Source organism: Dermacentor variabilis, chromosome 3 (assembly GCF_050947875.1).
Source record: "Dermacentor variabilis isolate Ectoservices chromosome 3, ASM5094787v1, whole genome shotgun sequence".
Taxonomy (NCBI): Eukaryota; Metazoa; Arthropoda; class Arachnida; order Ixodida; family Ixodidae; genus Dermacentor; species Dermacentor variabilis.
Window position 1 is genome coordinate 155,537,616 of NC_134570.1, and position 60,948 is coordinate 155,598,563.

General features: G+C 44.2%; 2 protein-coding genes and 1 pseudogene across 4 annotated transcripts; 1 reads left to right on the forward strand and 2 right to left on the reverse strand.

Annotated features, from left to right (window-relative positions):
- Positions 1-6,864: 6,864 nt before the first annotated feature.
- Positions 6,865-7,842, reverse strand: LOC142574828 (sulfotransferase ssu-1-like). The gene has a single exon (XM_075683835.1). It carries the CDS (start codon positions 7,840-7,842, stop codon positions 6,865-6,867), a length of 978 nt encoding a protein of 325 aa, XP_075539950.1.
- Positions 7,843-12,017: 4,175 nt separating this feature from the next.
- LOC142574829 (uncharacterized) lies at positions 12,018-13,320 on the reverse strand (annotated as a pseudogene).
- A 3,451-nt stretch (positions 13,321-16,771) lies between these two features.
- On the forward strand, positions 16,772-54,595 carry LOC142576434 (3-alpha-hydroxysteroid sulfotransferase-like). 3 transcript variants are annotated; one of them, XM_075686565.1, is made up of 2 exons: positions 16,772-16,940; positions 53,359-54,595. In XM_075686565.1, exon 2 carries the CDS (start codon positions 53,387-53,389, stop codon positions 54,344-54,346), a length of 960 nt encoding a protein of 319 aa, XP_075542680.1. In that variant the 5' UTR covers positions 16,772-16,940; positions 53,359-53,386; the 3' UTR covers positions 54,347-54,595. The 3 variants fall into 3 exon arrangements, with proteins under 3 accessions (XP_075542680.1, XP_075542682.1, XP_075542681.1); XM_075686567.1 differs by lacking the exon at positions 53,359-54,595 and adding an exon at positions 19,161-20,229 and having other exon boundaries at positions 16,788-16,940; XM_075686566.1 differs by lacking the exon at positions 16,772-16,940 and adding an exon at positions 41,125-41,245.
- Positions 54,596-60,948: the final 6,353 nt, after the last annotated feature.

Here is a 60,948-nt window from a genome sequence, read left to right on the forward strand (position 1 = left end):
AATCCGTCTGACCCTGCCTTTCCAGGCCCCTCTTAACAAAGGGCCAGTGAATAAACCAGAACGCAACAGTTAGTCCCGTCACCCTACAGGGACTGTTACCTCTTGTTGCTCTTAAGAAACCGACAGCCTCATCGCCACTCCCAGGGACCACCCCCTGAACTGTGACCTTGTGCTTGTCGTGCCTGTTTGTTCCCGACTCCGACTTATCCTTCGATACAACTTCGTTAGACATTGTGCATTTCCTTTAACTATGCAGTATACTGTAAAAAGCCACGGTGCTTAGATTGAACCAATGTCACAAACTCTGTATATAGGACTCTTGTTAGCCCGGACATTATCACGTGTTAGTATTCTGCATTTATTTCCTCGTATTGTTACCCCCTTCTGTTAATTTTCTCTACTGGTGCATTATTGGGGTCCTGGGACAAGCGACTTTCGACCATTACACCAAAATCCTTTTGAACAATACGCGTTTCTCTATCTTTTCGGCGTCATGCTAACGGCACGTTCGTGCAGAACGTGGGAGGTGTATGCCAGGCCCACTACCACCAGATCGCGGGGCATGCGAAGCACGCGCAAAGAACGAAGCCCACTCCCGAACGCTGTGGCAGCACTCGAGGCAGAGTCTTCAATTTCTCCTCAGAGGCCATGCCATGGCTCAAAACCCTTCAATAAACTGGAGAGAGTCTCAGCTCACCGTCAGCGCACCTACACTGCCACATACTCAGGAACCAAGTTTTTCCGATGGTTCGTTTGTATCCATTTTACCTAGCACAGCAGCCCAATGCGCTAGGCATTGGACCAAGGACTACCCTGCGACCCCTAATCAGGTAGCTGCGGAAACGGTAACCTAGAAAAACAAACATATTTTGATAGAAACGTAGATAGATACATATACATACATAGCTACATAGGCCCCAGATAGTGGATCAAGTAGGCTAAGTACACTACGGCATTAAAATTGTGACAGAATCCATCTCACGATCATTGTCTACGGTAATCCGTTTCTGATTGAACCGAAATAGAAACACAATATATTGCTGCGGTCGAAACGAGTTAAACAACGTCAGCATGTACTCACGAATAAAAATGCCGCGGAGCAATGTGAGATAGATCGCTATGGCCCCGCCAGCGTGATTATAGATTGCTGTGAAAGCTGGAAGATGGGAAGAACTGTGGGCTGTGCCGACAGAGACGTGTTGGTCGATCACTACGTGTCAACTAATGAAAGGAAGTGGCTTCACGTGAACTTCCTTTCAGCTCGAAGCAGTGCGTGTTCAACAGAGTTGTTAAAACTGGAGTACTGCGTGCAGCTGCCAACTGATCTTTACTGATGCTGCATCCGGTGATCAGAGCTTGGCTGATACTTTGACGATACACAAACACTCCAGACTTCATCCAGCGAAGTAGGTTCATTTCGTACACATAAAGAAATACTAATGCTAATGCACCGCTTCGTACAATTTATAACATCATAAAGTTAAGCATTAGCCTCTTTCACTGAAAAGTAACAAAAATAAATATTGTGCTATTGTTCAGATGAACAGAAGTCTTGCTGTTCCGTGACTGTTCTTGATGACCGAGGCGTTGGAAATGCAGTAACGAAAGCGATGGCTTCATTTTAACAATTTTTGCCGAGGAATTGCTTAATGGTAAATCTTGTCAAATGTGTTTTTTACATCAAATTGTCGTTATTACTAAAAAACGACTTGTCATCCCGGCCCTGTGATAGTGGATGCCCAGCGAAGGTATGGGAAACCGCCACTGTAATTGCTGAGGAGAATATTCACCGCAAATACGAAAGAATTATATAGACCATGAAGCGTAAAATGCGTCGTTAACATTCGATGGTACCAAAGTCATTGAGGCCAAGTCGTAGTGTCACGTGTTACATAAAGACGTAACATGTTGACGTAACATCATCACGTCAAACGCCACGTGATGATATGATCACGTCAAATGTTACGTTACGTGATAATGACATCGATACGTGACGAGTACGCATAATGACGCCATGTGCTCACGTCATCCCGTCAAATGTGAAGTTACGCCATGACGTCTTCATCAAGTGATGTCATCTGATCAGCAGAAACTCGTGCGTTAACATCCGATAAACACAAGTTACCAAGTGGTGATGCCACGTTTCACATGGTGACGTAACATCCTAACGTCAAATGTCACGTGAAGGCGTCATCACACCAAAGGTCGCGTGATGACATGGTCACATCAAACGTTAGATTTCGTAATAATGTCATCGTTACGTGACGAGATCGCCCGATGACGTCATGTGTTGACATCATCACGTCAAACGTGGCGTCACGCGATGACCTCATCGTCAAGTTATGATGTCACCTGGTCACATAATGTGATGCGTCTTGTAGAAGCAGTACAACGTGCGCTTTCTGCTTCTTTGCATTGTCTCTGAGATCGGTTCACATTTTTCTGTGAACACGCCACGAAAAATACGGACCAACTGTAGGCTAGTAGCTTCGCTGCAAAAACTATTCTGGCAGAGCCCATCTCAGGATGACTGTCGACGGTAATGCGTTTGCATTTAGTCATTATAACGCCACAACACAATGCCACTGACGAAGCGAGTCATGTATGGGGCGCGTACTGCAGCGGGATTCCTGCTTCTAGCTTTCCTAAGAACATTCGATGCTATCTTGCGCCAATAGCGCGAAACCTGCGCGTGACTTCCGAAATGCATGGCGTGACGCTGCGTGCGCACACTGAGAAACGCGTCATGCTGTAACAGAAATCCACCACTTGCGCTTCTTTCTGGACACGCTTCGCCACCTAGTGGCAATATTTCCCACCTACCTGGTTCAATGTGTAGTAAGTTGTCAAATTGATAGCACATTGGGCTGCTTTGAGGTGAAGGAGTGTTCTAAACCAACTATCGGACCAATAGGGCGACTGAGTGCGTGGCAGTGTATACATACTTGCCGCTCTTCAATGAGCCTTTGTCACGCCTACATGGGTAAATGTTGACGAGGGGCTGGGTAGGTACCACTGTTCGAAGAAACATCTTGGCGTTGGCATGGAGTACTGGCTACGTGCCACTCGGTTTGTGCGGGTCTCCAAAACATCACATCTATGCCAACAAGAGTCCCTAGGCATGTGCCAGTTTGTATATGGGCGCTCTTCAATGATTGTTGTGGGCTACTTAGCGCTCTGTGGTGTGTGTTTCTCTTCTTTGTGAGTCGGCAAAATGTTGCGCAATCGAACCTCTAATATGCTATGCCAACACGCCAAGTCTGCGACCTGGGCTACTAAGCTCAGTTAAAGATTCGCGACTTTACTTGACCGCCTGCGAGGGAACCAACTGCGGATTCACCCAGAGTCCATTCCTGTGCTTCTTTCTCTTCCTCATCCTGTAACCGCACCAGCTCACGAGGTCGACCAGGTCCGCGCCATACTAAGAAGGACAAGTGACTAAATTTGTTCAACTATTATCTAGAAGACGCCCAATTTTTTGCTGACTTCTCACTGTGGGTATGTTCCATTTGCCCAGAGGGACGACAAGTGGGCCCTCCTTGCAGACAAGCCCCTGTGGTCACTTGCAAAGTCATTCAGGTGGGCACGAAGGTGACAGGGCGGGCCTAGAAAATGACTGTGCGCTCATGACCAGTGCGTTGTATCATAAGGTGGTGGTCTGAGCCCTTGATGAGCATAAAGGAGCCGTGATAGCGAGCTTGACGATGCAAATCAATATGAGCGAAAACATGAGAGGAGATTTGCTAGCTTCAGGGACAGAAGGCGTCAGGAGGACTCTGGAGTCTAAAGTTGGTGAAGGACGCAAAGTTTGGAAGAAATTCCGCAGGTGCTGGATGAAACAAGCTGGATCGCAGGTGACATGGGGAAGGCCGCGGCCTGGTCACATGGCAAGCGTGGCGTGCAGTCGTAAACTACATCTCCTATTTAACAGGAGACCTCTGATGGAACGGTAGTATCGAACACCAAGCAGCATGTGATGTCAGTCATGGGCGTCGCTTAAGCCCCCAGGTGTACCGACCAACACACGTAAGCAGGTGGCAAAGGTCCGGCGATTTACAGATGAATGTCGTCGAAGCCAGCATCGGGGCGCGGAAATTCTCACCATGGAGGTTTGTCATGTCGTTGCCCCTTGGACCTGTGCCAGGCTGTACGATAACGCACGTCGGTAGAGGAGGCCAGACGTAAAGGTCAGTGGGAAGGTCTCGCGTGGCGCGTATGCCAGAGTGAGTGTATTGGATCAAAAACAGCACAATGAAGCGAAGCGATACGGATGCGAGTAGGACTCACTGAAATATCGCACCGGAGCACGATGTCATAGTCGGGAAAGAAGGCCTGCTCCAGGTGGAGGGGTGTAAAAACCACAGGCATGGAAGCTCTGGGTCGAATACCTGTGCCCTCCCAAGTGAGCATAAGGCGCCGTCAGCGAGACCTGTTGTGACGTTGATGCCGATGCGGCTCAGACTGTCAGCTGTACTTTTGAGGCAGGTTTGATATGGCGCATGTCAGTCATGAATTCAGCCAAGAAAGCAAGATGACGGATCTCTCGAGGGAAGTGGCTGGCGGTGAAGGAACGCATGGCAGAAACCAGAGGCTTGTGGTTGGTGAGGATGACAATTTCTTGGCTTTCTTCGTTTCGAGGAATTATTTCAAGCGCTACACTGCTGGGTAGGCGGAAAACAGTTCCCGTCCAAAATTGCTATATTGGCGCTCACTGTAGCGCAACCCAACCCTTGGGCCTTGGAACACGTTTATGGGGACCATACAGTAAGCGTTCCGACTTCAACGGGAAGCATCTAAGGCCGGTGGGTTGGTGATAGGTTTCAATATTGTCTATAGCCTCCTGTAAGGCTCCTTTAACCTGACCATGATTGCCTTGTGTGCACCACACAGTCATATCTTCAACATATATTGTGTGTTTGATGCCTTCAATCTCGAGAAGCTTTCTGCGTAGGTCGACCATGGCTATATTGAATAAACAGAAAAAATGACCACCCCCTGTGGCGTGCACGTCTCGCCAAATTCCAGCAGTGGCGACTCGAGATTGGATACCCGGAGGGTAGCCTCCCTATCTGCTAGTTTTAAAATCTCTCGCCTACATTAAGCCGAGATATCAAGGCTAGGACATGCGAATGTAGAAAATTATCGAAGGCCTTTTGCAGACCAAATCCCAAAACGGCCCCAGTATCGCTAGAGTCGTCGCCTATGATTTTATGCCTAATCAGTTTCATAGTATCCTGTGTGGATAGGCCCGCGCTGAATCCAATCATGCTGTAGGGGTAAATGTCGTTATTCACCAAGGTCCTGCAGATCAGCTTGAGGACCACATTCTCAGCTACCATACCCACACAGGATGCATGCAATATGGGCCTCAAGTTGTCAACGCTATGTGTTTTGCCAGGTTTGGGGATGAGAACAGCGAGCGCAGCCTTCCAAGGCAATGGGATGGTTTCATTCCTCCAAATTTCTTTAATTTCCTCAGTGATGTGCGCGATTCTTTTATCATGCACATTTCGCAACGTCTTGTTCGAGATGCCATCAGGCAGCGGTGAGGAATTACCATTGAGTCCATGTACACCTCTACGAATTTCTTCAAAGCCAAACTCCACATCCAAGTAGAAATTGGCCTGGCCCTGGTAATCGGGATGCACGGGAGACAGCCTTGACCCGATTGAGAGATACTTGTCAGCAAGCATTCGGTTTAACTCATCCTCGGAGGTCATTCGTGCCGCCTCATGTATGGTTCTGCCAATGGCCTACCTCTGATTAGACTTAGTGCTCTCGTTAATCACGTGCTTAAAAAAGTTCCAAGTTCTACTGTTGTGCATCTGACCATCTATGAAATCGCAAACATCGTCCCACTGCTGTTAAGGGAAGGTTATGCAATGCTCCTCAATGTGTTTCTTAATATCAGATAACTGTTTGCGTAGCCTATCATTAAGTCGCTGACTCTTCGATCTCTTGAGGATGAACTGTTTAGCTTCTAAGAGATGGGCTAACCTGCGGTCCATTTTCTCAACAGGAAGGTTGATGCAGATCTTCGAGGTTGCACGCCGAACGTCCTCTTGGTCAGTATTATTCGGAAATCCGTCACTACGGCGTGACTCATAATCTGATGGTAATCTTGACACATAAAACCCTATAATTTAATAAAGTCTATAATCTTTCATTGTATTTGAGATCTATCATCAATGTTCCCATGCTTAGTTTCTGCACAGTCACATAATCCTGTGGCATAGCACGGCCAGTAAAGTACTTCTCGAAAACTTTAGCATTTGGGGACAACTAGACATTCAGCGAAATAAACCCTGTACTCTCCACGCGAATCCTGCGCACACTAAAAACACTCTTTAAAATTAAGGCATGACTACACGTTCACTGAAAGAAGCTTTTACGATAACAAATTTAAACCGAAAACAGAACGCTGACCAAAATTTACCGATCAAGCGCGGCGGCCTCTAAATATATTTTAGGTGACTAATAAAATCAGCCATCCCACGCTATCTTTCCGAGCTTTCTTTATTGCTTATTCAGTGAACAATGCGTAACACAAGCTTCCCATCAGTAGCTCTGAATATTAACCTATTAGCATTTCCACCAAACGACAGAGATCAGTCGCGCGCGGTCGAACATAGCAGCGATAGAGGAAGGCACTTATGAGTTCTCTGCAAAAAAAAACAATATTACTTTCATATGATGTACTACTATCTACTTACTCTGCAATCTTGGATAATGCCATTTTATAATCTTTGTGCTCGCTCGGATCTAAGTGGACATATCTGTAGATGTTTTTGTAGCAACCTATGGAATTTTTATAGTTGCTACGTGCGACGGGACTGTATACACGCAGACTGCCACCAACCTACATTACTCACCATCTCGCATGAGATCCTTTGTTTCCCTTACAATGTCCTGCCACAAATCCATAACGTCCGAGCCGCTGGTTTTCTCGGTAATTCTAGCCTCCATATTACGCAGCTGGCTTTTTGTGAAGTAGTGCCTCCACCCGCCTACTACGCCGTTTCGAACGAACGAATACTTCCTTTTGTCACCCTGGTATCCGACATTGGCGTAAACTTCGCGACCCTTCAAGAGACTCTTCATTGCAGGATTCTCCTTTCCCGCTAAGTCCAGAACAAGCACATTTCTCATGCTCTCTACTGTCGACCTCTCCAGCAGCGTGCGGAGCAGATGTTCGTCGGTTTCCAGAGCTCTGCCATATCGTTCGCCAAGGAAATAGGCAAGCTTAAGCACCACCGAGCGCAAGTCCCTCTTGAGCTGCTCGTACGTGACGAAAAACACGTTAGCTTCTTCTTTCAGGGCGTAACCGGCCAAGAGGTGATCGAAGTAGTCACCGTAGCCGAAGTCGCCTCTCAGAAACGAGGCGAGAAACTCGTCGAACGTCCCATCTTGGAAATGAAACGGACTGAGAATCGACGCGTGGTGGTAGAAGGAGACGCAACAGTCCCAGGGGTTGCGTGCCACGTACACGTACTTGGCGTTTACGTTGAGACGATTCTTCGTCGGTGGGTCCAAATGCGTCATGAGCGCTCTGTACGGAAGTGTCTGTACACCATTGTACGGTTTCCAGTCATCGACGCCGGCGTACTCGAGAGATCGGCCGCTGCTCAAAAACTCTTGATAGCTCCTGATGGGCCGCCCTTCGTTGAGAACCAGGAGTGTCAGGTACTGCATCCAATGCGTCCCGCATTTCGGATAGGACATCTGCAGGATGTCTCCCTTCGCTGGCGTGAAGCGCAGGGCTTTGCTCAAAATCTCCGGCTGGACGATAGGGGAGCGGCGGACGCCGTCGATGACTTGATAATAAGGCGACCTCAGACTCATCGTTGTCTGCGTCACGAATAAATGCCAGGCACTGACGCTACGCAATCTTGCAATGCTTGCCTAGTCCGTGCACATAGGACACGGGCCTGTCGACTGAAGGAAGTTAACGAAGCAATAGCGAATAATAATCGCGAAAGCAGGGGGAAAGATAACAAGAACCCTTGATGAGCCTTCTTAGCAAATTCAAATATCTCTGTCATTTGGACAGCTCCTTAATGCACGACTCGAGCAAAAGCCATTGTTGCCGGGGCTGTTATCACCGTTATCCAGCAGTCTATGGCTGCCACTAAAATACAGACGTCTGGCCTCCTTTCCACTCCTGTCGACATTCTGACCTAAATCACATGCGCCGCTAAATGATAACCTACGCGCCAGGCTTTCAGTGCTACAGCTCGCCGCCCACGCCGCAATCGTTTTGTCGATTTAAGAGGAAGCTTCAGATCGGGGCCAACTCCGACACGGCCTATTCAAATATATGTAAAACGCCGAAACGCATTTCGGAGATAACCCCAAGCCTGATTTTTATGAAATTAAGTGCATTTAAGAGAGATAGGCAAATTGTAGTGAATGTTTGTAGCGGAATTCCTATTAAAGGCCCGAATTTTGTTAAACTATGTTTCCAAAAGTGGATACCCGCCGTGTTTGCTCAGTGGCTATGGTGTTGGGCTGCTGGGCACGAGGTCGCGGGATCGAATCCCGGCCATGGCGGCCGCATTTCGATGGGGGCGAAATGCGAAAACACCCGTGTACTTAGATTTAGGTGCACGTTAAAGAACTCCAGGTGGTCGAAATTTCCGGAGTCCTCCACTACGGCGTGCCTCATAATCAGAAAGTGGTTTTGGCACGTAAAACCCCATAATTTTTTTAAGTGGATAGTTCCAAATAAATAGAGGCACGCAGTTCACAAATTAATAGCTCTTCATCATGAACAGATGTCGCAGTTCTGTAAACAGCATCAACTAGAGGACAAATTCGATATGTCAATCAACGTGAATTCGGCACGTTGCGTGCAACGATTCTCCGAAAGCTCTATTTCCATATTGCTATTTTTCATTATTCATGTGTATTATACCAATTCTGTTTACTCTTTATGCACTATTAGATGAAATTCCCAGTATTCCGATATCCTTTTTTCATTGACGAGCTGGAGTTGTGAACTTGATAGTTTTGTTTTCTAAATATTTTCAATATTTGCCAGTTTTTAGTAAAAGATTGATGACTTGAATAAAAATTTGAAGCCTACAATCAATCAGTGAAAAAGAACGTTTATTATTTACAAAAGTGGTACATGTTGGGTTGAATATGCAGAAGGAGGTGCCATACCTCAAGGCTGGCAGGGGACCTCATGTTCTGAGATGCATAAAGAGAAGTGAGTAAGCAACATTTCATTTCATTTCATTTATTTACCTTAAAGACCCCACTAGGGGGTATTGCATAAGGGGTGGGTGTATATAAAAAAAAACACTCAAATTTGTTACGACAGGTACTCAGTCACATTGGCAGAAAAAGATGATGGACAGGTGAGAACGACGATATTGCGAGGAAGGCTGTTCCAGTCTTTGGCTGCACGAGGAAAAAAAGATGCTGAAAAATTAACGGTTCTCATAGGTGTACGGGAAACTTGCAGTTGGTGACCAGTGCGAGGAGATATGTATGCGGGTGGTGTTATGTAAGGGGCACTGTTAAGTGATGAATGGTAAAGCTTATAGAATAGACAAAGTGTTGCTATGCGTCGGCGGAGGGATAAAGCTTGCAGCCCAGATTCCGCTTTGAGGGCGGTAACACTGATTTCGTGAGAATAAGATGAGTGAATGAATCTGGCGGCACGATTTTGTACCGCTTCAAGGTCATCTACGACGCATGCTTGATGTGGGGACCATATGGGTGACGCATACTCTAGTTTTGAACGGATAAGTGACTTATAAGCTAGTAATTTAACTTGTTGGGTAGCGTTACGAAGGTGACGTTTCAGAAAACCGAGAGTTCTATTTGCCGATGATATGATGTTTGTAGTATGTGCATGCCATGAGAGATCATTGGACAAAGTAACGCCTAAGTATTTGAACGATGTTACTGCTTGTATAGGTTCATTAGCAATTATGTACGGGAATGTAACGGGGTGCTTTTGGCGAGTAATGGAAAGAAGTTTACATTTAGTCGGATTAAGGGTCATTAGCCAGCGGTCGCACCATTCCTGGACACGGTCTAGATCATGCTGAAGTTTTGCTGCGTCGCAATGATTAGAAACTGATCGGTAAATTACACAGTCGTCAGCAAACATACGGATTTGGCAAGATAAGTGTTGAGGCAAGTCGTTAATATATATTAGAAATAGGAGAGGACCGAGAACAGAACCTTGGGATACACCAGATGTTACAGGAACAGGGTCAGAGGTATGATTATTAACAAGGACGTGTTGGGACCGGTTAGACAAGAATTCCTTGATCCAAATCAGAATGTTGTGGTCCAGGTTTAACTGGTTTAGTTTTAAAAGTAATCGTTGATGCGGCACTTTATCAAACGCTTTTGCGTAATCTAAGAAAATGGCATCAGTTAGTATGTTGGTGTCGAGGTTAACATGCAAGCCATGAACGAAAATGGCCAGTTGGGTCTCGCATGAGAAGCCCTTTCGAAAGCCATGCTGAGATGGATGAAAAAAGTTATTTTTATCGAGAAATGCCATGATATTAGAATAAATGACATGCTCCATGATTTTGCACGGGACGCTTGTTAATGATATGGGGCGGTAATTTAGCGGGGAATCTTTTTTACCAGATTTGTAGACAGGAACAACCTTCCCCACTTTCCAATCATCTGGCAAGTGACCTACAGAGAGTGAATGAGAAAACAAAATACACAGATACGCAGTAATGGTATGTCTGGTGTTCCTTAACAGCTTGGAATTGATTTCGTCGACGCCTGTCGATGAAGAAAGCTTAATGTTATCTAACAAAGATAAAATTCCATCATGAGTTATTGTGATAGCAGGCATAGTAGACAGAGTTTTAGCTGGTGTCGTAAGCAGAGGTGCGCTGGGTTCTTTTGTGAAAACTGTGCTAAAAGCAATGTTGAAGGTGTTAGCGCATTCTAGGTCCCCGATGGTTTCTCCCAATTCGTTGGTCAGAGTGATGGCGCGCGATTCGATAGGGTTGATGACCTTCCAAAATTTTCTCGGGTTATGATTTAACAATTTTGTCAAATCGTTGTTGAAAAATTTGAACTTAGCATTTCTCACAGCAATCAGGTAGGCATTCTCGGCAGCGTAGTACCGCTGCCACGCATCAGACGAGGCTCTCGCCTTAGAAGCACGAAAGAAGCGCTTTTTTCTGCCTTCTAATGTTTTAAGTGCCTTAGTGTACCATGGCTTTTGGCGATTTTCACGGAAAGTAATTTTAGGAATGAATTTGTTGGCCAAGTCCTGTATTTTGTATTGGAATACCTCCCAGCTCTCCTGGAGAGGCATGCTGTAAAATTCGGCTTCAAATAACGGGAAAAAATTTCTAAGCTCGTAGTTAATTGCGTCATAGTTACCTTTATCATATAGAAGGATTGTTTGCCGTTCAAGGCAGAACGAAAACTCGGCGTGGATAACTTTGTGATCACTAATTTCTTGCAGGTAAGTTATATGTGATAAGCTCTCAGGATTCGTAGTTAGTATCAGATCCAAGATATTAGCACTGACGCCAGCAACACGCGTTGGTTCCCTTACTAACTGAGTGAGATTAGCATTCAAACATACTTCTATAAAATCCTTTAATTCTCTGTGGTTCGCACCTGAGGGAGCTAGTTTCTGCCAGTCGATACCGGGATAATTGAAATCTCCGAATAGCAATATATGTGAATTTGGATGTGCAGTACCGAGATCACTCAGAATACTGTTCAGCTCACTTGCAAAGTTAGGTGAAGTATGCGGTGCCCTGTAGCAAACACCAAGCAAAACGGATTGCGCCGGTGAGCGAAAAATTAACCATAACATTTCCAGATCAGAGGCGATGTCTAATGGTGCGCACGATAAATTAGGGCCCACAGCAATCAACACACCGCCCCCTCGAGTGCATCTGCGGTCATTTCTGAAAACTTCGAAACCTGCCAAGTCGGCAAGTACTTCTGTATCAGTGACATCAGGGGTAACCCATGTTTCGGTTAGTATAAGAATGCTGCTGTTTGAAGAAATCATGATGTTAGACACGAGTTCACGCTTAGGTAGGAAACTGCGAATATTTGTGAATATGACAGACAATGAAAGATTATTTCTTGGCATGGTTTGGGGGCGGGTAATCACATTTTTTCGGGCGGACGATTGCTATAACACTTCTCTTACAGTTTCAGATACGCTATCAAACACGTAGCGCTTCGGTCCGATGTGCAGGGTTTTGTAGCGCAGATTAAATGGGGCAGATTGCTTTCTGGCAAATGCAACGAGCTGGCTGCGAGCAATTCGAACTGCACGAGAAAAATCTTCGCCAATACTATAATTGGTACCTTTTAGTTTCCGGGCGCTCGACAGGACAGTTTCTTTTGTTTTGAAAAATGTGAATTTTGTTATTATTGGACGGGGTTTGTCGTTCGAATGACGTCCGAGACGATGGGCGCGCTCTATCTCTTTTGTGTCGATGTGTATATCTAAATGCTCGCGGCAATGTTTAATGATAAGTTGTTCCGATTGTGCGTACGATTCAGGTGTAGTTTCAGGGAGTCCGTAGAATACCAAGTTGTTCCGTCGCGTTCGGTTTTCCGCATCATCAAAACGTGCCTCTAGTTTTGAAATTAAGCGAGTAGCTTTAGTTGCGTCGGCGCGGAGAACTTCTGTGTCTGTTTTAAGTGTTAAAAGGCTTTCGTAATGGCTCTCAAGTTCGGCCATACGTTTGCCGAGGTCAGATACATTTCTGTTTGTCGTAATAACTGAGATTTTAGATCTTGAACTTCAGAAATAAGCTTGGACTGGCCAGTAGATATCTTCTTTAGCTCTGCGAGGATAGCTGCATTATCCGGACCGGGGTTAGTTTCTATATCACCAGAAAGTAGGAGTAACAGCGAAAAGACGACATGAAAACAATCAGCAAGAACAGCGTTAAGCCACTGTGGGCTTGGCAGCTGTACTAAGAAGTAGTTGTTAGACTTTTTGGCAAAGAGGCTGAAACGTTCACCAACCTGCATTACGAAGACGAAAGGATTAGTGGCCTGCGCAGTGGCAAAGCCGCCAAGCCCACAAAGGGCCACTGGTGGCTGCTCCTGTTTTATAGCTGGCCCTAGTAGTGATGTTGGATGCGATGGCGCTTCCCATTCTGCTGCGAGGGACAGACAATCCAAGGACGAGTGTGTCGTTCCAAAGACGGGTGAAGCGATGGCAGTGGCTCGTTGACGGGCGCCTGATACATCCAAGCTGAGATGGGTTGGTAAAGATGAAGGTGCAGTCAGTGGCGTAGTCGCCAGTCCAGGAAGGAAAAGACACGCGATGAATGGTCCGAGCACCTGCATTACGAAGACGAAACGATTAGTGGCCTGCGCAGTGGCAAAGCCGCCAAGCCCACCCAATGAAATGAAATGAAATGAAATGATGACTTCTGATCATACCATGGTGATGCTATGCGGGGCGCACGAATGGCTTTGGGGAAAATACAGAGGAGAAAGAGTGCCGACTTCCAACTTCTACCCCAATATCCCACCTTGAGGATGATTACTTAGCCAGGTTGACGAACAATCACGGGTACGTGCTATATAGGCGATTTGGCGGGTCTTTTTTATCCCTGCTTCTTTTTATCTTTCAGAAACCAGCGTATATATATATATATATATATATATATATATATATATATATATATATATATATATATATATATATATATATATATATATATATTGCACTTCTGTAAAATTACAATTAGTGGTAAGTCAGCGATATTATCCTCTGTATTTTTTCCTAAAACTGTTCAGGCGCTCCGAAAAACACCGCCATGTACTATTAACAGCTCGCCCCAGATTTCAATCTTTCACTCATGCAATAACTTTATAGCCCCTGGGTATTCGTGGTTTATGTGTAAAAATATTTCGTCAAGAAAATTAAGGTAACGATTTGACAGAAACAGGAGACGTTTAACGCGCTTTCATTCGCTATAGTTACGAAACCGCGACCTAAAGCGTAGACCAGTTTGTATCTGTCCAGTCTATCATTCACTATATTTACGAAACCGCGAACTAAAGTGTACACCAGTTTGTATCTTTCCCGTCTATTTGAAAACAAATCTGAAGGATCCAACAAACGATTATTTATTTATTTATTTACTTATTCATTTATTTATTTATTCATAGTACACTACATAGACGCACTAGAGGAAGAACACAGTACAGCAAGCATAAACATACGAAAATATACACAGGCGGCAGTTATAGATGTAAAGACAATACACAGAAATCAAAGGAAAAAAATGTACAAGCAATAATGCATTTTACAGCTTAATACGCGAGAACTATCACTGAACACTTGTCTTTATTTTTAAGAAAGCAGGTACCAGGTTTTACCAAGCTAAACTAGGCGTGGATTGTTTCTGCTAGTTGTCGTATAGATGTCCGAGGCGTAGAGGTTCCTTCAGTAATCACTAGAGGGAACTGTGGCGCTAGAATCATTAGCCACCATGGAAATGATGGTAAGTACACCGATTTGTCTTATCTTCGTGCTTGTGGATCCAGGCGTCATTGTAGCTTTGTGTATTATGCTTTATGTGCCTTCACTGCGGAAAATTTCAGAGCGATCTATACTTTTCGAAGCGCAGAAGACACTGTGAACACGCACAATGGCTACTAATTGCGACGGTTCAACTTGTCCCGGTGGCCAAATCTACGCGTGTAATCCGTCTGGCGGCACTGGCTTGCTAGAGATAAATGTCGCTTGTCGATGCATATGTCGGTGGCGTAATGGTTTCAACACCGGCTTTTGTCCTAGAGATCCGCTGTTCAAATCCTGCAGCCGGACTATTCTAATAATGTTTCTCAATTATTAATTACGCAGTGCATTGTTGCAAATGACGCGTTTACAAAGTCATCAAGCCTTTTGAAGCCAGAAGGACAAAGTTTAAGCAAATCCACCTACTTTTCATATTGCAACGGAAGTGCTTGTTGGCCTAGTTGGTGCATGCTGAAAGACGTGTTTTTGGCGCAAGTTGAAACACACACAAAAGGAATACACATAGAAGACAACACTGGGGAAGAAGAAGAAGAAGAACAAAACTTTATTCGGAGAAAGAACTTCGTTGCCCCTAAAACGGGGTAACGCCGTGTGGTCGGGCCCCTATTCCAAGGCACCGCTGGCCCTCGCCATCCTTCCTGCCCTTCGGACGAGCCTGAGCTGATCCCCGAGGGCAGAGCTGGATAGCAATGCCTCCCAGCTCGCTCTCGTGTTATCTTCTTGTTCTTCTGTGTGAGCTGTGCACTCCCATGTGATGTAGTAGAGTGTTGGTGTGCTCCCACATCACGGGCATATGTCCTTGTATGCTGTTGGGTAGTATATGTGCAATTTATGTAGGTTTATGTATGTGTCCGTTTGGAGCCTGCGTAGCGTCGCTGAGTCCACGGCTGAAAGGCTCCTATGCGGGGCTGGGTAGAGCCTTCTCAATTCACTGTAGTGTTGCAAGATCGCTTTATAACTTCGATCAATGGGTGTCGGGTCCTCCACCATGTTGCCATGGGCAGCTCGGCAATTAGTGAAACCTCGAGCCGCCTCATCTCCATGGAGGTTCCCAGTAACACCCTCGTGTCCCGGGGTCCATGTTATCGTTTGGCTCTACCTGACGTCAAGGTCTCTGTTGATTTCGGTAAGTATCCGGCGTGCCCTAGTGCCGATCTGTCCCCTCTGATAGTTCTGCATGCGGCCTGAGAATCTGTGACTATTGTTAGTGGAGCATTGCGCTCTATGCCTTCTCTTATAGATAAGGCGAAGGCTATCTCTTCGGCTTCTAAAATGGTTGCTCGGGAAACCGAAGCACAGGCCGTGATTTTCCCTTTACGGTTTACGACAACTGCCACCATGTTCTTTGCGTTGGCCCGATATGGTGAAGCATCCGTGAATCGTGCAGTGTCCAAGTATTTTGTTGTTTTGTCTTTGTATTCTGCTCTAGCTATTCTCCTTCCCGCGTGTAATCTCGGATCCATGTTTTGTGGTATTGGTGATACCCCATACAAAGCTCTACTCTGGCAACTAATTTAGTTTGGGTGGTAACTCAGGAATATATATACACATACACGCATGTGCAGGCTGCTAACGAACCTATGTTATCCAGTGGTCGAATAATCTCGTTTCCGATTTGTAGAGCGAGACGGATGTATTGCTAATGGAACTTGTACCTTTCTTTTCTATATAATAAGCTTCCATTAGCTGTTTGATTTCTGCTTCTACGAAGAATCTTAATCTCATGAAAACGTGGTTTGCTCATGCAGGCCTTGCAGTGGGCTGGCAAATATGCCACGCCATCTTCCTGGGTTACCGCCCAAACTAAATCAGTTAGAAGTGCCGCCCATGTTGTCTTCTATGTGTTTTCCTTTTGTGTGTAGTTTAACTTGCGGCAAAAACATGTCTTCTACTTCCCATAACTTTTATGCTGCCTCAACCGCTCCCAACGCAGCTCCCTACAACCTAGTGCTACAATTCCCGCTGGCAATTATTGCATGGAACTGTTATGGTACTAAGCGCCGATTAAGTATCCGCCAAAGTAACTACATACGCACGTTTATAGGGTTTATGATTTCACGGTCGGTAAGCTACAAGGTTTGTGCGCATTCGGTGATAAGCAACTCGCTTGAGCAAACATAGACTATGGGTGCACAGGCGCCTCCGCTAGCGGTCGCCACAATTTATTCTTTCTTTAGACGGGGTAGCGTCCGAGGATCGCGCCCATTGTTTAGACGCACCTTATCTTCTTTCTCTTGGCGTCACTCCCAAAGCGTTTGTTCCATCCTGTGCGTGCCTCAAGAGTGTCGCCACTTCTGCTGATGCAGAGTACGGCACCTGACTAAGCCTCATCGAACGCTTTCGAGCGCGATCTATCACCGCAGGCCATTTAGAACGTTTGGCTGCCCTGACAGTTCGTCCACATTGAGGACCGAAGGTAGGAGACATCTTGCTGTTCTTCGTGTTATGGTTCTGGTCGTTTATGACAAAATACAATGCTTCAGTATGCATATGGTACAGCTACAGGGTTAAAGTCCAATACGAAAGCCTTATCGATCATCTGTCATCTGCCGCAATTACGTGCACACGGACTGTAACCTTTCACTGTTAGGCTTGTACGCTGCTAGGTTACTAAGGGTGATACATGGAAGAAGGTGCGTAGGGGTGTCTTAGAGCATACAGCTATAAAGTTACCTTCCTTGAACTTCATCAATCAGTCAAGCCCGTTGCAGAGTTCTGAGATGCTATGGCAGTGATGACCATTTAAAGTAACGAGGCAGCCTGCCTTCTTGCGTCTTACTGTCCCCAACTTCTAAATTTAACGTGCTGCTAAGCAAGACCGGTCTTAAATTGCTTTAGAGGAGGTGAACACGAGAAAAGTCCCAGTAAAAACATGTTCGCTTGTTCGAAGCTTCGTTCCAATTTCAGAATCCCGACGCCTAAAGTAGATTGGTTGGCAAGATCTTAATTCATCGCGTTTTATTCTCTCACCCGTTATACTTAATGTAGGGCTGCGATAGAGGCTCATTTATTTCCACTGATTCGTGTTTTTTACATGGTTTGTGATAAGACGTCGGAACAGAACCACCTTTCTCGAAGACAAAAAGTGATGTAGAAGCAGTGACCAGGCGTTTTAGTTCTCGTTTTTTTTTCAACAATACGGCTTCGTATTCTACACAAGTGCTTTATTTCAGTTATCTGATATGCGCTCAAGTCAAAGTGGTCGATTCCTTCTCAACAACTGGTGTTTCCATATTAATGTATACCGGAGTATGAGACGCACCTTCGCAAAGAATTTTTCTTCTTAGCAAATTTCTCTGTAGCTCAGTTTCTTATTGCATCTCGTTGTTTGTGGAAATTATTTGTCACTATTCGAACATACAATGTCCTCAAAGCATAGTTGCGCCGTAGTGCTAACACACTATCGAACAAGGTGAATCCGTTCTACGAAAATGTGTACAATGGGGGGAGGTATATGAAACGAAAAATCTCCATTGGTCCGAATGTAGATGCTACAAAGGTCCTGTGTGATGCACGTTAGCGAAACAGCAAGAATTTCAGCCAGTAATTTTTCTCGGACACTGTCGTTTCAACATATACTCTTCAAGGAATCATCAGAAGAAATGAATACGTTTATAGGCTTCATCGTTTATTTTTAAGCAAAAAAAAAACACGAAGATTTGCCACTTTTGCGCATCCCTAACCTCCCGAAAATTTCTCAAAACAGAAAAAAAGGATGCGAGAACAAGATGAAAATAACACATAAAAAATTATTTATCTAAGAACACTGGACAGACACAACTCACAAGCACGTAACTACCATCACGGGTATCACCACCGGCAGCACGACTTAGTCATCTGGGACAGCTTTTTCACCACATTGGGGAAATATCACCCGAAAACTGGCTCATGGATTCACTGAGATGACTGTATAATACTTCGTGACTATTCAGACCCACAGCGCTGGAGAAATCCGCCTCGTATGCGGTAGGGCCTAAATTGGAATCTCGATGCCGCCGGAAGCCTACCAGCGTTCTCTAATGGGTAGAAATATACCGCAACCTGGCTCTCAGTTGTTTATATGGTTTCTCTTGTCAAAAGAGGGCCATATAGATTTGGGGGGGGGAGGGGGGTTCAACAAGCCTTATTCTCCCCACAGCTTTCGTGAAACAGTGGATCATCGGACACTGCTGTGGGAGGCAGACAAGCGATGCCGCCGGGTACTAACCAGTAAAATATGTACAAGCGTACTCTCGCCAGGTGCTCGGCAATTGCGGGAGTTACAGGATCTCGGAAGGACACCCACCTATTGGGAAATTGGCAGCATGGGACGAGCAGAATATAAACGTCCAAGAGGCAGGCCGTGCTACACCTCTATCCATAAGAAAAACCGGTAGGTTTTCGGCAGCACCAGGATTCGAACCCAGTACCTCCCGCATACGAGGCGGGCAATCTGCCATTTCACCACCGCTTCATTAGTGACGCCATTTGGGGTGGCTACTTAGTCCAGAAACTGCAATTCGAGAATCGACGACGCATCTTAAATGGAAATCACTGAAAGCACGATGAGAATGTGTAGATAAAGTATCTGAAACACATTTTACCATATCTTGTGAGTGCTGGGGTAAAGTAATTCAATGCTGTTCTAATTTTTCAGAAATCGCCACTATGCCGGGACAGAGGCCCTATCGCCAAATAATCGACGGCGTGCCCAGGTGTCCTCTACTCAATCCAGAAATCTTTCGCAAAAGCTTTCTTTTTCGTGCCGCAGATGGCGATGTCGTTCAGAGCTCGTTCCCTAAAAGCGGCACGCACTGGATCCAGTACATCACGCAGCTCATTGTCAGAAAAGGGGAGGCGATCACTACGCATGCGGACTTTGCCAGCAACCTCCGCTCTATCGAATACATGGGTTGCGATGACTGGAAGCCAGCTCTTCCCCTGAGACTTCTCATTACACACAACCCTCTAGAGCGTGAGACCATGAACGAAAAGGCAAAGTACGTCTACATCGCTCGCAACCCTTGGGACGTCTGTGTCTCACTTTTTCGTATGGTAACAGACCTGATTGCCTACCGCCTTGAGGATGGCACTTTTGAAGACTTATTTGAGGCGTTCGTGGAAGGTGACCTAGGTTACGGAAGCTACTTTGACCACGTAACAAAGGCCTATGCTCTGAAGGACGAACCCAACGTATTCTTTGCCACCTATGAGGAACTCAAGAAGGACACCCGAAGTATGGTGCTGAGGCTTGCTCATTTCCTGGGAGAGGCTTACGGCATGCACCTTGAGAACGACCCCCATTCGCTCCGAAACATTCTAGAATGGTCCAGGCCTGAGCACATGAGGCGCGTCATGGTTATGAGTCTGCAGGCTAATGATAATCCACAGTTAAACGAGCTGTTCTCCAGAGACAACGTAAAGAGCAAGCTGGGCTACGAAGGAGACTGCAACAAGTACTCAGTTGTGAGAGAAGCGAAGGTTGGAAGCTGGAGGGATTACTTCACATCGGAGATGCTGAGCCATCTCGAGGAAAAGATAAGAGATCAAGGTGATAAGGCTTCCTTCATTACACTATGGAGCGACATACGTCAAGAAGCAATCGATCTGTCTAAACGTTAAGAATCGTATTAACCATTCATTAAAACTCACTCCACGTCCTGGCATTTTTTGCGAACAATGGTACCTATGATGCTCCTAAAGAATAAATTAGTTTCTCGATTTCTCGTGGCGATCAATTATTGCTACTTTTGACAACCTTGCTATAATGTCGACGGTGGATGATTGGGTTTTGTGGTAATTCATTCTAGTAAATGAACAGTGTGAAGGCTCATATAAAGATGTTCCTTAGGTTACTTACTTTTCATAAAGAATGTTTCTCCGGCTGCTATTCGTCAACATATTGCATAAATTTGTCTCATTTGAGAATAAACGGACTGATGGAATTGAGCGTTTGCCTTCGTGTCACTAAGACCTTTTTTTTTACTTCACGCTGCTCCCTATTAGGTAAGTGCCGTGTTGTAGTTTCTGCGCCTCGTCAGATGAAATTTTTAGCAACAGCCCAACGTTTAGCGCTACCACAATACCGAATTTGAGCCTAATGTCTACAGGTGTTATACTCGAGCAATTCATAAGCGCTCTTAAAATGTCGAAAAGAAATAAAAACACATACACCGCTGGCAGTTATCTCTAGAACAGGAAAAGAGGCACAAGAAACACTTTTCAATATTATCCTACAGCGTTGATTTAGGCGCACATTTCACAGGTATGTGCTCATAGCCGTATTATAGCCCATTATTTTGGCTCCTCGTTCTCGCATTCCATGTCATTATTTATCTGCGTCACATGAAGCGACGAAACGAAGCATCAGTATAAACCCGCAATTGTTACGGCAAAACGAAAGAGATTAAGTAAATTTAGTCTTTTATTTTAGAACACGATCGACGACAAACAGGAAAGGGGGCGGTCCGTCTGATTAAGCGTCTATCGATGTCTTCAGCGCTTTTATCACTCTCCCTTTTGGTAGGGAATGAGTAGAAAAGGGAAAGGAAAATTGAGGACGCTTAGCCACTGTAACACCGCCGTCCTACCCTGTAGTGTTGTAAAGGGTAATTTAAAATTAAAAGTGATGGAAGGAGCCGAATAGTTAGTTTTATCAAGAGAGAAAAGAAACACGTCGAAAAATTGTGCACACAATCCCATGCAGTACGCGAACGCTTAAAGTACGTCACTGAGTCAGCAGGACGTCAAGAAATACATCAGTGAAGTTCAGGCCTGCATTGAAGTGCGTTTAAACACAACCAGGTCTCGAGGTTCTTCCCTGTGACGTTAAGCAATTGCCTAAACTACCCCTGCACCGCCAAAAAGATATTTATTTACAGACTGTGACGTACTAAGTCTATATTTAGGTCATCTAACCGCACAGAATCGTCAGTTGTTGCTGCTGGTCTAACGCGCTGGTTCTGGTGTTCTACTTCTAGTGTCTCGACTCTGGCGGCCCCGATGCCTTCACATGGCATAAAAGGGTCTGTTGGATAATTTACCCACTCTCATGTTCACGTACCACGCGATGACTGCGGTTAAAGGTTCATTTACATCCACTGCAATGGCCACAAATTGCACTGGCTAAACCAGCCAGCTCCAAGTCTAATACAGCTGGGCAGCTAAACAGCCGCCACCGTAGATCAATTAGTAGGGTCTTGCAGGCGTAATGCTGCACATCTAGCTTCTAGCTTGGGCTCCCAGTGGCGGCGACTTGGCTTTTCGCCCATTTTCATATTCACTTGCCATTTTGTTTCGTCCTCTCTATTAAACACTACAGTTAATTTCCCCCATGGTCTTCTTCACTTAAGCGTCTGCTGGCTTGATATAGTTGTAACTGTCAAAAACATGGAGCCCCCTCCGATTCTCTTTGTCTCGTTCAGTGCATTGAAAAATACGTTTGGCCCCTTCTTCGCAAATGGACCACGACCTGGCCGAGCACAGCACCGCCCTTCACCAGAATTAAACTGCGCTTCAGTAACGCTCATCGGTGAAGCCTGTTGTACTTGCATTGGTACCGTGACTGCCTCCTTAGAAAGCTTTCGCTCAGAAATCACCATGAATTTTCATTGAAGCCCAGTTACCACTTCAATTGAAGCATGGGCTCGTATCCACATTCGTAAGCCTAGGCTGAGTATCGAGTGAAATAAATTACTAGAGTGTAAGGGCCAAAGTTAAGGAAAAATGAGATGGGCCTATGGAAATGCAAATGTAACACTTTGCAAAAGTTGCGATATGCATGTTTTCTAAAGGTGCAATTATGAGCAAACGCAACAGCCACAATTGACAATTGCAGCTTCAACCATTTCTCCGCTTTCAGTGCGAGATCTGCAAGAATAGAAATTTTGCTCTCCCTGCATTCAGATATTATGGCTGACTATCTTCAGACGGCGCTCTTCACACTGGACCTACATAAAGGCGTAGACACTGGACCTACATAAAGGCATAGTGAAGAAAACACTCGGGCGAGCTGTGTTTATTACTGAATACTTTTGCTGCACTGTTTTTAGTTTAGTAACTTGAGCTGCTCTCTATCCCCTATCATATATTATAGAGTACTCCATCGAACGACCTTGTTCTTATTATTAGTGGAAGCTGAGAATTTGCCTACATTTCGTTTTTTATGATGTACCAGTATTAGACCTTTGGAAATCGCTTTATCTTATCACTGACGTCTTTTTAACCTCAAAGCTGCACTACAGCGACAATTATTCCGATCTCATATTTTAATGTTATTATGTACTTCACAAATCAAGGGCAGTGTCGAATTTCTGTTGAGAGAACTGACAGTGGTTTCAACACTCCTATGTACAATTTGAATAGTTGTTTTATATACATGTACAATGGGGGAATCGCATGCATAACCACAATGAGAGCTTTTAGAGCACTAAGTCTTCGGCTTTCAAACTCAAACACACAGGCAGAATATAAAATGACTATCTCGCTTGCCAGAAACAAACGTTTACCCGATATGCAGCAGTAAACTTTCACACTCAGATGGTATTGGTTTCACGATCACTCCAAGAAGGCATAGAGGCAGTACGCCGAAGTACAAACAATGTTAAACATATTACACGCACTTAAAACACAGAAACAGCGCACACGCGCGATGGTTACTAAAGTACATTCTAGAGGAGAGACAGTTATAAACCAATTAGTCCACGGTGATCAGTCTATATTTCATGTGGTAGCAGGTGTCGCCGTGTCGGAGACATCCTGGAACTGGTTTCTGACTGCACTGTCTTACGGCAGTCTTTGCCGTCTGGCTGCGTAGAGCTCAGGTGGCCCTGCGCCATGGTCGACGAATGGGAGCCTCTGCGTGCCCGGTTTTCCCACGGCGGGGTAGCGCTCGGGAGCGCATGGTAGCAGCCCACCGTGTAGTGTCCACAGCCGGTGAGGTAGCCTTGGTTTCGTTCTTCCGAACGCTCCATTAGCAAGGCTGAGGAACGCCAGCGCCCCTAGGCCATCTGCTCCGGGGGAGAGCCGGCCGAGGTGGTGAGAGTATCGGTTCGGGTGCAGGCGCTGCGACGTGGGCGGCAATTGCTCCTACGGGCCGGAGACGCAGAGAAGAAAGTCTGCCTTCGAATGCCAAATCTCGCGCACGGCACACGCCACGGGTCACGCTTTCTCCAACCGCGCTTGCTGAGCCATCACTGCCGCCACTCACTAATCGGTTTCCTCTACGAAATATTTGGCAGAAATGGTACTGGGCACATACTCACGTTTAAGTCTCAAACCCAAAAGTCCAGAGAAATGGCTGGTAGAAAACTACTTTGGCGTTCTCTCTGCATTTCCCACGAGTGTACATATTCTTGCACCATGTAGGAAATACTTAGGAGTGTTTACGTGCGTGTAGAAACATTGTTTTTTGTTTTTCACAATATACTACTAAGCCTGCACGGATAACTTTCCCAAGAGCAGATCGAACCCGGATAAAAGACAAAGCGAAACCAAACACCGAAACCGGCGCACGTAAGAGTTGGATAACGGCTTCCTACATCCATCCATCCATGTGCTGCCATCGGCCACACTCGCCCCACCCCATCCTCTCGCCGCCATTGTTCTGCTTTGTCGTTCGGGAACGTTGTTAATCTTTTGCTTGACGATCTATTTTCAATTTAGGTAGCCAAAACAATTATATATAGCCATCTGGTACGAAAAACCACAAAAGGATGTTTTCAGGTACATAAGACAGCAGCTGACATACTTGCATTTTTTACCTTTGCACTGAAATTAGAAGAGCTACGTCCGACTGGTAAACTCAAAGAGACGCAAAAGCAGAAGCCAGCTGTGACGGTATCAAGCATGTAGCCAGGTAAAATACACATCCTTCCCTACTCTGCGAAGGCAGGCCAATAATAAATGGGACCATCTTCAACGGAGTGGTGTGGCCCTCCTGAACTCTCTGTACCTGGCACAATAGAGGCAGCCAATGCACCGAAAAGTACAGCGAAGCTTTGAACACAGTTAACAGCTGCATACGCTAATGTCAAGAGAGAGAGAATAAACTTTTATTGAGTCCTTAGTAAATGTTGGTGCGCGCTGGCACCAGACGGGGTGGAACCTTCTTCTCAGGTCCCATATGCGCTCAGCAGTTCCTTGTCCCTAGCCGCCAGTGCGAGCTGGGTCGGTAGGTCGGGGCTGGACAACAAGGTCTCTCATCGCTCGGGGAGGGGGGTGAAGGGGTTGGGGCTAGGGATGGTGGGGGGTTCTTGAGCTTAGTGCACTCTGCACACTACGGCAGGAAATTTAGGCTGCCACTGCACTCGCCTAGAATAAAGATTGTAGAAACACAACGAATGCTTCCCCAATTTCCGTGACAGTGCACCGAGGTTTGAGCATCCGCTTACTGGAAGCCCATGGTGCAAAGCTGATTAAAAACAATATGCACTTCAATAAGTCTCAGAGTAATGCCAAATTATACAAGACATACTTTTGCTGAAGGGGGGGAGGACAGCAACAGAAGAAAGGATTTTTAAAACGTTGTTTACGTTTAGGCTCCCCTACGGGAGCCTTATTCAGAATGAGTGAAAATCGGCACGCATCGCGATTTTTATGCACGGCGTCTGACATATTAAGGCATCTGGCATACACTGGCAGAAGTTTGACGTCGTTTAGAGAAAAGAGCGTGCGACGTGGTTTGGATGAACATTCTTTACGATGATTCCACGATGACATTCTTTACTTTTTTTATTGCAACACTGAGAACTCCCACGTAAAATCTCATTTTGTATTTGTCAGAAAAGCAGACGCCTTTTGCACATGTAGATACGACAAGCTTGATCCAGTCTGAAACACACGAAGCAGCTACTACAACATGAACTGCAGCATTGAGGGTCACGCAACACATCCATAATTAAAGGTAAAAACGCAGAGGGAAGGTTCAAAATAAGCTCTGTAGTGCTTCAAAGTATAACATATATATTGTATGCGTACACCAAATGTTCAAAAAAGCGATGCATCAATGTCCTATTTGCCTTCAAGTTTATTTTCATGTTTGTTATCGTGCTCAAGTTTATTGAAGTTTATTATGAGCATATGTAAAGCGGGAACCTGCTGACACACCCGCAGTCAAGGTGGCTGTTCGAGGTGTGATGGCTGCCTCAGCGTAAGAAAAGAAAGAAATTGAGTGAATGTCAACACCAGTGCGACTGCTTCTTGCCTCTGACCTGCACGTGCCTCCGCGGCATCTTTGTTGGTGGAGTCTGCACAGGTGAGCTGGTGTGGCGATGTGTAGGAACCATCTGAGTGTATCGTTTATATGGAGAAGTGGCTGTTTTCATTGCCTGTCGCTTTCCCTGAAATGCTTGTTTGGCGACTTGGGCGACACACCCGCAGTCAAGGTGGTTGCTCGAGGTGTGCTGGCTGCCTAAAGGTATGAAAACGAAAGAAATTGGATACCTGCCAATACCAGTGCCCTTGCTTCTGGCCTCTTACCTGCATGTACATCCATGCCGTCTTGGCTTGCGAAGTCTGCATAAGGGAGCTGCTGTGGCTAGGCGCAGGCATTGTCGAAGTCAGAAGAAAATGCCGTTCAAACCTGACCTGACCTGTGTAGAAGCGTGATTGTTCAAAGTGCAACAATTAAACAGATTCTATGTCTTGCTCGTATATTCGCAAGTACAATTCTGGTTGCGCTGATCCAGCTGTCGAGAAATTACCTATTGCTGAAGGGAAACCTGCCAACGAAAATACTGCTCCGCATCTTAAAAATACTCTGCTGTGGCACTTCTCAAACGATTCTGATGCATCGCGAGAGCTGTCTACTCGCGTGATGTTCTGAACCAGAAGATACATTAGTTTGCTTACATGTGAAGGTAAATGCCAAAGCCCTTCGGGGCTTGGATGTGGCACAGAATGCACGAAGGTATCATAGTGTCCGATGTGGTCGCGAGATCACATGCCGAACCTAAACTGTACGAAACTACTTCTCATCCAAAAAACATAACGGTTGTGTAACTACTCATCATAGCCTAACATGATGGAACATTATAATTGTACTGATTCGTATTGGCATGTAGTCCTTAGTCAGAGGTAAACCAAGTTAACTAGAGACGAATGTCATGAGAGCAAATTATATATAAAGCTACTAATGAACCGTCAAAATGACTAATTGAATAGTTTTAGTTCCCATTGTTGCATCTGTTTTACGTGTGTGTCTTTCCGTGTCCTTGTCTTCTGTGCTGTCCTCGTGTTGTAATGAATTACGAACTTCCCCAAGCCCTTATCAGCTTTAATAAACAAGGCCTTCAATTCAGTTGAATCTAATAGTGCATGTCAAATGACTGATGCGTTATTCGTTTTATCTAAAGGTTATGGACTGACGGTCCCTTGGCAAGCCTTAATCCACAATATTTCGTTATTGCACTTAAGCTTGGGGTGTCATAGGCTGCCAGGGAATTTTCCTGAAAAACAACTAGGCAAGACATAGAAAAAGATAAGGAAATTCGGAAAGGTCAACATAGGTATGCTGTCTTGTAATATGCAATACAAGGTTTCCAGAGAATCTCTCTATTACACTTGTTTTCAAAACCTTCCAGCTCACAAGAAATTCAGAAAAAGTGGTACAATTTATCGAAAAACATGAAAGTCAGGCATACTGACACGACATTACCCAATTTTTTTCCGTTAACTAAAAGTGCTGAACCTCGAAACACTAAAAGGAGTACCCCTCATGTTTAAGAGCACCCTAAATGATTTACTGGAATATAATTCATTCCAACTATATTTTCAGTTTTGTTTCTTAGCAGATGCACATCTGTCGTGCCATGTGCTCATGTGGTATGCCTATTTTGCAGCCTTGTCAGCATGCCCAAGAGGCCTTATTATCTAAAAGAAACTAAGAAGGGACCATGGACCGTACAATGTAAAACTATTGCAATATGTTTTTATTCCAATTTCCTGACGCCAAACTTGCTTAACCGCCGACGTAAACCATCGGGCGGTCACCCGCCGGGTTGTCTAAATAGACCAATCAAGCGCTCTCCTCGTTTATGCGAGGTCACTTTTGTTTGCTTCAAAAACAAATAACATTGCCTACACTGAGCGGCTTGCCTAATCTAATTAGCTGAAAAGAGGCGAAGAGCACGCTCAAGTGGAGACGGATTCGGTGGCGCCGAGCCACTGTAATGAAAATCGATAACCGAATGAAGAGGGCGGTGCCGCATCTGCGATTGGTCCACTTTCCTTTACATAGCTTGCGGTGGCTGGTCGAAAAACGCGGCGGCATGCAACGGAAGCTTAAGAATGACGCTAAAACAGATCCTAAGTAAAGAAGAGTTGGCATAACAAGGTCGTAAAAGTTCCGAAAGAGCTCGAAAACGTTACACGGCCACGCAAAAAGCTTTATTATACGCAATTAAATCCATACTCTCCGGCAGATGCGAGTAGCCAGTGCCTGAGCGATCGGTGGCAGCCATCATTTATTCCTTTCGGAACGGAGCAGCCTGCGGGTATTCAGAAGAAAATTCAGTTTTGTTCGGCATTTTATTGCATTGTCAACGCCTACACGTTACTTTGACGCGGTTAGCTTTTGCGGTTTTGTGACGACGCATGACAGGCAGGTGAAGTGGGTACAGTCCGAAAACTTTTAACCAATATCCGAGGGCTAATGCCAAAAAGGCGTCCAATCAGAAATAAATATTTTCTTTTGTTTGGTCAAATCATATGTAACCAGTGTGTACACGTCATATCAGATGGGGAGCTATAGCGGTTTCAGAAACCGCTGTATAGCGGTTTCTGTGACGTCGCGTGACAGACAGGTGAAGTGGGGGTGGTCCAAAAAAGTTTTCGACCAATCGCGCAGGGCTGACTGTAGAATTCGAATAGAAAAGCTTTGAATAGTTTTATGTTATAGCGCCCCATATCGATACAATCAATTCATCTGCCTTCTGTTGAAGTTATGCCCAATGAAGCATTCGTCGAAGAGTATGAGAAAGACATTTAAATATGTATTAAGGAAATAAATTACATCTTTGGCATGATACTGCCAATACTCCAGTCACTCTTCTGAGCATGTCATTCTCCGCAGGCATATTAATTTACCAGCCAAGAAATGTAGAGACAGTCGAACTGGTTAACCTTGTTTCAGCAATTTATGTAGAGATCATTTGGGATAACTACAATAATGTGTCATATATGAACTTCTCATAAAAACAACGTACTGTTGCTGAAGCACCAGCAGCATTGATGATTGTTTAATGGTTCATCATGCCATAAAATGGAATAATTGATAATAGTACTAAATTGTACTACTGACAAATCCACTGACAAGCCTATTGACAAGCAACGATTAGTCACACTTTTAATTTAATGCGAGTCCGTTAAACCGCGTTTAATATTGACTTAAGTGACTTGAGCACATATATTAAGCTGCTTAATTAACGTACAAAGAATACACTTTTGTTATTTCCGCCTCGCCTTGTTGCATCTACTTATTTACAGCACACATTTGCAGCACCTTTGGAATATATGATACGAAGTTCAAGGCCGGCCTAGCGAATTTGCTTGGAGAAGTTGACTGTAAATCTGTAAATACTCTCTTTCGATCATAGCGTCAGACCTGCATTTTAAAAAAAGTAATACATCGCGCAATAAGCAGAGTTCATTAAGATCGGTGCACTCGTTTCTTTTTTGCACCACATGACTCAGAAAGTGTGGAATTGCATCAATTTTTTTCTGTTTATGCAGCATATGAGAGCGCACCTGGTTCAGGAGTATTGTTAAACAAAACACATTAATGCATAAGTGCAGATGAGAAGCAACAGGCGCACGTGCATAATATACATTCAAATTTTTTTTGCCACGATACGTAAACAAAAAATTAAACTAACTTGTAGATAGGAGATAGCTAGCAGATTTCATTTAAGCGGAGGTATTGCATGTAGCTCTAATATTTCCTAAGTGCGCTTGTGCACAAATGAAAATAAAAGGTTTAAAAAACACGGTGCAGGATATACTATTATAAAAAGACCTACAAGTAAGATCTCTGACGGCTGAACAGCATAGGTCTTTAATTCGGATCTTACTTTATCGTCTTTCCTTATATTATTCTTCATTGAACAGCTTCACTAAATCTGTGTTAGCGGGGATAACCTGTATCGAGAATAGTCGACGCATAGTCTAGGATTAAAGCCTGTAAATTAGCTATATACTGCTCGGCAGGAATTGTCTATAGACAGTCTATGGACTTGTGGCCTTACACTTTTTTCTAGACTAGGCTATAAAATGTCGGAGTCTATAGACAATCTATAGACTGCCTGTCGATTGTGATGCCCTCCATGACCAATCCAGACAAATTACTCCTCAATTTTCCCAACTACTTCTTAGCATTAAACGGATGAACGCTGTTTTGATTTGTCTCGTACGCACAATTTCTTCGTTCACCTTGCCCACAATAACTGCATCCTACATTGCATTTTTGTTGGACTTCTGATATCATTTTTCTCTCCTTGTCATCGTTTTTGAAACGCAGTGTTTATTATCATTTCACTGCTTTTATTTCGTGGCGTACTTCTTGAATAAGACAACAATGGTGGGGAGTACACTGTTGGTTCGGCAGCAAAAGGTATACGCTTTCATTCCACTCTTTCCTCATGCCCCTATCACGGCTCACAACGTTTCATTTACACCTGCACATGATCATCCTCCTTTAAGGTACGTCTACACATCCGACAACTAGTTTCCTACAACCTAGAATACCTGGAAGCACAAGGATAACTCTCTGAACCATCAACATAACTAGTTTCGACGGTATCAATATGGTAATTGTGGCGTTATGCTGAATAAATGTCAATGTATTATCTTCGATAGTCATCGTGAGATGGATTCTGCGCAAGATTCTTTCTTTAGAACAAAAATTATATCCTTGGGTGCTGCTTCCCAAAACTAAGTTGTGATTATGAGGCATGCCGCAGTTGCGTACTCTGGATTACTGTTCATCACCTGTGGGTCTTTAACGTGCACCTATTGCACGGTACACGAGCGTTCTTACGTTCAGACACCATCGAAATGTGGTCACCGTGGTCGGGATTCAAGCCCGCGCCCTCCGGCTTAGCAGCACAACGCTAAAACCATGGGTGCTATAACGTAAAACTGTTCCAAACTTTTCTATTCCAATTCTGCACTCAGCCCACCGCAACTCGTCAAAAACTTTGTTGGACAAGCCAACCTCGCCTGTCCGTCACTCGACGTCCCGAAAACCGCGATAGCGCCCCATATGACATGGCGTGTAAACACTGATTATGCATAGTTTGTCCGAACATAACAAAAGTAGTTATTTCTCATTCGACGTCTCTTTACCATTAGACCTCGGCTATTGGTCAAAAGTTTTCGGGCTGCACCCACTTCACCTGCCTCTCACGCGACGTCACAAAACCACGAAACTCACCGCGTCAGTGTGACGTGTACGCGTTAAACATGCATTAATGTGCCGAACAAAACTGAATTTTCTTCTGAATAGCCTCAGGCAGCCCCGTTCCGAAAGGAACAAAAGATGGCTGTCGCCGATCGCTCCCGCACTGGCTACTCGCGCCTGCTGGAAAGCATGGGTTTATTTGCGTGTAATAAAACCTTTTTCGTGGTCGTGTAACATTTTGAAGAACTTTCGACATGTTTATGACTTCGTTCTGCTAACTCTTCTTTGCTGAGCATCCGTCTTAGCGTCATTCTTGACGATTGTTGACGAGCCAGCGCAAGCTATGTAAAAAAAAGCGGACCAGCCGCAGACGCCGGCACCACCCTCTTCATGCTGTTATAGATATTCCGTGCAGTGGCTCGGCCTCATCGAATCCCCCTCCACTTGAGCATGCTGCTCGCCTCATGCGAGCCAATTAGATAAGACAAGCTGCTCAGCGCAGGCAATGTTATTCGTTTTTCAAGAAAGGAAAAGTGACCTATGAACGAGGGCAGCCTTTGATTGGTTTGTTGAAACAACCCTGCGGGTGACCGCCGGATGCTTTCATCGGTGGTTACGCAAATTTGAGGTGAGGAGATTGGAATAAAAACATATTGGAATAGTTTTACGTTACACGGCCCCATTGCACCACCACCATGAGTTTTTTTGTTTTATTTCACTTTGTCCCAACGACTATGCGCGCGCACTGTCGATACTGTGACATCACGGCGGAGACGAATACACACCCCAAGCGTCCCCAGAGTCGTCATTGCAATGAAATATATCTTAACATGGGGCCCTATAATGTAAAACTATTCCAATATGTTTCTATTCTAATCTCCTGACGTCAAATTTGCGTAACCACCGACGCAAGCACCGGGCGGTCACCCGCAGGATTGTCTGAACAGACCAATCAAACGCACCACTCGGTCATAGGAGGTCACTTTTGCTTGCTTGAAAAACGAATAACATTGCCTACACTGAGTGGCTTGTCGTATCTAATTGGCTGACAAGAGGCGAGGAGAATGCTCAAGTGGGGAGGGAATCGCTGGGGCAGAGCCAGTGCACTGAAAATCGATAACCGGATGAAGAGGGTGGTGCCGGCGTCTGCGATTGGTCGGTTTTCCCTAATTTAGCATGTGGTGACTGGTCGATAATCGCGGCGGCATACAACGGAATCTTAAGAATGACGCTAAAACTGACCCTCAGCAAAGAAGAGGTGGCAGAATGAGGTGGTAAACGTGCCGAAAGTACTCGAAAACGTTACACGGCCACGCAAGAAGTTTTATTATACGCAAAGACACCCATGCTCTCCGGCAGGTGCGAGTAGCCATCGTCTAAGCGATCGGTGGCAGCCATCTTTTGTTCCTTTCGGAACGGGGCAGCCTGCGGCTATTCCGAAGAAAATTCAGTTTTGTTCGGCATATTAATGCATCTTTATCGCCTACACGTCACTTTGGCGCGGTGAGTTATTGCGGTTTTGTGACGTCCCGTGAAAGGCAGGTGAAGTGGGTGCAGCTCAAAAATATTTTACCAATAACCGAGGGCTAATGGCCAAGGGGTCGAATCAGAAATAACTGTTTTTCTTTTTTTTTTTGTCAAATCATTTATAATCAGTGTGTACACATCATAGCAGATGGAAAGGTATCGCGGTTTCGTGACGTCGCGTAATAGACAGGTGAAGTGCGGGTGGTGGAAAAAGTTTTTGACCAATCATGGAGGGCTGATAGCAGTTTTGGATAGAAAAGTTTGGAACAATTTTACGTTATAGCGCCCATGGTATTTATATGAGTAAATGAGAAGAGAATCCATGGCAGGCAACAGAGCAATTGCACCACAAATAACACTTAAGAGGCGTAGAGACAGCGCTGTGCTTGCCTCTTTTTTCAATGAGATTTGCGTCATGTTCGCGCGGTTCTGCGGTCCTGAAATAAAAGGCGGAAGGAAGCATGTCGTCGCGACAGCTTTTGCAATCATGCGCATGGGTCCATGAATGACACCAACAATGAAGACAATCTTAACAAACATGAAGCCTGCGATAACCCTCTAGCTGACTTTTCTAAAGGGTGTGTCGTTGAATAAACCGAGCTTAAAGTTCACTGACGTATACAGTAACTTCGTGGCATCTTTGCACTCTCGGAATATAGCACTGTCGTCACTAATTCTTTCTAACTTTACGTTCACACGTGTAATGTACATGATGACACTTGACACGAAGAACGCGAAATTTGGAATACACCCGACACTCGCTGAAATCGTGCGTGCGTTGGATACTACCGCAATAAGACGTGGCGGCTGTATGAATTGTGGCTTAAGCTTGAAAGTGTATCAGGGGTACGACACCGTTGGACGCAGAGTGCTCATCACTTTCCTAGCCTTTCAGATGCTGTCGTAAGAGTCTAGTGCTGGTACATGCCCTGCCCCAGAAGCCCTTCTGCAATCCGGGTTGCCTTCTCTGAAACAGCCACAGTTCGGGACTACCAAACCGCCTTTCGTCACTGACGCCGTGAAGGAAAATCCAGTTTTAGCGACAGCAGCTTCGTTCCCCTGGCAACACCCTACGGAAGCGACGTCTGCATTTACGAAATCAAGCCGGGCTATATTAAATCGGCGTGGAAAAGCTGAACGAGTAGGGCACGAAACCGTTAGACGCAGGATGCCGATCGCTTCCCTAACCTTCCATGTTAGTTACTTACACAGTGCTAGGGAATTTCGTAGCGACAATCGTTTTCTCTTCACGGTGTCGCGATTCTTCGAGTTCAAATTTTGCAGAATTGTCCGTCTGTACTATGAAGCTCTCACTATAGTGCTTCTTTCCGAGCTGGTCTTTTGCTCTCTGGAGATGTTAAACTGTACCCAGGCCCTCACAGAGACAGCGCTCCTCCCTTTAACAAGGGACTAAGGAGCTAGAAGACATAATATAAGAAATCCGTGCCGATATAACTGATCTCAGAGAAGCCAACGTTCTCAAAGCAAACACAATAGCTGCACTGACACACCGTGTCTCTGTGCTAGATAATGTCCATCAGGGCGGAACATCCGAGGCTAGGCCGAATGGTGCCAGCAAGCAAATAGCACTGCTTAATTCCGAGAGCACTGACACAAACACAAGCGTGCGCCGCAGTACCTTGCTTTTCCTCGGAATGGAAGGCAAGGAAAATAAAACTTGGAAAGAGTTCGAAGAAAAAAAAACAATTTCTGCGCAAACAAGCTTGAAACGCGTCTTGAACCAAGCGCAAGTGCATGCTCTCATCGCATAGGCAAATATTGTCCTGAAATGAAACGGCCGATAACTATCAAATCACTTAATTTGAAGTCAAAGGATACGATCCTTGCCTGTAGGCGGAAACCACAATCAACAAACTTTGTTATCATCATCAGCAGCAGCAGCAGCCTGTTTACGCCCACTGCAGGGCAAAGGCCAACTACCCCGCTCATGTACTCCAACTACCCTGCTCATGTACTAATGGTGGCCATGTTGTCCCTGCAAACTTCTTAATCTCATCCGCCCACATAACTTTCTGCCGCACCCTGCTACGCTTCCCTTCCCTTGGAATCCATTCCGTAACCCTTAATGACCATCGGTTATCTTCCCTTCTCATTACATGTCCTGCCCATGCCCCATTTATTTTTCTTGATTTCAACTACGAGGTCATTTACCCGGGTTTGTTCCCTCACTCAACCTGCCTCTCCATGTCAGTGAGCGTGCACTGCAATTGGTCTCCTGAGTTACTAAGCAAGGCAATATCATCAGCGAATCGCAAGATGCTAAGGTATTCTCCATCAACTTTTATCCCCAATTCTTCCCACTCCAGGTCTCTGAATACCTCCTGTAAACACGCTGTGAATAGCATTTGCGAGATCGTATCTCCCTGTCTGACGCCTATCTTTATTGGGAGTTTGTTGCTTTCCTTATGGAGGACTACGGTGGCTGTGGAGCCGCTATATATGTGTTTCAGTATTTTTACATATGGCTTATCTACACTCTGATTCCGTAATACCTCCATGACTGCTGTGGTTTCGACTGAATCAAACGCTTTTTCGTAATGAATGAAAGCTATATATAAGGCTTGGTTATATTCTGCACATTTCTCTATCGCCTAATTGACAGTGTGAATACGGTCTATTGTTGAGTAGCCTTTACGGAATCCTGCCTGGTCCTTTGGTTGGCAGAAGTCTAAGGTGTTCCTGATTCTATTTGCGATTACCTTAGTAAATACTTTATAGTCAACGGACAGTAAGCTGATTGGTCTATAATTTTTCAAGTCTTTGGCGTCCCCTTTCTTATGGATTAGGATAATGTTAGTGTTTTTCCAAGATCCCGGTACGCTCGAGGTCATGAGACGTTGTGTATATAGAGTGGCCAGTCTTTCTAGCACAATGTTCCCACCATCCTTCAACAAATCTCTAGACCATTCTCTCTCACATTATCGCAGTGGTAACTACTGGTACTGTATAAATCTCTATAGAACTCCTCGGCCACTTGAAATATCTCATCCACGTTAGTAATGATATTGCCGGCTTTGTCTCTTAACGCATACATCTGATTCTTGCCTATTCCTAGTTTCTTCTTCACTGCTTTTAGGCTTGCTCCGTTCCTGAGAGCCTGTTCAATTCTGTCCATAATATAGTTTCTTATGTCAGCTGCCTTACGCTTGTTGATTAACTTAGAAAGTTCTGCCAGTTCTATTCTAGCTGTAGGGTTAGAGGCTTTCATACATTGGCGTTTTTTAATCAGATCTTTCGTCTCCTGCGATAGATATTTACTGGTATCCTGTCCAATGGAGTTACCACCGACTTCTATTGCACACTCCTTAATGATGCCCATAAGATTGTCGTTCATTGCTTCAGCACTAAGGTCCTCTTCCTGAGTTAAATATGAATACCTGTTCTGTAGCTTGATCCGGAATTCCTTTAGTTTCCCTCTTACAGCTAACTCATTGGCTTCCTATGCACCACTTTCTTCCATTCCCTCCTCAAGTCTAGGCTAATTCGAGTTCTTACCATCCTATGGTCACTGCAGCGCACCTTGCCGAACACGTCGATATCTCGTGTGATGCGTGGGTTGGCGCAGAGTATGAAGTCCATTTCATTTCTAGTCTCGCCATTTGGGCTCCTCCACGTCCACTTTCGGCTAACCCGCTTGCGGAAGAAGGCATTCATTATCCGCATATTATTCTGTTCTGCAAATACTACTAATAACTCTCCCCTGCTATTCCATGAGCCTATGCCCTATTCCCCCAATGACATGTCTCCAGCCTGCTTCTTGCTTACCTTGGCATTAAAGTCGCCCACCAGTATAGTGTATTTTGTTTTCACTCTACCCATCGCCGATTCCACGTCTTCATAGAAGCTTTCGACCTCCTGGTCATCATGACTGGAAGTAGGGGCGTAGACCTGTACTAACTTCAATTTCTACCTCTTACTAAGTTTCTCCACAAGACCTGCCAACCTGTCGTTAACGCTATAGAACTTCTGTATGTTACCAGCTGTATCCTTGTTAATCAGGAATACGACTCCTAGTTCTCGTCTCTCCGCTAAGCCCCGGTAGCACAGTACGTGCCCATTTTTTAGCACTGTATATGCTTCTTTTGTCCTCCTAACCTCACTGAGCCCTATTATAGCCCATTTACTACCCTCTAATTCCTCCAACAACACTGCTAGACTCGCCTCGCTAGATAACGTTCTGAAGTTAAACGTTGCTAGCTTCAGATTCCAATGGCGGCTGGACTGGCCGCCATTGGAACTTTGCTATACAGGAAGATTTCGCTTCTGCTACTCGTATTTCACACTGCAAATAGAAAAAATTTTTAATGCCAGAGAAAAAAAACGCGTTCAAACTACGTGTAGAAAATTTGCTTGTTAACAATAAGCGCTATCACTACGACACTATATACTTCTGACAGAGTGATTGAAACTATAAGGCCGTTCATATAGGCCCGGGGAAACTGAATCCCAATGTACAAGACGTCAAAACGTGCCAGGATGGGCTGCGAAGCTTATCACTTCAACTTCATCTCGCAGCGGGCCCTCATCCTTACCTCTCCTTAACATAGCTTGACTAACATGCGCAGTTTGCTGCCTAAGCGAGAACAACTTCGCAGTTTCACTCACGGCATCGATGCCGACATCATATTATTACAGAAACATGGTTAAACGAAGACATGAGAGAAAGCGAATTTTTCCTGCAAATTCCGGCAATACAATCTATCGCCACTATCGGAGCAGCCGGAAAGGAGGGGAAATTTTATTAGCTGTCAGAGATGCCTTCTCATCTACCCTGATCAGTCGCTATGATAATCTTGAGCTGTACTGCGCTCGCGCTTACAATCGTCCTAGAAAGACAATGTTTGTCTTGTTTTACAGTCCACCGGACAGCAATCCGTCATTCTCCTAGTTACTCTGTAAAGCGCTAACCGACATCATGGCAAATTTCCTATAGCGCCTATTCACTTCTTTGGCGACTTCCACTACAGTCACATTAGCTGCCCTATGCTTTCTGTAACTAACAGGTCGCCGTTGTCCGAAACTAAACAATTTATTGATCTCATTCTAGGCTTCACCCTGCAGCAGGTGATATCTTTGTCGTACAAGAGGGAAAACGCCCTGGACCATCTGCTCACATCTTTCCCTGGTAGCTTAAAGAGCGTTACCACACTACCCGGTCTTAGCAATCGTAACCTCATCCATATATGCATTTTCACACCGCTTAAAAAATGTCACCTACAAGAAAAATAACAAAAGAATACAAGAGGGCAGATTTTGGCGCCATAAAAGCGAACTGCAGAATTGTTTAATGATTTTCAGGAGTCTTAACTAAGAAGATCTCAGATAGGAACTAGGAGCTTTATAAGAATGTGTTACTCTATTTGGGAGCTAAGTACATACGAACAGTTCTTGTGAAATCCGACTCCAACAATCAATGGTTTAATAAACTGCTCGAATCTCTCCTTACTAAAACGAAAAGGCTTTACAGGAAAGCCAAACTCGCCAATAACCCAGAAACAGGGTAAATACCTACTGTGCGTTAACCAGTATATTCAGGAGCTGACGACAGCAAACATAACTTCTTTCATCGTGAACTTTTGACAATTCTACGAACAAATTCCAATAAATTGTGGTGCTTACTCTCAGCAAAGACAAATGCTACGCAGATTCAACTAACAGATTTGGGCGGCAATCTCAATAACTCTGAGAAATGTGCGTCAGCTATTAACCTCTACTTCACGTCAGATTTCCCCAGCACTAATGACGTTTTCATTGAGCCAATACCACCACTTTCCGTAAAATAAATGCCAGACATCAAGATCAACCCTGATGGCATATGCAGCCTCTTCAATTAACTATATTTGAACACCTGAGATAGATGGGATGGTATTAACGCCAAAATAGTTGTTAACACCAGTGACACTTCCAGCCATGTACGACGCTTAATATTTATGCGCTCCTTGAAGACAGGAAGCTTGTCCGACGATTGGAGAAAGGGCCCATGTCTTACCAATCTGTAGACCCCTCCTGCGCTATAAATTATGGCCATAATTTCTCTTACTAACATTCCTTCCAAATTAATAGAACACATCATCTCATCTAACCTAATGGCTCACCTGGAATCTATCACCTTCTTCTACCCTCACCAGCACGGCTTCATAAAACTGTTTTCATGCGAGACCCAATCGCCGAGTTCACTCATGACATTATGTATTTCATGGACCTTCATTTGCAGATTGATGCTATTTTTTTGGATTACTCCAAAGCGTTCGACCGCGCTTCCCACAAACACATGCTTCGAAAATTCGCATCTATCGTAATCCCAGATAGCTTTCTCTCTTGGCTTGAGCACTTCTTGACAGGTCATGCACAGTTTCACCTTTAAAAATAACTATAATTCATCCCTTAGCAGCGTCACATTGGATGGTCCACAAGGCGGTGGTTTATCGCCTCTACTTTTTCTCATCTACATTAATCACTTACCTGCTAACATTAAGAAGAACGTCTTTGCGCGGACAACAATGTCTTATATTCCCCTTTCAAAGGCTCGAGTAACATCGCCGCGCTCCAACAGGACCTCGATTCCGTCGGAGTATGGTATTAGAAATGGTTGAAGCCGCTTAACCTTACTATGTGCAAAGCTCTATCATTCACCCTCAACCACAGCCTAACCAGTCAAACCTACACAATGAATTCTGCTCCTACCAATCATGCCCCGTCTTACAAGTACCTCGGCGGTCGCAGGAGATTGACAGTATCATGGTCAACACGTATTGACACCATCTGTTCTAATGCTTCAGGTACCCTTTCAAATTTAAAATGTAACCTGAAGACCGCTTCACCTCAAATAAAAAAAAGCTAACATATCTAGCATTCGTACGTCCTCAGTAAGACTTTCCCACATCTACTGGCACCTTTCCCAATCATATCCTACCTGTGATATAAAAACAATACAAAATCGCGCAGATAGGTTTATAACCTCCAACTACTCTAGTGAAACCAGCATAACCACACTATAGAGTACGCACTTGAACTACCGTCACTTGCCTCCCACCGGATTAGCTCTCCTCGTTGCTTGCTTCACGCCTTTTATTATCATCCGCGCTCCAGGCGTGCCCTGTTAAGTCCACCATCACGTACCCGTTTTCCCGCTTTAACCGCAGTACTCCAATAGCACACATTATCACCCGATCGTCTACCATGAATACGTCTTTCCTCCCTGGCGCAATAACCATTTGGATCAGCCTCCCAGAAAACATCGTCTCATGAACTGACCTTAAATTGTTCCACCAAATGGTAAATAGTTGCATCGCTTGATTACAGATCTTACCCAGCCTCACTCCAACGCAATGCTTACCATTTTTCACAATTGTTCCAGGCTTTCGTTATTTCTTGTTTTCTTTTTCTCTTGCTCTTCTGATCACCGGTTCTAAAATTGTCGGAAGGGTTAAAGCCGTATCTCGAGTAACGCCTCCGGGCCTTTCAGGTGACATTAAATGGAATCAAATGAAATGATTATCGCTGCAATTTAGCAGTAGTTGGAAGACAGGAATAGTGAAGTCATCTGCATCTGCTTGAAAAAGCAGTTCTTTGTGTTTCAGTTCTATGTGTGCTTATATATGTGTTTTATAATAAGCTTCCCGTATCGCTTATCGTTGCTGGGAACTAGGCGTATATAGCAGCATCCGGAAAAACCACGCTGCGGACTGTCTATTTCTTCCTTCCACCGGCATATGCGGCTTATAAAGGCTAAACTGTGTGAAAATGCAAGTTAATCAAGTTTAGAAATATCATTCTGTCTTCTTTTAAATTCTTCTTACAATATTCATATGAAATAAAATAGATACACAGGGAAAAGTACTACTTGGTGGTAGCGTTACTTCTGAAGCAATAGCATTCTTAGGTTCTTTTGAGGGAGCTCGTAGTCGTTCATTCGTCTTCCAACTGCACACGCAAGCTTTTCATTGGAACACAAAGAAATGTGGAAACAGAATATGACGCCATGTAGAGTGAGAGAAGGAAAATATTTAAAACAACGCGTTCTTTACTTATGTATCGGAAGGCGGCAATTGTGGAAAGGCACTATTCTCCCCCCCCCCCCCCACATTGTGTGACTAAGCAGAAACAAAAACGGCTACAAGGGTAATTAGAGACTATTTGCTGAGCACCGGACGAGATTCCAGACATTACAGAAAACACTGTATTACATGGTTACTGTATCGCTTTTGCCTGTTCTCATCATTTCACATCTCCTTTCTTCTGTCCGCTTTTCTCTTCCGCCTGTGCACTTAAACTTAGGCCAACACCTCTTCTTTCTTACAATGAATTATCCTTAACCTTAACGCAAAATGTGTCTCTGCATAGCAGTTGCTTGAACATTTCAAGAAAGTATCGCCTAGCGCTGATTGCAACGAGCGCGTGGTCTTTGCCACAGTTTCTTTTTTTCGTTGCTCTACGCAGCAGATGAAGTCATGGACATCACGTAGGTCTTTGTGATGCAAAGCCTCCGGCACGGTTAAAGTTGGCCGGCAACAATTGAACTCCCAGAGATGGTGAAAGCAGGCTTTTCTTCTCTTCTCCAGCCCTAGCTTGTCCCTACTTGTAGTAAAAACTCACGCTTCGCACTCATATATGTAGACGTTCGCGATTACACTGTTATTTTATCGTATGCTGCTCTCCGCACCTTCAGAGATTTATTCTGCGTGTTACTCCTGGCCGATAAGCGTCAATAAACCCTGCCGAGCAAGACACAGGCCGCTCGTAGCTGCACGGCCGCTTCGCATCCTTCGCACAGCTTGCCCTACATTTCTGGTCGAAAGGTGGGACCTCTTTCATTCCTAGTGCCTGTATATTGTAACAGTCAGTTTTTGCATGGTGCGGCGTCGGCATCCGCCATAAAGCTGCGTTTTCGTAGAGTTCTGCCTTGCAGGCAGTAAACAATACCGGCGCCATTTTCTCCGTGCGTACTGCTAAGGGTCGCTAGTCTGAATAACCAGGACGAATAAACTTGCAGCTTTATAGCAGATTCTGCGCCTCGAAAGCCTTTGAGACCGATGGTATCAAGAATTTTTGGCAATGGCCTCCTTGCGCAGGCCATTGCCAAAAAAAAAATGTTAAATTAACTGGAAGTTTGTTTGGGAGCATGATGGGCACATTTATGCCCACAAATCTGAAAGCAGTGCCAAACTAGTTTGTACTAGCTTGGACTAGCACTAGCTTGGACGATTTGAATAAAATGCGCTAAAAACATGCATTGCTGCATGAGCTGCTGCGAACTTCCTTCTATCGCAGATCTATATAGAGTTTACTCTGAAAATAGCGTTGCTGTTTCTCATATGAACTGTCGTTCTGTGTGCAACAAGACTGAAGAAATACCTAGCCTGTTTATTTCCCTTAATTTTTCGTTCCATGCAATACTGTTCACTGAAATCTGGTACCAAGGCGATTCAACATATTTTGTAATGGACAATTATGCTCACTTTGCTAATAACAGGCAAACTCGAAGAGGCGGCGGCGTATCCCTGCAAATTGTGAATTCGCTTCCTGCAACAATGTTTGAGAAATTCCTGTTTTGCACTCCGCACTGTGAAGTGTTATCCGTTCAGAGTAACAAAAATAGCTTTTGTGTTGTCTACCGCACTCCAGACAGAAAACATGAAAAAAAATTTCTCATTGTTAGAGAAAAAATCTCATTGTCCTTTTTGATTATGTGTCTATAAATGAGCATGTGCTGTACTTTCCCGGTGATATGATTATTGATAGGAGAACCGCGTCACAAGACGAATTTTCTTGCTCCTATGGGTGGGCAACGCAACCCGGACGAAAGACAAGAGAAAGTGCACAATACGAACGCAGAATACTGCGTTCGTATTGTGTACTTCCTCTCGTCTTTCGCCCGGTTTGCGCTTCCCGCCCATAGGAACATGTTCAATCACCAACTCGCCCAGCTTGCAGTGTTAATTCAGAATTTGCTTCTTTCTTTCATTCTTACGCTCTTGTCAATGTAATTACTGTAGCAACCCACGCAACTTCTTTCACTTCATCTACTTTAGATTTAATTATCACTAACCATGATAAAAGCACTATAACTTCCGTAACTGACATGAGCAATAATTTTCCGGTATTTGCCTTTATTGCATATGCCATCCCTAAACATGCATCTAAATCACTGGTGTCTTATTATCGCTGCATTGATTCAAAATCCCTCAACTCCTTTCGTAATGAAATATGTGCAGCAGGCTCCTCCCATATGTCGTCACTATCTGATGCAAATGTTGCATACGGTGCACTAATGCAGCTGAGTTAAAGCACATATATCAAAACTTCTTTCCTTTAAAATGCTGTCGAAAACGAAAATCGATGAAACCATGGATTACGAACGCCTTATTGAAAAAAAAGTATAAAAGAGAACGAAACTATATGCGCAATTCATTAAATCCAAACATCCCGGGAAATTGTCTCAATATAAAGGATATCGCAATAACTTGAACAAGGAACTACGTCAAGCCAAGTACGAATACTTCAGCTATTCGTTTTCAGATAATTCTAGCACGAACCCTCAGCATCGGTGGCGTCAACTAGGTAAACTACTTGGACGTCACTACAACAGTGGTCCAAGCTACATTATGAGCGGTGGTGCTGTGCTGACAAAGCAGGATCTCTCGAATCTCTTTAACGATTTCATTGTGAAGATCACAAATACCGTATGCTCTCCTATTCATTTGACGAACACGTCAATTCACCAAGCACCAGGAGTCTCCAACGATGTTTATGTCCCCTACAACCGAAAATGAAATAATTTCTGTATTTAGAAATCTTAAAAACAGAAGGGCTTTAGATATTAAAGGTTTTGAAATAAAACCTCTAAAATACGTAATTGATTTGTTTGCCCCATTGTTAACATACATACTCAACCTTTGTCTCAGTAGTGGAGTATTTCCTAAGCAGTTGCAGCATGCAAAAGGTATTGTGATACACAAAGAGGCGATACATCTGAATTGTCAAATTATATGCCAATTTTTCTTCTACTGGTAATTTCTGAAGGTGTAGATAAAATTATTCACACGAGAATAACTAATTAGATAAACATTTCGTTTTGTCAAGCGATCAGCTCGCGTTCACACCAAAAATATCCACTGACCTGGCACTGCTCAAGCAAAAGGAACTCATCGTAAATGCATTTGAAGACGAGCTCCTTGTCCTCGGAACTTATCGTGACTTTTCCAAAGCTATTGATTTAATCAATCATGGCATGTTACGAAAGAACTGAGCCACTATGATATAAGGGGGATTCCTAGTTCTTTGATACGGTCACACCTTCAACAACGTAAACAAATTATAGCACACAATGATGCTCTGTCTGATGGCCATACATAAAATCGGGCGTGCCGCAAGGAAACATCTTAGGCCCTTTGTTGCTTTCACATAACTTAAATGATATATTTTACACTAAGCTACCCGTGAACCTTACTGCCTACGCTGATGACCTTACGGTGCTCATTACGGGTAGAAGAGAAAATGACTTATCCTCTACAGGTAGTTTTCTTGCAATACATGTGTCAGTGGTCGCAGGAAAATTACCTAAAGGTGAACACAGACAAAACTCAAGCCATGGTATTTCGAGTGAAAAACAAAGTTGTAAAATATATTATGCTTAGGTTTGGAGACAACTATATTGAAATCGTCCGTAGTATCAAATGTGAGGGAGTAACTGTCTCGGAATCGCTCAATTGTGATGCACAAAATAACAACATACGATCAAATATGAACAAAGCGAATGGGGTGCTATGTCGTCAACGGTATGTGCTATCAACAAGAATTAAACTATTCATTTACAACGCATTCTTCGTTCCAATACTTAACCATTGCCACACTGTCTGGGGCACAAGTACGAAGCATAATTTATCCAAGATTATTGTTACTCAGAAACGTGTGATCAGGCTAGTTGATAACATACCATGGCATGCCCACACAGGAAACTATTATTAAGAGTTTAACATCATTCAAGTGATTAATCTTTATGCCTTCAGGTTAAATCTTATGTACAAGAATGCTATTAGAACAAACAACGCAGATATGTTGACGCTATTCAAACTTCAAAGCCATGTGTTCAGGTACAATGTACGTCGTTGCACATCTTGGTCTACACTGTTCCGTCGGACTGCGTACCGATTTGAATCAAGCGCCTATAAACTTCCCTGTTACCTTAACACACTTGAATGGAATAGCGTCTCACTGGAAGAAATATCGAAAAATAAGTTCATTAGTGTTTTGCCACTCCTGCACTAATGGATGGTGTTTCATTCTGTTTTTTGTATGTTGCGTTATTGTTTGTTACATAACACAATGTTAACAAATGCACTAAAGCTATCCTCAATTTTGTACGTATATTTCCTTACTGATCCCTAATGTAAGTGTTTTTGCCCTTCTACGTTAGGAAATTCAGTATGTATTCCAGTGTTTCTGGTATTTCTCTGCGTTTGTCACGACTAAGCTGTTTCCTCGTCATATTGTCGGGCGTAATGGGCGTAATGGGGTTTTCTCAAGCCGATGCATACGGCTTTTACCCTTAGGTCCGCTCTGGTTCTGTATTCTATGAAAAGATGAAAATAAAGATTATTATTATTATTATTATTATTATTATTATTATTATTATTATTATTATTATTATTATTATTATTATTATTATTATTATTATTATTATTATTATTATAGGCGGCGTGTTATGGCAGTAACCTTCACTGGGAGGTACCAATTTTTCCTATATTATACAGGGGTGCACATCACGTTTAGGATCCCTCGAAATTAAAATAGTCGCCGTGATCGTGCTAATTAATATTTTTCTTGCTTTCTATATGTTCGACATACGTCGCCAGAGCTGTGATAATTTCTTGTGCAATTCCTTTACAGTGGTTTTGCGTTACTTGGGGGCGGCAGAAAATCATAGGACGCGATTTTGAAGCTGTGCAGCATTCCAGGCTTGTAAATTTCGTCTGGAGAGTATGTACCATCAATATTGTGCTAATGCCCAAGAATACGCGCTCTGGTAGCATAATGTTTATGGCGTTGAGCTGCTGAGCTCAAGGCTGCGAGTTCAAAGCCGGACGCGGAGGCTGCATTTCCATGGGGACGAAATGCAAGAACGCCCGTGTACGGAGGGGTCCACTGTTAAGCGGAACACTTGAGTGCGGCGCATTTCAGGATTTCTCTTTCTCTCAAGAGTGCACTCAACTAGATTGGCAGCACATCAGTTGCGGTTGATAAGTCCGACTCCTTTTGATCCAGCTCTGCAGTGCGCTGACATTGCTTCCGCAGTCACTTGATGCTAGGGCGCCAGCAAAGTGAGAGCTGCACATTTTGGTATTCCATATAACAGTAGACTGAACTGCACATAGATTTAGCTGCACGTTAAAGAAAACTGGGCAGTCACAATAATGCCGCAGTTCCCCACTACGGCGCATGCCACATAATCAGATTGTTGTTTAGGCACGTAGCATTCCAGAACCACCAGTGCTGCATATACCACATATATTTAGTGACGTGCCTAGCAGAGAAATAGAGGAAATGAAGAAAAGACGGGAAATTTAAGTATACAGTATGTTTTGCTCCATTTGGCACCCGAACTGGGGGGGGGGGATGGAGTGATGTGAGAGTGAGAGAAGGCAAGAATCATATTTTGTGCCTGCCCTGGACGGTACTCTGTCTCTCTACAATCGCGCACTCAAGTCTTTCCCCTTGAGGTGTTGTGGAAGAGCGTGAATTTGTGCCCTGATGAGGAGGGAGTGTGAGGGCAGGCTCCCAGGACCCTTCCCTCTCTAACAGGCCGATCGCTCAGTTAGAGCATGCACACCAGAAAGTCTGACGTTGTTCGTCAAAGCAGGAACGGTGGCAGAGGAGGTGATCGATAGTCTCTTAGCATCTGCATTGAGCCACGTAGGCGAGTCCACCATTCAAATGCTATAGGTGTACTAATTTGAATGCTACTCCGACCCACAGTCGACGCGCCAGTGCTTATCATACAGCGAGAAATTGAGAAATAACGACCGTATTAATCACGGATCTGGGCTACATAAACGACGGTTGGGGTCTAATCAGTGAACATGATGTTACAATTAAGATGGCGACAGTCGTATGCCATAACGACTGTCGGTCATTGAGCGTGGGTATGTGGAATAGCGTCATCGGCTGGTTAGTTGTCGTCAATGCCCTGATGCCCCAGAGTGTCATGGAAATAGTACCGATATGCTGTCATATATTATGTACTCTACCAGTAGAACATTCGCAAACTTATCTACTTTCGGACACCGATTACCCGTAATTTCCACGGCGTATATGTTTGACGATTTGAATCGCTACCTTAGAGTCACTGAATATTGAACGTTTGAAAGGTGGCTCATATTCAAGGCATTCCACATCCGCTCGCCTTATTCGCTTTGCTCTTCACAGCTTTATGTAATCTCATAAAACTTGCATCTTACTAAATCTACGCTACGATTTCAGATACAAATAAAATCCGATCCATGATTCGATAGCAGCAGCTGCGTTTTAGCTAGCACGTTTGAGCACACTTGTTGCTATAACAGAATCTCGCAACCATCAGTATACAAGTACCTGGTCTGTAGTGTCAAGCGCCAAAGTACCGCTGGGATCGGCTCTCGTTTACGTTGCTTGGCCGTTCACGTACAGTCAACAGCAAAAGTTTGCGGGATGCGCGAGTGCGTGGCAAAGCGACCCTACTCTCCTAGCGGTGAACCCCTGGTGTCGAGACCGACGCCTGCACGCATGCGCATCCCTCCGAGACTACAAGTGTGCATGTTTCCGCGCTTCCTCTTTGAGTGCCGGCGATATCCGAATGTAGCCGCGAGGTAGCCCTCTTGCGATATGCGCCGTGGCGGCTTCGACGGGCAGAACTTCGTTTATACAACGGAAATGTACATTTTCGTCTTGCCGGTCTCCTTCTATACAGCACGTCTTCTGCCAGGCTCTTCTGCGGTAAAACGCATCGTTCGTAAAAACAAAGAAACAACGAAGATTGGCCACGAGAAAGTGCAGCTCAGAAAAAAAAATGACTTGTTGCGTTCGCCACCGGCCCAGACCTATGCGTCAGCGCTCGTGACTCGACAAAAAGCGGCAGCAGTGGCGTCCGCAAGTTCGCGCTTCTAAACTCGTTGCACACAGTTTCGCCCGTCGAAGCCGCCACAGCGCATATCGCAAGAGGGCTACCTCGCGGCTGCATTCGGATATCACCGGCGCGCAAGGATGAAGCGCGGAAACATGCACGCTTGCAGTCTCGGAGGGACGCGCATGCGTGCAGGCGTCGGTCTCGACACCAGGGGTTCACCGCTAGAAGGAGAGGAGGGTCGGCTTTGTCACGCGCTCGCGCATCCAGCAAACTTTTGCTGTTGACTGTACGTCTGTTCACCTGTGAAACGTGCGCATGCCTTGCTTGTGTCGATCACCTACGTAGTATCACACCTGCGCACATAACCGTTGCAGCGGACATGGCATCGGCCTTGGCGGCTTTAAAACAGAGCCAACACCGGTGTCGCTTTATTCGGCAATAGCAGCTGCGCTTCTGCAAGCACGTATCAGCGCACTTGTCGCTATTACAGGTTTGTACGTCTATAAGATTTTGTCATTTTGTCCCGTTTTCGTGTAACGGTTGCTGTCGAAAGTACTGCACAAAAGTGTTTTAAAAGTGTTTTAAAAGAGTGTTGTTGTTTGAAGTGTTAAGCTCCCAGTGCTCAACGAATTGAGCAGCTGGGAACTTGATCGGAGAAATCGATGTAACAAATAGCAAAGAAGTTTGCTAAGAAATACAGAGAAAAAAAATGTCTCTGCTGATACAGTCGTCGATAAGGTAAAAGCAGAAGTTCAGACCGTTTTCTAGGACGAACACTGCTCACTTCCTTAGTGGAAGAACTTTAGGTGGAAAGGACTTAAGACCGCCAAATAAACGTAAATGTGCAAATGAAAAACGAGTAACGGAGCTGAAACAGTATTCTAGACAGCCTTGTCTAGCGTATAACTTCGGAGGCTGACCCGTGTCCTCCGTTGATCGGTCTATCATTTTCGACATAGTAACTGCTAATAAGTACCCTGGGCTACTTTCACTTATGCATCTTATTTCTCAACATCTGAAATGCTTTCTCTCCGAAGATTGTAGGCGAGCTATCCATTTCAATGCACGCAATATTACAAAAAACACCATGTCGAAATCTATGCTCTGCTGACGTCACCAGGCCACCCCTGCTCATTCTTCGCCTTCTAAGAGACATGGCTTTCTTCATATGACAAGAATTTATGTTCTCCATTACTCAAGTGATATCGCACAACAAAAAACGACACGGTCGTAAGAGAAGAAGACACGTGAAGCGCAAGGCATTGGTGGCATTGCGCTTGGTTTGTCTTCTTCTCTTATGTCCATGTCGTTTTTTGTTGTCCGGAATGTCCGGAATGCTGCTCTCATTATGCTGTTCTCCTTCATATTCTTCCGAACGTTTTTTTGTTTTTCGAGTAACCACAGCGGAGTGGCAGTATTCATCTCATCTAGTGTCCTACAAACGGAGAACCGGCCTTAACCTTTCTTGGAAAAGCTGAATAAGTCACAAAATAGGCCACCACACACAAAAGAAACGATTATTTGCTGCATCTATCGTTCACCTTCTCCATCGGTATCAGATTTTTATGTAGTGAATTGGATGTAATACTTTACACATTAGCTGTAAAGCGGAACAGCGTTGCCATCCTGGAGGACATCAACCTTTTTGACCATAGCATCAGCACTTACATCGGCGAATTGCAGCGCAGATACACAAATAGGCCGAAGAAACGAGACGGCAGACGAGCGCTCGTCTCCCATCTGTTTTAATATGCATGCGGAAAAAAATCAAATTATTTAAAGAGTTATAAAACTCCTACTCAATCCTAAATTATGTCAAGATACTCTACATATTGTAATGCGCTATATAAGATATCGAGAGAAGCTAAAAGACAGTATTATGACAGCAACATTATTCAAGCCAGTAATAATACAAAGGAGCAATGGAAAATATTGAACTCCTTAAGAAGGAACACAAATGAGAAACCTGTAGATGGGTTGCAATCTGAGGGCGAGCTTCTTGCACCTTCATATGACATTGCCTATCCATTAATTGTGTTTTTGTTGATAATTATGGAATCAGTGCCACGAACTACTGGCGTCAGCCTAATGATTGTTCTCAATGCTCTTTTCTCTCTTGGCCCTACATGCCCTCAAGAAATGGCTACCATCATGACACAGCCTAAACTAACCATTGGCAGCCTTGGCTAATAATAATCACTCAGCAAGTATAAAATATTCGCACACGTCTTTCTTTTACCGGCTTTCCCGCATTACAAATCTCATGTTCAAGACAAGCGTATTTTTGGAAGAACTAAATAAAACGAAAATAATTCCAGTTCACAAGAAAGGAGACCGCACGCTCATTTCGGACTGTCGCCCCATTTCCATATCACCTTAAATCAGCAAGATTTCTTAAAATGTATAGAAAAGCCTTTAACTATATACATTTCTAAATTGCGCTTGTTATCGCCATTTCAATTCGGCTACTGCCCACATTTTTCAATGAACCTAGCACTGCTTTTGTTTACGGACCAGATTAAGTTTTATATCAACTAAGGCTTAAATTGCAGGTGCACTATTCATTGACCTTACTGACGCCTTTGATTCCGTTGGCCATAAGGTTTTTGCAACTAAACTAACCACTTTTGGAATTGTTGGACCTGCACCAGCCCCAATAAAGCGTTCCTTATCAGTGAGACGTCATACGTAACTTCAACGTTACAACAAAAGACACACGACTAGGCCCCATAATTGGACCACTCCTATTTTTTTATTCCTATTAACGGTTTCACTAACTATCTTTATAACTCCATACCATTTCTCTACGTCGATAATACATAGTGAGGATAGACTCATCAATAATTGCCTGAACTACTAAACTTAGTGGTGATCTTAAAAACTTGATAGAATGGTGAGAACTCAACTTTAATGAGAATAACTCATCTACAACTTGGCTTATGATCCTAACTTTACCTCTAAAACATCAACCTAAATACCACGCAATTATGTTTCAATCCCTTGAATTTATGCTGCCAAGCGATACCCTGCCGTAAGTATAATTTTATGCTGTAACTTACAATAGTCTACATACATGCTGCACGTAAAACAAGCAATGGGCTATAGCATAAGTATGTTAACAAAAGCGCGACGATATTTTAGCCACCCTACTTTACTATCACTTTAGCATGCCTTCATCCGCAGTCATTCCACTTACTATATATCATCTTCGGGTAATATGTATGCCACACATTTACTCCCATTACAGCATTTACGAAACTAAACCATCCGGTTAAACATATTCACTCATTCCGGGGCCAATGCCCTTGCGCTCCTTAAGGAGTGCAGAATCGCTCCATTACGCTATGGTTAATAATCGCCTAGTAATCGTGCTTTTCAAGACAATAAAGAACCTCGTTTCGATTCAAGTACTTGGCAAGGTATGCCTTTATCATCCTAGTTACACTAGGTTTGCTTTCAAAAGCAACTTTTTGCTACCACAAGTACGCAGTGACTACGAAAACGCGCGGCTCAATTTGCAGCTGCAGCATTTTGGAATAACTTCCCTAACTACTTAAAACAATACGTATCGTTTGTTACATTTAACAGGAAGTTTTAGCTCGGGTGCTCCTATCTAAATACATGTAAAAGGAGTATTCATATTTCTTGGTAGCTACTGCACCAAATTTGATGAGGTTAGTTGCATTTAAAAGAAAAACTTAGAATGTAGTGATTGTTGGTTTCGAATTATCGAGTTAGGTTGTCAATTATTTATTAAAAATTGGCGTAAATCGAAAATTTTCAAAAAACAATAGTGTCAAGCTTACAACTCTGTAACTCAACAACAAAAAATGATAATACAATTATGTAATTGAATCTAATAGTACATCTAAAGCAGACAAAATTGATATGTTACACTTGAATATAACAAACATATTAGTAATAGGGAAATACAACTTTTGCAGAACCCTTGTAATCAACGTAATAAATTCATGTAAGATGTAAAATGACATATCGAATTAGTCCGCTTTGAATGATGTAATGAATGCCTTTTACAGAACCGCGATATCAGTTTTCTTATGCAGAGCTATGAATTTGTAAACTTCGTGCTTCTATTTCTTTCAGATGGTCAAATATTTTAAAATATATCGTTTAAAAACACAAGCCCTAAGTCGAAATTCTCCTTCCAACAGTCACTAGAATTTAACTTTCTCTTTCAAATGCAACAAATTTCATTAAAATCGGTCCAGGGGTCATCTCATGAAAACGTTTTTGCGTTTTACATGCATTTGAATAGGCCGCGTCGGAGTTGCACCCGAGCTAGAGCTTCCTCTAAAGAAAAAAAAAACTCACCCTGTTTGTAGTAGAAAGTTGAGTTTATGAGCCTCAAGTTTACTCCTTTCGTTTTGTTGCAGGTGAACAATGCTTAACAGCTGTTCTTGCTAGTTGTTGCTGATATATCATCCCTGTTGCTCACTTACTTCCCTTCATGCACTTTAAAAGTGGAGGTTGCTTTGCAGCCTTGAGCTATGGGACTTCTTTCTGTATTTTCATGCTCATGTGTACCACATTTGTAAATAATGAGGGTTATCTTGATACCTTTCTAAATAATGAAGTTATTATGAATTATTATTTGATTAGTTCATTGATTCATTGGAAGAATGAATATATCGATAAATTGATTGATTGATTGATTGATTGATTGATCGATCGCTACTTCAATCGATCGATCGATCGATTGAAGTAGCCCAAGTTAGAGACACTGAAGATGTTATGTGCTAGATTATATTTTTAGCTCATCTTTTAAATAAAGAGGAGGCATGGTTTATCATGCGCAGTTTAAGAATCGCGTCGAGAGTAACTTTCTCTTAATAGATGCCAACCTCATTTGAATGTCTCGGGTACATTCACACATTACTGTTCTGTAACGAAGTATTTCCCATTTTCATTAGAAGATATTGTTTTAAATACCTCTTACTCATCGTTTCGAATTTTCAGAGCTTCCAGTTGACCTTTAAGTTAGGAAGCGATCACAGATACAAAACAGAACTTCATTAAGGTTCTGGAAGCCCAAGATGTAATCGCGAGAGCAGCCTTTACGAGCTTTGTTGCACGGTGCTTTCACATGGTAGAGCTTATTTAATATGGTACTTTTGGCAGAACGTTCACTGAATTGTCCTCCTATAGCTATGTTAAGGTAAGACTGAACTTGAGTTCGTCTAGTTTAGTATTAGCTGTTGGGAAATGGATAACTTAAAGAAGTACTCCTATAAGAACGTGTAGTAACAGCACTGAATTAACGGAACCATGCATCTAGAGGCACAGAAGCAACAATTGCCAACAACGTCTACTTCGAGTCGCCCGTATTTGAGACGGCAGCATTATATAGGTCTTACTAGCGCGGAAAGGTCATATGGTGGAAATCTGAACGTAGTTAATGACGCTGAGAGCAACACGCGGATGCAGCTTGGAAAACAAATGCCCGGAATGGTTCCAGCCCTGCACCGACTCTCGAAAGGCAAGCCTCATCGTATACCGCGTGTCCCAGTTAAGCTGTTCAGCTAGCCAGGCGTCCCAGCCGTGTCATTCAAAGAAAAAATATTTAAATACAGTGTGCTAAATACTATTATATGACCTATGCCGCTCTGTCATCAGAGATCTAATGTACAAGACCTCTATGTTTTATTCTTATCATTTAACACTCAAGCACAGAAACAACCCTGCTGCTTTCATAACAATTTGTTGATATCGAGAAAAGATGGCAAGCTCTCATTTGGAGCTCTGTGGCGATAGTCTTTTAGTATTAAATACATCAGCACTCTTCTTTTTCAGCGCACACAACACGGAGGCCTCCGCAATCATGCCTGGCCGTAGGCCTTACCGGCAGATCATCGACGGCGTGCCTATGTGCCCTTGGATCGTTCCGGAAACTTTTCGAAAAAGCCTCAAATTTCGAGCCGCCGAAGAAGACGTCGTGCAAGTCACATTCCCCAAAAGTGGAACCCATTGGGTTCAGTACATCACTCAGCTGATTCTCGGGAAAGCCGGCCCGGCCACCGGATACAACGAGTTGACCCAGAACTGCCGCAGCATCGAGTACACCGATAATGCCGACTGGAAGCCCGCCATGCCAATGAGACTGTTCTTCACTCACCAGCCACTTCGCCGCGAGGTCATGAATGCAGCGGCCAAGTACGTCTACGTTGCTCGCAATCCATGGGACGTATGCGTCTCGCTTTTTCGCATGATCACGGACGTCAGCCTGTACCAGTTTGAGGACGGCACTTTCGAAGAGTTCTTCGAACCATTCATCGAAGCTGACTTGGGCTATGGGAGCTACTTTGACCACGTGGCAGCTGGTTACGCCATGAAGGATGAACCCAACGTGTTCTTCTTCACCTACGAAGAACTCAAGGCTGACACCCAATGCACGGTTCTCAAATTGGCTCATTTTCTGGGCGACAGTTACGGCAGAGCTTTGCAAGAGGATGAAAAGAGGCTGCAGAACATTCTGGAATGGTCCAGACCCGAACATATGAGAAAGACGATGGTGGTTGACTATAAGGCTAACGAGGTACCACAGTGGGACGAACTGTTTGCCGACAAGAAGGCCAGCAGCAAGCAAGGATATGAAGGAGACAAGCACAAGTACGCCGTGGTGAAGGAAGCCAGGGTTGGGAGCTGGAAGGAGTACTTCACTCCAGAACTACTAGCTCGTTTCGAGAAGAAAATACAGGAACAAGGGCATAAAGCTTCTTTCATGGAACTGTGGAAAGACATTCGCGAAGAAGCGATTTTATTGTCTTGCCGTAGTGTGTAGTACATGGCGACGGTGTGTCTGAGTCTAGAAATTTGGGGGACTCTATCAACGTCAGCAAACTGCACCGAAGATACACTAAGCAGCTCTTTATTTATGGTGTGTATCAACAGGAAAGAGACGCGGCAGGTTAAGCATTCCCTTTGACCTCTCAGTCCTGAATGTTGTTAAATATTGACATTTCTTCCTGTAGCTTTTTCATTACTTTACTGCCACCCGAGTATTAGTGGTCATTATATCCTCAGAACCGTATCTGTTTGAAATGTGGTGTCTTGTCTTTAATACAACACTAAGGCTAAGTAGTGGTGAAAAAGCATAAAAATATGACGTTCAGGTTCTAGTTTATCCACATAGTTTAACGTTGTAAGCTAACACTATGCTAAGCGAATTGTGATGTGTGCGTGTGAAAGGCGACGAAGCAATTTTTCGCCCCCGTTATGCAGAGCTGAACATCGCACTTGAATGGCCTCATATTTCACACTGTTCTCTGTGGTCCCTGCGTCGGATTGTCCATCGTCATAGGTGGCCCATTTCTCGACTAATGTGTCCCAATTGCCTTCACCGATGTCTACAAGAATAACCTCTCCCCCCACCCTCCACCTCATCTTCATCGTCCTTAACCTCCTACGCCACACTGTTCCCAAGTGCGTCGAACATTTCTGGATCGGCCATACGCGAACATCTTTATCGGCGTCCAGACAGAATTCTGACCACTGAAATGTGGTAAATATTAAAGCAGCAACAGTAACAAATAATAAACCGCAAGCAACACATTCAGATCGCTGACCACATTGGTGTCCTATATCAAGGACTATATTATAGACCGATCAGCTTACTGTCCCTTACCTACAAAGTATTTACTAACGTAATCGCAAATAGAATCAGGAACACGTAAGACTTCTGTCAACCAAAGGACCACGCAGGATTCCGTAAAGGCTACGCAACAATAGACCATATATTCACACTATCAATCAGGTGATTGATTGCGGTTGTTTGGTGACCTTGCTCCTTCCGTTGGTCATGGCATCAGATTCCTAAAGATAATGAGAAGTGAGTGGCAAAGGCAAGTGACGGTGTTGAAAGGTTTACTGAGAGCGGCGCTAGATGCTCCAGGGAGACAACAAGGTACCTGCAGGAAGTGGACCGACTTCCTGGCGTTCTTCAGTAGCGGCACGGAATTTCTGTGGCAGAGGACCTTACCCGGCCTGCGCGACAGCTTCCCTAAAAGAAAGAAACCTACCGGACCTTGTGGCGTCAGAACCTTCGGCGACGTTTGTCTTCCAGACTACGTTGAAGGTGTTCTTGAACTTGGCCCCAAGTTCACCGCAGAACCAAGGTTGAGCGCGCCGGAACTTCTAAGCATTGTGCGAAGGATTGAAAATAGCGCCCCACAAGGTGAAGTGAACCGATGTATCTCTAATGGGGTCGATGTGGTCTCGCGCAAAAAAACCGAAAGTCTCACGTGTACTGGTTAGCGCATTGTGGTGTAGTTCTCCCTTCCGTCCTTGTTTGCTGGCGATAAATATGCTTTCTGAGATTAATAAGTTTGCACGGACATGACCACAATTAGTACATGACTGGGGTAGTTGGAGAAGTATGGGAGAGGCCTTTGCCCTGCAGTGGGCGTTACCACGCTGATGATGATGATGATCAAAGACGTACGGAAGCCTGCACGTAATTTGCTGCGGCTATTGGATATGCAAGCGGGAAAACATCTGTCTACATTTAATCCCCTGAGCGCCTTATAAACAACACATGCAATTATGTTCGGGGCCGTGGCAATATTTAGTAAGTAAAATATTGTTTAAGATGCGTGCTTTCCACTGATGTCCTCCTTTCTTTCCTACATTCTGGTTTTACCTCTCCAGCGTTGGGAAAATGAAGAAAAGATATTTCTGCCTATACTGATGTAGGTCTTCAGAATTGCTGCAGTTTCGTTTCAACGTCGTACTAACTCCGGCATTTAAAACTGTTGTTCTTCAAGTTCATTATAGTACACACGGACTGAACGCATACTACTAGTGGACGGTTGAACATTATTATTCCGTTTAACAATGCGATGTTTTCGACTGCCGGATACGTGGCATTCTTTTACTTTTACGACGACATAAGCGGAGCATACGAGCACATGATTTACGTTCTCATATTAAAATTTTAAAATTAAAACCTGGGTTTCCGCGTGCCAAAATGACGATGTGATTATGAGTCACACCCTAGTGAGGGACTCTGGCTAAATTTTTACCACCTGCGGTTGTTTACAGTGCACTAAATGCACGTTACACGGGCGTTTTCGCATTCCACCTCCATCGAAATGCGACCGCCGGGACGGGATTCGCTGGCACGCCCTCACGGCTTAGTAGCGCAACGCCTTAGCCACTACTTTCACCAAGTGGGTCGTGCCCGTATTAGGTGGCTTAGCAATACTTCTTTCAAGTGTGCAGAAGTTTTGAGGCAATTCAGGTTTACATTCTATCGAGTCAATGCGTGCGGCAAGTCATCGATAGTTTCGTGCCGTTCTTTTTAGCATGCAGGTACTTCATTTCGGTCACGAGAGGCCCTAAACCATTTAACGGAAAGCACACAGACGCCGTAGTGTCCGTTTCGGAATGAACGGTGCGCGCGTGAGCTGCGCGTTGCAAGCACTACCAGCCCGCTAACACTTCACCTAGATGCGACAAGAGTTCCAAGTTGCAACGATACCATACGTCGTGGCACCGCTAAAAGGAACACCGAGACACCAGTGAGAATCTTCGTCTAAGCACCACAAGTAAGACACGTTGTTGCAGTGCGATTTACAACTTCAAACCGATAAAATGCCTAGCCAACATTTTTGTCGTCAGCGCAGTCGCATAGTATATAGCTGCAACACTCTTCTAAACAAATGGCCAGTCATTCGAAAAGACATCTAGAATGTGTTCTCTCCTTGAGCACTCCGTGAAGTTATGTGAACGAAGCACTGTGGACGCACCCCACCAATTCAGAAATCATATTCACAGCTTTTGACAGGCCTGGTGTTGCATAAGATTGATGTTCGCAGAATACAATTTCTTATGTCGCAGAGGATAGTCGTGGAAAACAAGGGGGAGGCGGCAGATGGAAATTCAAGACAATGAGCAAAGCGAGAACAAGGCAAAAGCAGGAGCCAATGTTTCGACAAGTGTACTTGTCTCCTTCAAGGCGACACATGCTTTCCGCGCCACAGTATGTATAGGTAGGATTCTTCTAAAGGACAGACGTGGTAAGGCGCGTTGGTGCCACAACGAGCGAAGGTGTAATAGTGATAAGGGTGTAGGATTGCTAATGAAGGGGTGCTATGCACAAGGCCGGTGACACGGCTGTGGGCACAGCTCCCCTGTATTATCTTCTTCTTTTGGGGTTGTGGGCTATCATCTATCTGAAAGAGATAATAAAAGGAGCGGCAGTGACGGTGCTCGTGAAAAAAAATTACTGAACTGCAATAAACATATAAATAAAAGAAAAAGAAAGGCAGGAAAAAAAGACACTATGAGACCAAATACAAATAACCCAGTGTTGTTGCCTATAGCTTAAAACTTTGCTTAGCGAGTAGATTATGAAGCTCCCTTTGCATAGTTTGCGTCTATTGGTGGCAATTTCTAGAAGTTATGGATAGAGTATGATTCTCTGTATTTTCTTTCTCGTTCCGAATGAAAATTTAACTTTAACATGTAGAGCTTAAGTTCGACAAGATTGTGACCCTGGTTGGTTGAAATGCCCGGTGACGGCTTTGGGAAGCTTTTTAGCTGTGTCCTCACGATATCCGTTTGACCAAACGTTCATTGATTTTCCTGTTTCATTGATATATTGGTTCTTACAGAAGGAACTTTGAACCATATAAATCACACACGAACTTGTACGAGTAAAGGTAGTTTTCACTTTCTGTGTATAACTATTTGCGGTGGTAGTAATATTAATGTCACTTTGAAGGTGCCTGCAGGTTTCGCACCTAGTTCGACGACACGCTTCTTTTTACGGGGAATGATGTTGGCTGACTTTTGCGTGCACTAACATGTCTTTAAAATTTCCGTTGTGGTGACAGGTAACCCTTCGAACGTGATTTATATCCTTTATTGTTCCTTCTTTAAAAGACAATATATCGGTGAAGCAGGACAATCAATGAACGTCCGGTTAAACGCACATCACGCGGACACAGCTGAAAAGCTTCCCAAAGCTGTGTCCGAGCATTTAAAGCAACCAGGTCATACGTTTGATGAACCCACACTCTACATATTACAGTCAAATTTCCGTTCTGGACGAGAAAGAATATACGGAGAATCATAGCTTATCCATAAGTTTAAGAAATTGCAACGAATAAGCATAAAGGTTTCAAAGCGAGCTTCAGAATTTATTTGCTATGCAAAATGCCAAGCTATAAGCAAGAACACTTAGCTATTTGTATTTGGTTGCTTAGCGCTTTTCTTTCCTCCCTTTCTTTTTCCTTCTGTTTATATATTTATTCCATCCTACAATTTTTTTTTCAAGACCAGAGTTCTCTGCAGTTCCCTTTGTTATCTCTTTCTGAGAGACGGTGGCCCACAGCCTCCAGCGAAGCAGATAATAGAGGGGTGCTGCACACACGGGCGTCGACACGCCGGCTGACACACACGGCCGTGTTATCGGCCTTATGCATGGCACCCCTTTATTTTCAATTCTACACCCTCGCCGCTAACACAACTTCTGTTGTTGCCGCATCCACCACCTTACCCCCTTTCCCCTTTAGAAGAACCCTACCTATATATACTGTGCCGAGGAAAGCGCATGTCGCCTTGAAAAAAGACAAATCCACTTGTCGAAACGTTGGCTCCCGCTTTTACCTTCTCGCTTTGCTCAGTACATAGTCGGCTATGGTGCATTTATATCAACAACCGATAATCCTGCAATAAAGCACTCGGCGGATTCTTCGGCAAGAAGGCTATCAATCAAACTGGTGGATGCGAAAAAGCATTATTGTGCTTACTGTGCATGCGCTTCTTGCACATTGTTCACTTGCGCGTTATTGGGACACAAGGGAGCGCCACGTGCATTTACGCACGCATGTAGGCATGAACAATATCCAGGGACGCTTTCTTCAATGTACAAGTGCCCGTAAATGATCCACCGATGCATTCAGATTGATTCGCTTCTTCATCCCTAACTCAAGCAACGGCCAATTTCGCGATAAAAGAACAAAAGCACTTATCTAATCGTGAATTCTGCTGCCCACGCTTCTTGTTGTGCGTGGGTTTTAAGTTTCCGTAAATTAATATCATCGTCATCATGATTAGCCAACTTTATCGTCACTGTAAGATGTTACCCAGCGGTTGCAAGTTACCTTGTCGGCTAAATTTTGCTTTGATGATGTTAGCATTGTTGTGTGAGTAATTTGCGAGCTGACAAACATTTTTGTCATGGGCCACAAGAAAAAGCTGCTACGTAATACGACATATGCCACAAAATTCACAGATCGTATGTAAAGAGCGTACTGTATATCATCCCACTTAGTTGTAGAAAGAGTAGATAGACGAAAGTGGTCAATGCAGTAGCACTAACTTAATGTCAAGAATGGTCTTGTTGGCCGAATGGCCACGCATTGTAAGGAATGTGGGTGTTGTTCAAAGCTAAATGGTTGAAAGAATGTTCATCGGCAGAGGTAAAGACAAGACTGAGCGGGAGGCAACCTAGGCCTGTTACATCAAGCGAAGGAATGAAGTTGATGTCAAGATGCCGTCAGTTACCTTTCTTGATACATAACTTTGCTTGTGGACAAATCTCTGCGCATGTCCTTTGCCTAACAAGCGCATTCGTCATTTCGAATTCGCGCTTTGTTCTTTTTGTAGCGACCATGTTCGTCGCGATCTCGTGACTTTTGACTGTACTTAAAGGCGAATGCTTGTTATGAGTGAACTCAAATAAGAGTAGACGCCTGGCCTGCCGTATGTGCTCCTTCTAGGCATCTTTTTTGCACCTTTGAATTCTTGAACAATTCTGAATTATTTTGCTTACTGACATCAACACCAACCTAAGCTCTCGCATGCGATGTTTTGGAGCAGCAATGACAATTGCGCGCCTTGCGCTGTAGCGGGATAATAAATAGATGTACCTACATATCACATCCCTCAAAGCTGCAGCCATAACATGACGTGCAGGGTAAAGCCAAGCCAATTCCAGCCAGCTGTCGACTCGGCTGTGTGATGCCAGGTGGACTGCTATAGCATATTGTGACAAAGCGATTTCCCAAGGCCCTGATCTTTTTTGGGTGCTTGATCTCAACATCAAGTGTAAAAGAGCGAGCAACTTCATTTTAAAGCACAGCTCGTGTAGAGGCTGACGATCGTAACACAATAAAATTACCAAACTTTCTTAATATAGAACATGCACTGGTTTCCTTTGTAGCATCGTACTGTTGTCGGGTGGGTGACAATTATTTCCTTTGATCAACCTTCTCCCACATTACTGATTTCCCCAGGACTGGTTTGCCAGTCATGCACTGACTGACCAGGCGTGATGTGATAGAGCCCCATGCAGGAACTGAGCCAGCTCCAGGAAAATGTTACCAGAAAGCAAAAGCCGTCCTCGATAACCAAGTGTCCGTTTGCTTGTTTGCTTGT

What these genes read in the sequence shown, in the direction of transcription:
- LOC142574828 (XM_075683835.1), bottom strand. Translation starts at nt 7,842, where the DNA reads ATGAGTCTGAGGTCGCCTTATTATCAAGTCATCGACGGCGTCCGCCGC.
- LOC142576434 (XM_075686565.1), top strand. Translation starts at nt 53,387, where the DNA reads ATGCCTGGCCGTAGGCCTTACCGGCAGATCATCGACGGCGTGCCTATG.